Source organism: Gossypium arboreum, chromosome 8 (assembly GCF_025698485.1).
Source record: "Gossypium arboreum isolate Shixiya-1 chromosome 8, ASM2569848v2, whole genome shotgun sequence".
Taxonomy (NCBI): domain Eukaryota; kingdom Viridiplantae; phylum Streptophyta; class Magnoliopsida; order Malvales; family Malvaceae; genus Gossypium; species Gossypium arboreum.
The window spans coordinates 17,535,732-17,607,820 of NC_069077.1; the positions used below are offsets into that span (position 1 = coordinate 17,535,732).

At 32.2% G+C, this 72,089-nt stretch overlaps 4 protein-coding genes and 1 non-coding gene across 10 annotated transcripts; 3 read left to right on the forward strand and 2 right to left on the reverse strand.

The window, feature by feature from the left end:
- Positions 1 to 15,442: 15,442 nt before the first annotated feature.
- Positions 15,443 to 19,262, forward strand: LOC108468786 (uncharacterized). Its single transcript, XM_017769643.1, has 2 exons — positions 15,443 to 15,473; positions 18,742 to 19,262. Exons 1-2 carry the CDS (start codon positions 15,443 to 15,445, stop codon positions 19,260 to 19,262), a joined length of 552 nt encoding a protein of 183 aa, XP_017625132.1.
- A 10,037-nt stretch (positions 19,263 to 29,299) lies between these two features.
- On the forward strand, positions 29,300 to 32,718 carry LOC108468166 (uncharacterized). 2 transcript variants are annotated; one of them, XM_053018109.1, is made up of 10 exons: positions 29,300 to 29,605; positions 29,698 to 29,763; positions 29,896 to 30,079; positions 30,287 to 30,483; positions 30,633 to 30,683; positions 30,898 to 30,989; positions 31,139 to 31,203; positions 31,464 to 31,555; positions 32,131 to 32,235; positions 32,346 to 32,718. In XM_053018109.1, exons 1-10 carry the CDS (start codon positions 29,360 to 29,362, stop codon positions 32,481 to 32,483), a joined length of 1,236 nt encoding a protein of 411 aa, XP_052874069.1. In that variant the 5' UTR covers positions 29,300 to 29,359; the 3' UTR covers positions 32,484 to 32,718. The 2 variants fall into 2 exon arrangements, with proteins under 2 accessions (XP_052874069.1, XP_017624530.1); XM_017769041.2 differs by having other exon boundaries at positions 29,302 to 29,605; positions 31,139 to 31,200.
- Positions 32,719 to 33,360: 642 nt separating this feature from the next.
- Positions 33,361 to 37,919, forward strand: LOC108469275 (myb family transcription factor PHL11-like). Of its 5 annotated transcripts, XM_053018135.1 has the most exons (10): positions 33,361 to 33,431; positions 33,541 to 33,682; positions 33,814 to 33,895; positions 33,998 to 34,140; positions 35,689 to 35,885; positions 36,222 to 36,298; positions 36,395 to 36,458; positions 36,553 to 36,628; positions 37,095 to 37,164; positions 37,248 to 37,919. In XM_053018135.1, exons 3-10 carry the CDS (start codon positions 33,815 to 33,817, stop codon positions 37,650 to 37,652), a joined length of 1,113 nt encoding a protein of 370 aa, XP_052874095.1. In that variant the 5' UTR covers positions 33,361 to 33,431; positions 33,541 to 33,682; position 33,814; the 3' UTR covers positions 37,653 to 37,919. The 5 variants fall into 5 exon arrangements, with proteins under 5 accessions (XP_052874095.1, XP_017625662.2, XP_017625661.2 ...); XM_017770173.2 differs by lacking the exons at positions 33,361 to 33,431; positions 33,541 to 33,682 and having other exon boundaries at positions 33,751 to 33,895; positions 37,254 to 37,919; XM_017770172.2 differs by lacking the exons at positions 33,361 to 33,431; positions 33,541 to 33,682 and having other exon boundaries at positions 33,752 to 33,895; positions 36,395 to 36,455.
- A 2,769-nt stretch (positions 37,920 to 40,688) lies between these two features.
- Positions 40,689 to 42,917, reverse strand: LOC108468897 (isoflavone reductase homolog). The gene is made up of 4 exons (XM_017769764.2): positions 42,474 to 42,917; positions 41,801 to 42,041; positions 41,066 to 41,269; positions 40,689 to 40,997 (listed from the first exon to the last, which is right to left on the reverse strand). The coding sequence occupies exons 1-4, from the start codon at positions 42,801 to 42,803 to the stop codon at positions 40,834 to 40,836; spliced, it is 939 nt and encodes a 312-aa protein (XP_017625253.1). The 5' UTR covers positions 42,804 to 42,917; the 3' UTR covers positions 40,689 to 40,833.
- A 27,276-nt stretch (positions 42,918 to 70,193) lies between these two features.
- LOC128279569 (small nucleolar RNA R71) lies at positions 70,194 to 70,300 on the reverse strand. Its single transcript, XR_008269771.1, has one exon. It is a non-coding gene; the product is annotated as a small nucleolar RNA R71 (small nucleolar RNA).
- Positions 70,301 to 72,089: the final 1,789 nt, after the last annotated feature.

Consider the following 72,089-nt stretch of genomic DNA (forward strand, 5'->3'; position numbering starts at 1 on the left):
ACATGTAAAGAATCATAATCAGTAGCAGATTTACCAGTCCACATCTTCATAAGAGTTTTTCCATTTATTGCAGCTGATGGCAAACGGTTAATTAGATGGCACGCATATGTAATCGCCTCATTAAAATTCCTTGCCCAATCCAAAGATTGGACAACATACATCGAACTTTCTCCAGTATAGTTCGATTCATGCGTTCTGCCACCCCATTCTACTGTGGTGTATCCCGAATAGTGAAGTGTCGCACAATGCCCTCATCTTGACATACTTGTAGAAATGGATCATTTTTGTACTCAGTGCCATTATTTGATCGAAGTTGTTTGACCTTTCGACCAGTCTAAGCCTCCACCATCTTTTTCCATTTCAGAAATACATCCAAAACTTCACTTTTTCTTTTCATTAGATATACCCATACGTTTCTTGAATAATCATCAACAAAAGTAACAAAATAGTGCATACATCCTAAAGAAGCCACTTTGGTAGGTCCCCACACATCACTGTGAACGTAGTCCAGAATTCCTTTCGTATTGTGAATTGCTGGACCAAATTTTACCCTCGTCTGCTTGCCCAGAATACAATGTTCATAGAATTTCAATTTGCAAGAATTTGCACCTTTCAACAAGCCTTGCGAATTCGCCAAAGTCTGCAAAGCTTTTTCACCAGCATGTCCCAATCGCATATGCCATAATCTGATAGCCTCTAAATCTACATATTTTGTAGAAACTATTGATGTTGATCCAATAACTGTACTTCTATTTAAAAAGTACAAGTTATTTCTTCTTATGCCTTTCATCACCATCAATTGCCCAGCTACTACTTTTAGTAATCCATCTCTCAAAGTGATTGTGAGCCCTTTAGATTCTAAGGCCCCTAATGAGATGAGATTTTTCTTCAGGCTAGGTACGTAGCGAACATCTGTTAAGACTTGGATTGAGCCGTCGTGATTCTTCAATTAGACTGTACCCACTCCCATTGTCTTACAAGCACTATCATTGCCCATAAGAACAATTCCACCTTCTAGCTCTTTAAGACTAGAAAACCAGTCCTTATTAGGACACATATGGTAAGTACATCCTGAATCCAAAATCCACTCATCCATTTGACATGCCATTGCCATGCCAACCAAGCTAAAGTCTGACTCCTCATCATGCTCCGCTACACATGCATTAGAAATAGCCTTTCCCTTTTGTAGCTTAGGACAATTCTTTTTCCAATGCCCTTTTTTACGGTAAAAGGCACATTCATCTTTGGCGGGTCTCCCTTTGGACTTTCCCCTTCTACTAGATTTGTTACTGTGTGAACGACCTCTTCATCATTAAGACTTCGCAGCTTGTATCTCGTGATCTCTTTTATCTTTCTTTTGAGTCTCAGATCTATACAATGCACTACAGACTGCATCAAATGTGATCGTGTCCTTCCTATGAAGCAATGTGGTGGTAAGATGATCATATTCATCAGGAAGGGAATTTAACAACAATAATGCCTTGTCTTCATCTTCAAATTTCTCATCCAAATTTAGCAAGTCTGCTAAAATTTTATTGAATGAGTTCACATGGTCATTCATCGACATACCGGGTACATACGTGAATCGATAAAGTTTTTTTTTCATATAAAGCCTATTTTCAAGACTTTTCGTTAGAAACTTTTCTTCCAGTGTATCCCATAACTTCTTCGCTGATGTCTCCCTCATGACAGAGTACTTCTGCTCTTTGGCCAAATATAGGTGGATTGTATCACACGCATGTCTATTGATCTTGGCCCACTCCTTATCATCCATCTTGTCAGGTTTTTCTTCAAGGGCTATATCTAGCTCTTGCTGACATAAGACATTCAGGATCTCACATTGCCACATACCAAAATTATTGGTACCGTCAAATTTCTCTACTTCAAATTTTGCATTTGTCACAGTAGTCCCTACTGATGACGATGCAGCTGTCATTTTTCTCCTCAATCCTAACTACTGTATACGTGAACAGTACTGTATACATAAATAGTACCGTATACATAAAATAGTATCGTATACATAAATAGTGTCGTAAATGGTCGTATTACCCAAGTACAAATCTGACTCTGATACCAATTGTTGCGCAGAAGCGTGTGAAAGAGTAAAAATATTGTACTGAAAAATCACACTAAGTTCAATTCTCAGAAAAGAGAGGTAAATCACGAAGATCACTTAAATACCAAGTCTTTCCTAGCCAGAATATCCCTCTATCGTAATTTAATAGTACAATAAATCACTACAATCACATTCACAAAATATGCAAAATAAATAATAAAGAACACCAGAATTTTAACGAGGTTCAACAGATTTTGCCTACGTCCTCGGGCACTACCAAATATATTTCACTCCAAAAATTACAAGTGAAATTTACAAATAGTGAGAGAGAATAATGCCTTAAGTAGAGAATGGCAATTTTGGGATGAAGAAAGTAAGAAATGGTTAGGCCTATTTATAGTTGAGGTTCAAGGATCAATTTGCAATGTCCCTATACAATTAGGGACCAAAATTGCAATTATCCCATGCTAACTTTGAACCCAACTTGCCAACCAATCTTACTTTCTACTTTCGGTGCCCACCCTTTTTGACTTTTCAAACAATGGGTGGGTTCCAATAACATTACATCCAGAGCAAGACCGGCTTCTCACAGTCCGGGAATGGGCAAGACTGTAAGGTTTTCCTGACTATTATAGATTCCGCGGGACAATTAAAGAGAGGTATGTTAGCTTTGTTCTAAATATTATTTTGGTAAGCTTTTTACATTTGCTGAAATCGGAAAAAATTAACTGTAATGATCTTTTAAGATTATACAACTATTTGAAAAGAAGAGAATAAGCTCTTATAGCTGCATATTGAACAGAGAAATTTGGTCTTAAAAAAGCAAGGGAACTTTACGAATATTTTGATTTAGCAAGTTATACAAATATAATCTTTGTTTCTATGTTTCTATATTTATAGGTATTGTCAAATTAGGAATGCTGTTGCTATTCCAGTTGGTCGAGCCTTGGGATACACAACGAGGATGGCATTTCAGAAAGGGAGCGGGATGAACCACTGATGACCCTCCCTCCTAAGTTTTCTCTTTCCACCAATATCCAGTTAGCAAAATCATTGTCCTAAAACACTGATAGATTGAATTGAATTCTTACTTTATATGTTCAAAAAATGTAACATTCACGTAGTTGTGTATTTTGGTTGGAAAAATACCCAAAAAAAGGCACATTTAATATGAACAAATGCTATGCATCCGAGTATTTTAAGTTCCAAAAAAGTGGTTATTTGGTAAAATGTTGGAAATTTGACAACTATAGAAATGAGATAAGTTGCAGGCTCTTCAAAAATGCTTCTGTGGAGAACATAATAGCTTAAGACGTGGGGGGATTGGAGAAACTAAATACTCAACTGATTGCTAAGGCAATTGTCCCCGCTGGGCTTTACAAATATATTTAACTTACTAAAATTTTATTTGATAAATTGAAATTTCTATCTTTGGATTGAAAGCAATTAAAGGAATGATTGTAAACTCCCTTTCCTTCAAATTTTTTAATATTTCTTTTTTTTTGAAATAAAATCGACCGATGCATTTAATATAGGGAAATTAAAATATAGAGGCCTGATCCCATATTTGGGGGATCGGTACAGAGTAACTATAATTTATTTTAAATTTAATTTTAAATATTAATTAAATAAAATTTTAATACGAAGGGTCACAACTCTAGTTTTTGATAAAAATATACTCAAATGCTTATTTATTATTAATTTTTTTAAAAAATTATTTTAAATAAAACTGATTAACTTTCATTTCTTTATAAAAATAAAAGATATTTTATTTTTGTTTTAAACTTCAATAAGTTAAAATAGTATATTTAGTTGTTTGGTTAAATAATTATATTATTATTATTTTTACAAACATACTTTTTTTTGGTAGAAAATGACAGCATTAAGCGATTACATTAAATAAAATTATAATAAGAGTAAATAGACATGTTGCGATCTCTTTCCCACAAGTTCATGACCGAAGCCATTGGGAATCTAAATAAACGTATCAAAGAGCTACCTATATCAGCACATTTAGTCATGTGATCAGCAACATCATTAAGAGTTCTTGAGATATGTCAGATACGAATCTCCCATTGACGCAAAACTTGATGTAACAGCTACAGTTCCATTAAACTACTACTAGCTCCTCCACCAGACAAAAGTAATTCAACCAACAAAGCATTATCACACTTAACTTCAACTTTCTGAAACCCTTTATCCCAAGTTAAGAATAATCCTTCCAACATCGCTCTTGTTTCAACTTTAAAGATTGACTCGTTATCGAGACTCATCGCATAGCCCTATGAACAATTTGCATTTGAATCTCTAAGAACACCCCCAATAAATGCCTTTCGTTCCAAATTCGACATAGCTCCATTTGAATTGAGTTTTATCCAACCCGTTACAGGAGGAGTCCAACTCGAAAGACTCCTCAAAATCCCAAAGGATTTCATCTGCACATCCAAATCCCGATAACTTTTAGCCCACATGTAGCCAGTATCCACAATAGCCCCGATATTTTTGTGACTATTAGAGAACACACACTCATTTCTACTCTTCCAAAGTAGCCAACACAAGATTACAAACAATGTTTGCCACTCCATTCCCTCATAGTGAAGATTACCTTTATCCTACAAGTTCCAAACTAACCATTCCTTCATTGACAAAGAAAAGAAAATATTATGGGCTTGTCGAGGAACCACTATTTTCCATACAGTCTTAGCAAAAGCTTAATACCGAAAAGCATGAATCCTTGTCTCTAAACTATCAGTACACAAAGGATAAATACCATCCTCTGTCATATGCCTACCTCTTCTCTTATTAATTGTCAATAATCTAAAATGGCATAAAAGCCATAAGAAAACACGTACCCTTTGAGGCGCCAAAACTCTCCAAATCATCTTCCAAATAGTAGCATCATCAGAAGCTTGACTAAAGAGATTCTTATAAGTCACAGATAATAAGAAACCCTCCTTTCCATCTATTTTCAAGCCAAGCAATCTTGTCCTACAACATTAGATGGGGGTATGATTGTTGCGATCTATTGAATAATGAGGCGTGGAACGAGATTAGTAAGACGATCCCAATCCCAAAGACCATTCTTAGTCACTAAGTCACAAACACGCAATGTGTTATCAGGTTAATCTGATCATCTAAGAATATATTGCAAGGGACCCCATCTGCCTAACCCATACATCATTCCAAAAATTCATCATATAGCCATCGCCAATTGACCAAAAACATTACCCACAACTTCTGATCAAACTCGTGTTAATGACTTCCATATGAATGAATAGTTGCGTCGAGAGATAAAGTTTGGAAGTGTAACAACCCGATAGTCACGGGTATCAAAAAGTATATTTTCAGGTCTTCATTTTCGTAAAACTGATTCGTAAATATTTATTAAAAATATTTATGAAGTCAGTTGTGTGTTTAATTAGGTTTTGGTTAGGTGAATTAGCTTGAATTAAGAGTAATTAGGTAAAAAGATTAAATTGTATATAGGGTGAAAGTTTAATTATAGATTAAAGAAAAATAAAAGGACTAAAGAAGTAATTAGTCCTTATTTAACAAGTGTATGGTAAAAGTAATTCCATGTGTACAAATAATATACATATGTATATAATAATATATGTATACTTAATATTTAAGTATATATATTATATTATTTATATTATTATAATAATTAAAGAATAAAAGAAAATAAATAAAAGAAAAGAAACAAAGAAATTGAAACGAAATAGAGGGAAAAAGGGAGAAAAGAAAAGAGAAAGAAAGGAGAAAAGTTAGGGTTTTCAAGTGTTCAAAGCTTAATTAGTAAGTCAATTTAGTCCATTTTCTTATAATTTTTATGTTTTTAGAATCCGATATTAAATATTACTTAACCTATTTTGAAAGTTTAGAAATTATTAAATTTTTAGATGTTGTTCATGTTGAATAATTTAATATTTGGGATTAAATTGATAGAATTTTAAGTTAGAAATGAAAAAGGGATTGAATTGTAAAATAAATTATAAGTTTTGAGTAATAGGGACTAAATTGTAAAAATTTTGAAATTTAGGGATTTAAGTGAAATTAGAGAGTTGAATTTAGTCTAAATCAGAAATCGAATGAAAATATGGAATTAATTTTGAAGAAATAAAGTTAGTCTCGGTTTAGGGACTAAATTGGAATTTAGGCAAATGCTGAATAAAAATTAAAATATTCAATGTGAAATTGAATTGTGTCGTATTGATGAATTTTAATTGTTTTAATTCTGTATCTAACGTCGTACCGGATTCCTCGACTAAAAAGAGAAAAGATAAAGTCGACGGGGAATAGCTCGGAATTTCTGGTTTGTATTTCTATAACCCGAACTTAGTTATTAATTGTTGTATTTTGATTAAATGTTTATGGGAAGTGATTGAGGTGAGTATTTTTCATTTTGATATTGAATTGAATTTATATGTGTGATTATATGAAAAATTGATATTGGATATTGATTGCTTTTGAATTGTGAAATTAAACCCTATTAATTGTATTGGGTTGAGTCGGATATAGATGACATGCCATAAGATTGGAAGAGTTCAGGTATTTCTTCGACTTCTAGTCGATGAGACACTGGGTGTCAATTTACAACTTCAGATTAATTTGATGAGGCACTAGGTGCCAATTTACTTCGGTTTAGCCGATGGGAAATTGGATGTTAATTTATTACTTCAAATAATCCGATGAGGCATTGGGTGCTAAACTGGTGTGTTTTGGTTGGATTCGTGTATCCGTTCGAGTTCAAGTCATGTTAATAGAGGTAAATGAATAATAAAGTTTTATAATTGATATTGAAATGGCACGGTATGAGAAATAGAAGTGAAATAGTGAATTGAAAATGGAATGTGAAATATGTTGCAAATAAATGGAATATATGAGTTATATACTCATGAAATGATTATGGAATGGACAATGCAATTGTATAATGAAATGTGAAATAAATTGTGAAAAGTTATTTATATAACAAGTATGAGAATTGAAATATTTGTGAAACAAATGAAATATGATATGGTTGTTGTAATAATTAAATATTAATATGTGTTAATATTTCAATTGTGTATTTGTAATTTCTCACCTTTAAATATTCGGATTATAAAAATACCACTTAGTTTTACTCAGCGTACAGTTTTATTTTCTGTGCGTAGGTTAGGTACTTAATTTTGATTGCCAATTCAGCATTTAATAATGATCCCGAACTCAAACGTGGTGATGTTTCTCCTTTTGTGTTGGCATGTACCTAGGGTGTCTAAATATTAATCATTTTGTAGATTGATTGTAAATAAGATAATAAATTAATATTGGATAATTATATAATATAAATATGTGTTTATGTTTGAGATCACTTATGACAAGTTTAAGTTAATGTTTAAATGAACGGTAAATAGGTAAAATAGATTGAATTTGGCATGTTTACAAATTGGATTTGAATGATGTTTTATTGATATGTTTTGATGATATAATTGTGGTACCTATGAGGGTACAGTGGTTAGACACCTAGGATGATTGTTTTGACATATTTTGGATGTGTTTGATTGTATTTTGAATTGGTCAAACGAATGATTTTTGAGTTGCTTATTGTTCAAGCTTGCAGGGAATGGTAAACTTGTTGTTAAAGGTACATTTTGAGTCCACACGGCTAGACACACGGGCGTGTGACTGGACCGTGTGAGACACATGGCCTAACCACACGGGCGTGTGAACCTCGCAACTTGAAAATTTTTTAATATTTTCAAAAAATTCTCTGAGTTTCCAAATTAGTCTTGATTTATTTCTAACGTGTATTTTGAGCCTCGAGGGCTTAATTAAGGGACTATATGTATGAGTTGAATTTAATTTTGATATGATTATAATATGATAAGAAATGTTTGTAACTTAAGTCTGTTTGATTGATAAGCTTCAGTAATGCTCCGAAACATTATTCCGGCGACGGATGTGGGTTATGGGTGTTACAGGAAGCGTCCCTTGTACATTATATTTCTTCCTTAACACCTGAACCCATAGAGACTCAGTATTCACAAGTAGACGGTGACTAAGCTTCATTAAGAAAATCTTGTTCTGATCCCATAACTTCCACAAACCCAGTCCACTACTATCCAAAGGTCGACAACAATCTTTCCAAGAAAGAAGCGCAGTTTTCCTTGTATTATTAGTTGATTCCCAGATGAAATTACAAGCAAGTCTCTCAATTTCATTGCATAAAGAAAGAGGCATCTGAACAACAAACATAAAGTAGTTAGGAATAGCAAGAAAAACTGACCGAACCAAAGTTATTTGTCCTGCTAGCGAAAGTTTCCTCGCATCCCATCCAGATAGTTTTTGCCAAACCTTGCTTACAACAAAGGCAAAAGCATGCACAGTAACTCTGTTATGAAACAATGGCATGCCAAGGTAACATTTAAGATCATCCACTTGGCTGAATCTCGCACTCTCGCAAATCACCTCAATAACCGAACTAGGAGTATTAGGGGAGAAAAACACCTTCGACTTGGACTTGTTAACCTTCTGCCCAGAAAAGTAATAGAAAGTTTCCAGTATACTACTCACCACAATAGCTTGATCCCTACTAGCTTCACAGAACAAACATAAGGTCATTAGCAAAGAAAATATGAGACAAGGCAGTCCCTCTTCTTGAGAGGAGCAAAGGCTTCCAACTCCTATTCATGGTCGCCTCCTCAATAAGGTGCCCAAGCTTCTCCATACAAAGGACAAAAAGATAGGGCGATAAAGGGTCACCTTGCCTTATACCACATGACAGTTGGAAAGCTTCAATAAAAGTTCTATTCCATAAAATCTAGAGTGAAGTAGAAGAAACGCAATGCAATATGACACTAATTAACTACTCAGGAATTCCTGCCATTAACGAAGTATCTTGTAGGAATTCCCACCTGATTCTATCATAAGCCTTTTTGAGGTCTATCTTCATGATCATACCACATTTGTTTCCTCAAAAGTTCCTCAAAGAGTGCACCACTTCTTGCGCCGCTATAATATTATCGACAATATCTCTGCCTGGAATAAAGCTTGATTGGTTCTGACTTATCAATTCACCATCAAAGGTCGTAGTCTGTTAACAATCATCTTCGTAAAAATCATCTTCATAAAAAACTGCAGCCCACCCAAACTATGTCTAACAGAAGAACACACCGACGGTCCCACAATTTCCTATTGAGTCTAAAATAAACTAGCCTGAAACCCATCCACACCGGGGGCCTTTAAAGGAGCCATACTAAACACTGTTCTACGTACCTCCTCATCCAAAACCACTAAAATAAGAGCCCTCGTCTCATCACAAGAAAGCACAAGAAATTTACCTCGACAAGGGAAAACACCACTAGTCACATAGTCCATGGTATAAAGTGCAAAAAGGTGCAATTGTGTATATATTTTTGTCACTTGGAATTTCGATGTGATTAAATAACAAAAAAGTGATTTTCCATCTCAACAAAAATTTTCCACTTTGATAATGTACCAATAATAAACTAATGACTTCTATTTGAATCTACGTGTTTATTCTTTAAATTTATTAAACAATATATTTATAATTTTTAAAATTATTTTATTTTCCAATTACATGAAATTAGTTCAATTTATAATAAAATATGACTTAAAGGTGCAAAAACTCTCAATTTAAAAAAAATTAAGCTCTTGCTTTTTTTTTTGCACTTATTTTGATACTTAAACTTTCAAAATGCAACAAAAAAACCCTCAAACCTTTAAAAAAAAAGTAAGCCCCTACTTTTTTTTTTGGCACTCAATTAGGTACTTGAACTTTTAAAATGCATCAAAAGACTATTAAATTTTAAAAAAAGCAATTAAGCCCCTACTTTATATAAAATTATAAAAATTAAATTCAATAAAACCTATAAAATTATTAAAGTTTAATAAAAATTTCAAATATTAAAATTTTATTAAAACTTAGAAAAATATAAAATCGTAAAAAAATATAAAAAGTTGAAAAATTTTCTAAAATCATCAAAAAATAAAATATATAGAAATACAAAAATTTATAAAGTCATAAGAAAATTATATAAAATGTAAAGAAATATAAATTTTGTAAAAAATTATAAAAATTATCGTACCAAAAGAAGTATTTTATAATTTTTCTATAATTTTATTGATTTTTTATTTTTTATCATTTTTCGTCACATGTCATGTTGTGTTGCGACACGTGATGACTTTAATTGAAAAAACTAGGTGTTGGTTAATTTTTTATGATTTTTTATAAAATTTTACATTTTTTATTTTTTATGATTTTTATAAAAACAATTCTAATTTTTATTAAATTTTAATAATTTTTCTAAAATTTATTTTTATAATTTTAATAAGAGCAGGACTTAATTGCTTTTTTGAAAAATTTTGAGAGTCTTTAATGCATTTTGAAAGTTCAAGTACTAAATGAGTGAAAAAAGCAGGGCTTGATTGCTTTTTTAAAAAATGTTTGAGGGCCTTTTTGGTGCACTTTGAAAGTTCAATGCTCTATTGAGTGCAAAAACAGGAAGAGCTTAATTGATTTTTTGAAAAAGTTTAAGCATTTTTACACCCTTAAGCCTAAAAATATTAATTTTAAAAATAAAATTAAAAATTAATATTATGAAAACTAAAAAAAAGAATTAAAAATCTAAACGTATAAAGTAAAAAGATTAATTACCTATCATTAACAATAATAATTTATCTTTTACCCATCCTACCTTTTTTTTTCATTGAAAAGTTAGTTTGGCATTAAACCACACTAATAATATCTAGAAAAAAAACACAAAGTAAATAATAAAATTTTAAAGATTACTAAAAGTAAATATATATTTAATACTAAGTGAAAAATAAATTTTATTAATTTGCTTGCACATGTGTTCTTTTAGATCAACAAAAGAAATAAAATCATAAAATAAAACACAGTGTGCTTTGTACCCATCATGCTTTTGTTTCCTTTTTTTTTTTTCATTGAAAAAGATGGTTTGTGACACCCTTTACCCAACTCGTCTGCCAAGTTTGGGTATCGGGTGCCACATTAACCCAAATGACTTAACAAAATTTCTAATCTGGTTTAAATTACATACTTAAACAACTTGTATTAAACTAGTAATAAAGCTTTAAAGCTTTATTTTCATGAGTTCATCACAAAATTTCTAAACAAAGATTCGAAAACATAAAATGACAACTAAACCTTGATGCGGAGCCTCTACAGGTGCCCCTCTATGCATATGCACATCTGTTGCATTTTGCCTAGCTCCTAGCGAAGTCTGGTTTGGTCCCTCTCGATTTCTAAACCTTTAACTAACCTGCATTCAAGTAGAAAACTTAAAAGTTCGAGGGAACTTGGTGAGATCCACAAATAAAGATTTAGGAAAAATGTAAGACATCCAAGCTCAGAATTAAACTTTCTAATAATCATCTTCATTATTTTTTGGCGAGTTACGCCTGGCGACTGCCTAAGTAATTGCTACATCTACAGTTTTTTTTTATTTTATATTTTAACGTTTTCACTACCTTGGAGTATTAGAGCTCATTAACAACACCGAAGCCCTTACTCTATCAATTTATTTCCCAATGAGGCTTCTTAGGATATGAAACCCCTATCTTTGGAATTCAACAAGATCTCTGCCATTCTACATGACTATGTCTGACCTCCACTTTCTACTATCCTCTAATAGACCTTTTGGCCCTTTAGCCACAGGCGTGCATTTCCTCCCATGAAGACCCTAATTTGCCTATTAAACCCTTCAATTTACTTTTCATCAACTTACAATATATAGCATTTTCACACAGAATAATTCGTGCCTATTTAGATAGTGTGGAAACCAAAGCTTCCCTCGCGGACTAGTATTTGCATGTACTACGTATACCTCCTTATTTAAGGGGCATCTTTTCCCTTTTCATTTTTTCTAGAGTGTAACAGCCCGATTTTGGGCCTAGTCGAAACAGTGGTTTTGAGACCTCAAATCTGAAGTTAGAGAAATCATTTTATCATTATTATTGGTGTTAGCATGTGCAATACCCCATACCCGTACCTGAGACCGGGATAGGATACGAGGCATTACCGAAATTTTCAGAATAATTTCAATTAATTTATATTATTTAGTATTCATTTTCATGTTTCATGTAACATCCTTTTCATATATTCAATTCAAAATATCATATAAAATACGATACAATACTTAAATTGTCATATTTACTTGCTCATTCAGGGTATCCGAACCTACCTGACTAAATTGCAGAAATACCAAGATTTAGGGGCATATTGGTAATTTACCATTTTCTCAAATTTCACCCAATCTTAAATTGATAATTTCATTTAATTTATTAATTTAGATAATAAAACAATTTATTCCCTTCAATTTAGTCATTGTTGACATTTTTATAAAATTGCCCCCTAAAGTTTTACTTTTATTCAATTTAGTCCATGAGCTTAAAACATGCAAAATAGCCATGCTAACTGAATATTCATATATATTTTTTCCTCCTCCTCCTCTCCATTCCACATCCTTAATGTATATAATATTCTTGTAAGTACGATTTCACAATTTACTTATTAATACTCACATCAATCTGTTCACACGAGTCATAGTCACTCAATTATTTATAATTCGAGCTACAGAGCTTAAAATTAAGATCCGTAAATTTTCCCTAAAACTAGACTCACATATCATTCCACCATAAAATTTTAAGAATTTTTGGTTTAGCCAATTAGTACAGTTTATTCATTTAAGTTTCCCCTGTTTCACTATCCAACAGTTCTGACCTCTCTTCACTAAAAATTAATTATATCATAGTACAAAACTCGGATAATGTTTCCATTGATTTTTATTGAAAATAGACTCATTAAGTATTCTAAGCATATAAATTTGAGACTCTAATTAATTTTATCCAATTTTTGGTGATTTTCCAAATTCAAAACAGGGGAACCCGAATTCATTCTAACATTGTCTCACAAAATTCATTATATCTCATAATTTACAAATCCATTACTTACACCGTTTCTTCTATGAAAAACAAGACTCAATAAGCTTTAATTTCATATTTTATTCATCTTCTAATTCGATTTCCACAATTTATGGTGATTTTTCAAAGTTAGTCTACTTCTGCTGTCCAATATTGTTTTAGTTCAAGATGTTTATTACCATTTTTCCTCTAAATTTCAAAGGTCATACAATTCAGTCCTTGCTCAATTAGCCCATTTATTAAGCTAATTTTTCTCAATTAACATTTTATTCCATCATTCTAAACTATTACACAATCTTTAAAAATCAGAATTTTAACACTAAACCTTAATTTACAACTTTTTCACAATTAGGTCCTAAAATCAATTTCTATTGAAATTACTTGATAAAATCATCAAACAACAAAATAAAAGCTTAAAATTCATTTTATTTCATCATAAACAGCTAGCACTTATCAATTATAGCTTTTAATTTTGTTCATAAAATCAAAAACTAATGAATTAAACACTTGGACCTAATTGTAAAAGTCACAAAAACATAAAAATCTCAAAGAAAAGGGTAAGAATTGAACTCACATATGTCAAATTATGAAAAACCAGCAGCTTTCAGACCTCCCATGGCATTTTTTCTGAAGAAAAAAATGATGATATCTCTAGATTTTTCAAATTTGTCTTGTTTTATATGTTTAATTTGCAAAATTTCCCATTTTGCCCTTGTTTCTCCTTGTCTTTTTGCTGATTTTCTTGCCCAACCGTCCAGCCCATACAATTTGGGTCCAATTGCCTTTTAAATCCTCCTTTTAATCACTTAAACTATTTAATCACAATTTAATAAATTTTACACTATTTTCAATTTAGTCCTTTTAATTAATTGACTAACCAAACGTTAAAATTTTCTAACTAAACTTTAATACTAACTTAATAACACTCCATAAATATTTATAAAATATTTATGGCTTGGTTTATAAATCCGAGGTCTCGATACCTCGTTTTCAACCAAATTTACGATTAATTCTTTTAAAATCGCAAAATTCACTAATTAAAAACAATTCTTTTAAGTTCGCACTTGGCCTATAATTATTATTTGTTAAAATTTCTAAATATACTCGTCGAATTTAGTGATCTCGAATCACTGTTTCCGACACCACTGAAAAATTTGGCTGTTACAGCATGATTATATTAGTGCATAAAAAATTTGGTGAATTAATTTTAGCGTTTGTAAACCTAATTGCGAAAAAGAACTAAATTGCATAAAGGAGAAAAGTTGTGATTTGCTAGCCAAAGGTGTTAAATAGATAGAGAGCCATAATTAGATGCCTTTAAAGTGCAATTAGACCCCCTTAAAGAGGCAATGCCGGCCATAGGGACAAGAAAATCAATAGGTCAAATGGTTAGGTCAATTGATTACCTAATGTATGATAAAATAATACCCTAAGAGTCTAGCCTTCAACTTTTTCATTTTTCCTTTCTCCTCCACCGAAATTTTCAGCCATTCTAAGGGTTTTGGAAGCTTGAACTTTCAACCATTCATCTCTCTCTCAAGTAAGTGATTTAGATGCCAATTTTTGATAATTTTGGTACTTTTGGAACCCTTATAGCATGAGCTAGCTAATGGCGGGACCATTTTGCAAAATGATTGATAGTCTAGGGATATGCCATGAAAGGATTTGTGATGTTTATTGAGCTTTTATGGAAGAAAATGAATCTTAGTTGTGTAGTAAACAACTTTTGTGAAAGAACTTCTCATGAAAACCCTAATATGACCATTTTGTAACGACTGTAAAATAAATAGTAATATGGTGAAATAATAGGCATTTTGGGTCACTCTAAGAGTAAAAAGGGTTCGGCTAGGCTTAAGGTTTAATGAAATTCGATAAAAATCAATTTATGAGCCCAAGGGCGAAATCATAATTTTTGTAAAAGTCTAAAGGCAAAATGGTCAATTTTGCCAAATTATATATTGTCAATGTTTTTATCAATATGGTGATTAAATGAGTGAATTTTTATCATCTTAGACCAAGAAGGACAAAAACCAGACTTGGACGGAGGGAAAGCTAAGCAAGTATAGTAAATCGTCTAGTCGCCTATATTTTGTAATCCGAGGTAAGTTGTATGTTAATAATGCAACTATATTGCTATGATGTATGAATGAATTGATATTGCATAAATTTTTTGATTGTGATTATGAGAATGCATGTCGAGAAATTAATGTAGTAAAGATTTTCGATTGAACATTTGAAATATACTTAGATATTCGTACCATGACATTGGGTGGTATGTGAGCTAGTGTAAGTCTTGTCTGGGACATGCATCAGCCACATTATGTGTGCCAGTGTAAGACATGTTTGGGACATGCATCGGCCTCGAGATATACAAGCTAGTGTAAAACCTGTCTGGGACATGGCATCAGCTTGTTATGTGTCAGTGTAAGACCTGTCTGGGACATGACATCGACACCGATAGATAAGAGCCAGGGTAAGACCTATCCGGGACATGGCATCGGCCTCGTTATATGAAAGTCAGTGTAAGACCTGTCTAGGACATGGCATCGACTTGATGTGCTAGCCAGTGCAAAACTATGTCTGGGACATAGCATCGGCGTCTTATCCCATGTTTGGGGTTATTGAGTATCTTATAGTATTCCAAATAGTTCAACAGAAGATTCATAATTTATATCGAGACGAGAAAAGTTATGACCATGTGGTGAGTGGTACAGGTACCTACTTGAAATGTGTGAGATGTAGACTCAATACATGCTATATGAATTGTATTTGATGGTGATGAGTAAGTTGTGCTTATGTTTATTTATTGTATTCGAGAACAAGCTATGAAATGTTATGAGCATATTATTGTATGATAAATAGTTGATGTTTATTTACATGCAACTTACTAAGCTTTATGTTTACCCCTTTTCCTTTTCATTTTCTTATAGTGCCGCCAAAGTAGCTCGTGGATCATCATCTTACGTCAGAGAAGCTAGTCACATTATCATTTGAAGCAGTTGATATAGTTAGTTCTTTTATTTTGATTATGGCATGTATAGAATCTTTTAATCTTGTTTTAGTGTCACAATGTTTTGGGCCAAATGTGTTGGCTTACTTTAGTATTTGACTCATTTTGTATAAGGCTATGAAAAATGGCTAATATTGAAAGTTGTTATATGAATACAAAAAGGTCTTTCATGAATGTGAAATTGTTGGTATGGTTAAACGTGTGAATTTTAGCGTATGGATAGCAAAGTGCATAAATTGGTTGTTCAAGCATATGTGAAATATGTATAGGCCTTAGTTAAGGTTGTTTGGTTTAGAAACCATGTTACGTAAGACTTTGGCATGATGGAGGGTGTTATATTGTGTTTTAGGGTGGCAAAAAGGTTTGGTAGATAGCCTTATATCGTCCACATGGGTAGACACACGAGTGTTTGTCTAACACACAGTCAGTCTCATGGGCCTGTTGTTCGACCATGTGTCCTCTGCACCTTGAATTTGTAAGTCAGTATGCATGGTAGTAAACACATGGGCAGAGACACGACCGTGTGTCTCAGCCGTGTGGAGGCAACGGTCTCTGACCATAGGTGTGTGCCTTGGCCGTGTGCCCCTAATTTGTTGCTAAAGTCAGAAACAAAATGTCAAGGTTTTTAGACATGGGCTAAAACACGGGCGTGTCATGGCTGTGTGAGGGATACAGGCCATGGACACGAGCGTGTGTCAGCCCATGTGAAAATCCCTGTAGGTTCGAATTTGGAATCTAATTCACATGGGCTTGGGGCACGGGTGTGTCCCCTTATGCTTAAGCTGTGTGAACCACACGGGCCTTTGGTACGGCCAGGTCAACAGGGCCACACGGGCATATTTCCTTTCCATACGGGCATGTGCCGTGTTTCGTGTGACATTTTCCAAAGTATGATGTGCGCCTCGTAGACCCATATTAGCAATCAACAGACTATGAAAGGAAAGTTTTAATTTGACCTAGTTTTTACATTTCAGAAAAGATTGAATGCATGCGTTTAAGTCAGGTAATGTCTCCTACCCAGCTCTAGTCTCGGACTCGGGTAAGAGGTGTTATATGGAGTTGAGATATAACCTTAACACCAACCATGTAACACCCCTATACCTGATTCAACCCAAGGAACCTGATATAGGAATATTACATTTGGTTCCACAGTGACTTTGACTAATCACTAATAAATTTGGACATAAAAAAAATTAAAGTTTTTACTAAATTTGTAACACCCCAAACTCGGCCTGGACGTTATGGTCAAATCTGGCGAAGTCATATGAGAATGTATTTAAAATCGTGTTTTACCCAAAACCGTTCCAGTTACCACCTTTATCTTAACTCAGAAAACATATATATATTGATTAATTCGCTTGAAATTATTTTTTAGTTCGCGAAAAATTAAGAACAAATAAAGCAGCAGTTTCAAAATCCATAAACAGTATTTCGAAATTCTAAACTTAAACCAAACAGTTTGAAACCAGAAATTACATAATTACTCCAAACTATAGCAAATAAAATAATAAAAGCATTAAAAACCTTTAAAACTAGGGTGTATGTAGTAGTGGTCTCCGTCGAGCCCTCCGCTGCATCGATCCACCTACTACTGAGGATTACCTGACAGATAAATAAAATAAGGGGTGAGTTTTTGCAAACTCAGTATGTACATCCCCATAGTAAAACATGCATGTAAACGGTCATAATCAAGCCTGAGCTCTTAACAGAATCAGTGTAGCCTTAGCCCACTCAGAATAGTATCAGATACATTTGGGCCTTAGCCCATACAGACATACATGCATATCAATCAAAATAGTAATGCCCACTAACCCTACACACCATCTCCGTCCAACCTAACACAGTATGTGGGGATATAATCGCCCCACTTAGCCCTACACACCAAGTCTGGGGATAAAATCAACCCATCCAACCCTACAGACCAAATGGTACCGTAAAACGACACATATCAATAATTGTAGCGAAGCTGCCAGATAAGCGGCTATAGAGCTTTTCAATCTTCCTTCTCTTCAATATCAAACCCAACCCAATACAATGCAACATAAGTAATATGGCATGCTCACGTGCAGATATCAAATCATAACATCGTCATCAAATCAGAGTAGATACACATGCTTAAATTATCATGCTTTCACATACATCTTAGTACCAGATCAGAGTATAAGGGTCTAAGTAACGCTTATCGACCCTACAAACAAGTCACAGTCGACTTGAGCAACCCGATTAACCTTACAGAACATTTCAAGCAAGTCAGGCTCACACGCCCGTGTGCCTTACTCGTGTGGGGGCCCACACGCTTGTATGGCTCACACGGCCCAAATTGGCCTTGCCCGTGTGGATCGCATGACCTGGCCCAAGATCCCACACGTCCGTGTGGTTCACTGTGTGGGCTTATACGCCCGTGTGACCCATACAGTCTAATTGGTCTAGCCCGTGCCTTGCACATGGCCTAGCCAGCCTCACACACTTGTGTCCGTCGTGCCCGTGTGGCACGCGCACGGCCTTTTTCGTAGACCACACAACCGTGTCTCCCTACACGGCCTCCACACGGGCCACTAATCAGGGTAGTTGGGAGGAGTACTTGCCATTAGCAGAGTTCGCATACAATAATAGCTATCAGTCTAGTATTCAGATGGCACCGTATAAGGTATTTTATGGTCGTAAGTGTCGCACTCCTTTATGCTGGACTGAGTTGGGTGAGCGACATGTTTTGGTCTGGAGTTGATCTCAGAGACTAAGGATAAGGTTCGGTTGATTCGAGAGCATCTAAAAGCGGCTTCCGATAGACAGAAGTCCTATGTTGATTTGAAGAGGAATGACATTAAGTATTCTGTGAGGGACTTGATCTTTCTTAAAGTTTCACTGTGGAAAAAGATTTTGAGGTTCAGACACAAGGGTAAGCTAAGTCATCAGTTTATTGAGCCGTATCGGATTCTGAAGCGAGTGAGGCCAGTCGCATATCAGTTAGAGCTATCTCTCGAGTTGGATTGTGTATATGACGTGTTCCACGTCTCGATATTGAGACGCTACCGCTCTGATCCCTCACACATTGTGCCAGTGGAGGAGATTGAGGTTAGGCCAGATCTAACTTTCAAGGAGGAGCTGGTTCAGATTCTTGATCGCGACGTTAAGGTTCTGCGTAGGAAATCTTTTCCTTTAGTGAAAGTGCTGTGGCAAATCATAGCACAGAAGAGGCCACTTGAGAGCCGGAGGATTCGCTACGTCAGCAGTATCCTCGTCTTTTTTAATTAGGTAAAATTCGAGGATGAATTTTCTTTAAGGGGGTAGAGTTATAAAGCCCCAAATTTCTATAATTTCGGCTTTTGTGATAGTTGAGTATGGAAATATCGAAACTCTTGTTTTGTTTCTTTTTGGCATAAAATAAATGTAGGTTTAAGTGTTTATGTACTCTAAGATGTGTTTGGGAAGTCCCAAGTTCAAGCTTTAACTTGGGCTTACGATTGACAATAGTAAGTTCTGGAGTGTTCGAGATTGCGTTAGGCTTCAATCAGAACCAGGTGTGTACTCCAATCGATCTAAAATCGTGTTTCGGTGAAAGCCAAAAATTCTACCGTCGGCGCCACATGGGCCTGTGGACTGCCCGTGTGGAGGCCATGTGGCGAGACACGGTCGTGTGATCGACGAAGTAGGCCGTGCGCATGCCACACGGACACAACAGACATGGGCGTGTGAGGCTAGCTAGGCTGTGTGCGAGGCACGGGTTAGACTAATTGGGACGTGTGGGCCACACGGGCGTGTGGAATCTTGGGCCAGGCCGTGTGATCCACACGGGCAAGGCCAATCTGGGTTGTGTGAGCCATACGAGTGTGTGGGCCTCCACACAGGTAAGGTTGCACGGTTGACTGTGACCTATTTGTAGGGTCGATAAGCATTACTTAGACCCCTATACTCTGATTTGATACTAAGATGTATGTGAAAGCATGATAATTTAAGCATGTGTATCTACTCTGATTTGATGACGATGTTATAATTTGATATCTGTACGTGAGCATACCATATTATTTATGTTGCATTGCATTGGGTTGGGTTTGATATTGAAAAGAAGAAAGACTGAAAGGCTCTATAGCCGCTTATCTGGCAGCTTCGCTGCAGTTATTGATATGTGTCATTTTACGGTGCCACTTGGCGTGTAGGGTTAGATGGGTTGATTTTATCCCCAGACTTGGTGTGTAGGGCTGGGTGGAGTGATTATATCCCCACACGGTGTGTTGGGTTGGACAGAGATGGTGTGCAGGGTTGGTGGGCATTACTATTTTGATTGATATGCATGTATGTCTGTATTGGCTAAGGTCCGAATGTATCTGATACTATTTTGAGTGGGCTAAGGGTACATTGATTCTGTTAAGAGCTCAGGCTCGATTATGACCGTTTATATGCTTGTTTTACTGTAGGGATCTACACATTGAGTTTGCGAAAACTCACCCCTTATTTTATTTGTCTGTCAAGTAATCCCCAGCAGTAGGTGGATAGGTGCAGCGGAGGGCTCGACGGTGACCACTGCTACATACACCCTGGTTTTAAAGGTTTTTAATGCTTTTATTATTTTATTTGCTATAGTTGGGAGTAATTATGTAATTTTTGGTTTCAAACTGTTTAGGGTGATACAAAATTAATTCTATATTACCATTAATTCTCAATGTTTAGGGACATTATTGAATATTTTACTATGCCTAGAAATATTTAAAAATATGACTTTTATACAAAACAAGGGTAAAGTATCGATACTTTTGGCCTAAGTATCGATACTTTTCCTTCATTATCGATACCAACCTAAAAATAGATACCAAATGTGCATTCTGTTTTGGAATTTTTCAAAACCAAACTCTAGGTATTGGTACCTTACCCTTAGATATCGATACCTTAGGTAAATTTTTTGAACAAAAATACTTGGAAAAATTGCTAAAGACCCCCTGCATTGTTTTTAAGCCATTTCAAAGTTTAAAACCAATTCAAAACAATCCCAAATCAACCTTATTTAACATATATCCCATCAATTATATATGTATGCATTTAGATTTTTAACAATAAATGCAAATATCAGCAAAGTTGTTCTTTAGACTCTAAAATAAGTATATTTTTCATAACTTATATTTTAGTACCTACTACTTGGAACTCAATTGATCTTCCTAAGTACATGCCATTCTATTCCAAATTTTGAAACATACCCTTTTGGCACTTGGAGATGTGATGAGATGGATGTCCACGACCTCAACTATGACTCTTTAAAATCATTGTACCTACGCATTGAAAATAAATGCATTAAGTTGGTGAAGACTTAGTAACTACCCATGATATTCAAAATCTATTAAATTCCTTAATTCCCAATATCACATTCCTTTGTTTATTTATCATATTACATCTCAATTTCTTATTATCATATTCATTTGTAACTTTTTACTTATTTCATAATTTAGTCCTTAAGTCCTCAAATCAACCTATAAAAATTACTACTCTTTTTTATACATGTATCATATTTCACCATTTAGTGTAAATTTTCATAGTCCCATCACTATTTCTTTCACACTTTATCTTTACATATGTAACTTATTAGTCATTGTCTTTCTTATACTCTGTCAAATACATTCAATTTACTTATGTCTTCACTTTACTGATTCAATATTTCGAATATTAATCGGAGATAAACCTTTACCTTGTAACAAAAATTGTTTACCTTTTTAGCAAGGGCCTAATACACTAAACAGAGCACTTAGGATATAAGGAACTAATACAAAGGTGCACTAAAGTGCACTAATATAACAGTAGGCACCGAAGTACAAATCACTAAGCACCAAAGTGTAAAACAGTAGGCATTGAAGTGCAGAACGATAAGCACGGAAATACGAAACGGTAAGCGCTAAAGCGCAATACGATATGCATGCTAAAATTTCCTTAATAGCATGACATCTATATCCCAATAGTTCTAATCTCGTCTATTTGGGCAAATTATATCATGCACACATATCATTTTACACTTTTACATAACACTTTTATATTTTTTTATAATTTAGTCCTTGTAACTACAATCCATATACTTATATCTTCCACTATCTTTAATACATATAATATATTTCCAAATTCAATATTCATCTATAATTCTCTAATAATCCTTATCATGTATTTCACATCACTTTTATATATTTTGTAATTTATTCATTAGCACAATATTTCATGTAGCAATATATTTTACTTTTAATAACACATATAATGTAATTCAATACTTATTAATATTTCAAAATTCACTACAACATCAATTTTTTTTCATTCTTAGTGTTTTGCACTTCACTTTTCTATTTCTAATATAAAATTTTCAAATTTACTGATTTAACCCTTAATTTCCACAAATTAGGAAATAATTTTAGTTTGGATTGCAAAATTCATTTATTCTTTTATTTTTTACTATGTGCTTTATTATTAATATTTCCTTGTAAACTTTTATAATTTTCTTATTTAATCACCTTTTTCATAAAAGTTCTCTATTCATTTGACATCTCACTTAATTCACATAATTAATTCCACTATCTCATTCTCCACATCAAATTTCTGTGTATTTCACTTGTATTATTTCCACCACATGTATTTCTCAAGTCTTTCAATTTAGTTATTGTTTCCATAAAATTTCACATTTTTCCATAATTTCACTTATCTAATACTTTATATATTTTTGCTAGCTCATAACTCAACTATTAGACTTTTATTATAAATTCATATTTCACACAATAAATTATTTACTATTTTTTTCTTTTTACTTAATTACCACTTACTTTACAAAGATCACATTTTAATCCTTAAATAACAAGGAAGTTCATGGGTACTTACCTCTTTTCTATCAAAATCTATTGTTTTGCTCTTCTCCTATCACTTGATTCACTTACTCAACTTCTCTCTTCATCAACATGTCAAAAACACAATATTTTCTCATGAGAAATCTTTACTACAACACCATTTTTATGTTTTTCTATTATTACTAAACTTAAAAATAACATAAAACCTTAACATCCATACCTTATTCTCTTGAAACCAAACTTTAACTTGACTTTCTCTCTCCTCCAACTTTTATTTTCTTGAATCTAACTTGATATTCTAGCTCCCCATAGTCTCATTATTTTTCTCTTTCGGTGGCTATGAAAATTCTTTTGATTTCTAAGCAAAAATGGTGGATTTTTGGTGAAAGGACTAAATTGTAAAGAAAACAATTTTTTTCTTTCTTTTCTTCTTCTCACGTTGGAAGCATGGAAAGATGAAGAGAATTCTTTATCTTTCTTTCCTTATATAATAAGTAAAATTAATAAAATATAAATAAATATCAAATCAAAATATTAATAAACTAATATTTATTTAATTAATCTAAAATATCACCAACATCATCATTACTCTTCAAAATATATTTCTTGCTGTAACGCCCCTAACCCGTATCTGCTGCCAAAATAGGGTTTCGAAGCATTACTACCACTTGCAAATCACAAAAAAAAAAAATCATTTAAATACTTATCAATTCAATGCATCAATAAATATATTACCATTCAATCAATGGCTTGGCAGTTGCCTAAGCATCAACAACAACACTTGTTAGTGTACTTACACATATTTCATATAAATTCTTATTTTCTCAATATGTCATATTTGAATTTAATACTGTCTTAACTTACATATTTTCCTTATGTTAACATATAAAAGATAATCTCATATGTACATGTCATGATACATATCATTCTCTTACCGTTTCTTTAATAACATATATCATTCATTTCATTATATCAACATTTCATGCACTATCATTTCCTTATATCTTAGGTATATTTATTTGGTAATGGTTCGTATTAAACTTAACATAATTTAACTTCCATGTACCTATACTTATTTCATTTATCTATCTTATAAATTATTTCATACAACTATTTTGTACATTTATTTCCATATGACCAATTCCTATAAACATTTCACATTACCATTTTGTATAACCAATTCATTTAACCATTTGTTATATTACCTGAATATTAGTTGTTCAACAGATATCTTGGCGTTTCTCTTCCACGATCTTATTTATCTTCGACATGATGCCATAGTGTCTTTCAACTATGGCCTTACTCATTTTCTGTCATGTTGCCATGGTATCATTCAACCATGGTCTTATTCATTTCCCCGTCACGTTGCCATGGTATCTTTCAACCATGGTCTTAAACATTTCATGTCACGTTGCCATGGTATCTTTCAACCATGGTCTTACACATTTCATATCAGGTTGCCATGGTATCTTTCAACCATGGTCTTACACGTTTCATATCAGGTTGCCATGGTATCTTTCAACCATGGTCTTACACATTTCATATCAGGTTGCCATGGTATCTTTCAACCATGGTCTTACACATTTTCTGTCAGAGAGCACACTCCCGCGAACCTCATTCTTACAGTGGGATTACCAGTCCAGGCTAAATCCCCTGTAATATAAACTTATAGAGTATTGTCGGGATTACCAGTCCAGGCTAAATCCTCTGCAGCGACAATTACTCTAATGAGCTTGGATCTGAATGACCAGTCCAGGCTAAATTCAGATCCTAATTTAGATTACCCGTCTGGGCTAAATCCATTTTACACATATTCTTCGGGAGGGCTATATCAAGATAGGATCACCTGTCCGGGCTAGATCCTTTTTACCGTCAATTTCTTTTCAGAGATCCATCGAATTTTCCTTCCATTCAACAGGGATTTATTTTCAAGTTATATCGAGTATTTACCAATATTTCATCAATTATCATAAATTGAATATTCAAATCATATTTTCATTACATAACCACATATTTCAAGTGTTTAAAAATACAATTCAAGTTACACAAACTTACCTCATTGATTGTTCGTGTTTATGATTTCATTATTCTGATATATTTTCTTTTCCATGATCAAGTCTCGTATTTGTGTCGTCCGGATCTTTATAAATAAATTTGATCATCATTTTCATTCATTTCATATTCTAATGCATTTAATTAATGCTCCAGGCAAAAATTACTATTTTGCCCCTAAACTTTTAATAAATGACGATTTCATCCTTAGGGTCAAGAAAATAAAATTCTTGCAATTTAATCCTTATTTCCAGCTATTATTATCATACATATCGATAATAGTCCATGAATTCTATAAAATATCAAAATTTTTCACAATTTCAACACTTGTCAATTTAATCCCTAAAACATGTTTTCCCCCGATCTTGAACTGAATTGATAATTTCGTTAAATTTTGTTATTTAAATAATAAAATAATCTATTTCATGCAATTTAGTCATTTCTGACATTTTTAAAAAATTGGCCATAAAGTTTTACTTTTATTCAATTTAGTCCCTAAGCCTAAAACATGCAAATTAGCCATGCTAGATGAATATTCATACATATTTTCCTCCTCCTCCTCTCCATTCCACATCCTTAATTTATATAACATGCAACAAGTAATATTATCAATAATTTCACTATTTACTTATATGTACATTCAAAACTGTCCATTTGCATCATGTCACTAAATTATTTATATATTAAGCTACAGAACTCGAAATTAAGATCCGTTAATTTTTCTTGAAACTAGACTCACATGTCTTCTTACCATAAAATTTTCAGAATTTTTGGTTTAGCCAATTAGTACAGTTTATTCATTAAAGTCTCCCCTGTTTTGCTATTTTACAGTTCTGACCACTCTTCACTAAAGTTTAATTATCTCTTTAAAAAGAATTCAAATGATGTTATAATTTGTTTCTTATAAAAATAAACTCATTAAGTAATTTAACCATATAAAGTATGTAACAAAATTATTTTTTATAATTTTTAGTGATTTTTCCAAGTCAGAACAAGGGATCTTGAAATCATTCTGAATCAGTCTCACAAAAATATAAATATCTCAGAATACAGAATTAGTTTACTTTCTATATTTATTTTATATAAAAATAGACTCAATAAGATTTAATTCCATATCACCCTTAGATTCTAATTCAATTTCTATCATTTTTGGTGATTTTTCAAAGTTAGCCTATTACTACTGTCTAAAACTACTTTAGTGCAACATATTGATTACCAAGTTTATAACACTCCTATTTCCATTTTCTACCATATTTCCCATTATTTTCTCTCATTTCCCTTCACTAATATATAAAAATATGGAACCATATAAAAGAAAACTCTACATTAACATCAATTCCATGCTTTTTCAACAATATTAGACTTAAAAATATATTGAAATCTTAATGTTCTTACCTTTTCTTATTAACTTCAATCTTTAACTTGATTTTTCTCTCTCCTCCAGCTTCTATTTCTTGAATCCAACTTGATATTCTTGCTCCCCATCATCTCCTTGCTATCTTTCTCTCTTGATGGCTATGGAAATTCTTTCAATTTTTAGGTGAGAATAATGAATTTTTGGTGAAAGGACTAAATTGTAAAGAAAGAAAACTTCTTTTCTTCTTACTCTTTCTCAAGTTGGTTTGCATGGAAAGGAAAGATGATGAAAATTCTTCATCTTTCTTTCCTTATATACTAAATAAATAATAATAAAATAATATTAAATATCTCATAAAATATTAATAAAATAATATTTATCTAATTAATTAATTTACAATATCATCAACATAATCATTACATTCTAGAATTCTCTCTCTTACTAATTGACCATTTTGCCCTTTATGATCTTTTAGAATTCCATCCTTGAGTCATCATTTAATTTGGTAAAATTGCAATTTAGTCACTCATAGTTCTTCACTTATTCAATTTGGTCCTAATTTATCCATTTTCCTTAGTTTCTAGATCATTCTACCCTTAAAATATTTACACTATTGGTCCTTCAACTTTTCATATTTACACTTTAACCCCTTAAGTCTTGAGTATTTACTCTTAGGCAACAAAACTTTTTTGACTTTTACAATTTAGTCCTTTCTTGAATCAAGATATCATAATTTACTTCCCAATGTTGCCATAACTCAAAATTTCCCTTTTTATCACTTTATTTCCTTATTTTATTATATCAAGGATAATATATTACTGTAAAGATTTTCGGGGTATTACACTTGCTAAATGACCATTTTGCCCCTTATGATCCTTCAAAATTGCTCTATTGAATCATCACTCATTTTAGTAAAATTATGATTTAACCCCTTATATTTTTTCCACTTATTCAATTTGGTCCCAATTCATCCATTTTCTTTAATTTCTAGATCCTTCCACCCTTAAAATATTTGCACTATTAATCCTTCAACTTTTCCATATTTTAAGGCGGTGCCTCGAACTTTCCTACAAAAGACAAAATGAAATAGTCTTAATTCCTAAAAAAATTAAAAAACCTAAAAACTAAACCACTAACCCTTTTGTGTTCCTAGACACATTTTCTCTTCTTTGCATCTATAACCATCACCGAAGCCCTCTAGTTTACTTCCCCTACCGTATTTCCTTTGAAGCACTATACTAGAATTCTCCAAATCAAATCAAAAGGTGAAGTTTTGTTTGATATAAAAGAATATTATATTTGGTTTTCCTTTATCGAAAACTTGAAATATTATATTATTATTAAAAATATGAATTGCGTATATGAATTAATAAAGAAACATAAATTTTGTTTTTACTAAAATTATTATTTAAATTAGGTTAAAGTGACTCTCTATAATAAGAAAATAAAGAAATTTAAATATTATAAATATATTATATTATTAAACAAATCACGATTCACGTAATTACGTATATGAATTACAAAGAGACATAAATTTTGTTTTTACTAAATTTTTATTTAAATTAGATTAACATAATTATCTATAATAAAAAAATCAAGAAATTATAATATTGTAAATATATTATATTTTAATAAAATTATGAATAACGTGAAAGGGAGAATATTTAAATCTTAATTAATTATTTTAAGAAAAAATATTCTCATTCAAGGTGAAGCTTTAAAATTTTTAAGGAGATTAAAATAAAATTTTAATTTTTATGATTTATATCTTTATAATTTTAAAGGATAAAATCACATTTTTTAATTTTAGGGAGGCGAAAGTGTACTTTTATTTTTACTAATTTAAAATTTTAAAATTTCTAAAAGGTCTAAATAGTAATGTTTCATTTTAGAGGAGCTGAGGCCTGCCACCTCCTAGATTCGTCTATGTTCTCATTGATTTAAAATTTTTGTTTCTTGCTTATATATATTATAGATATTTTAAAGACTTATTTTAATATTTAACTTAATTCTCAACTTTGCTTTTAAATTTATAAAAATAAGTAAAAATATTTTATCTATTAATAACCGATATATATCATTTTTCAAAATTTATACAAATGATTTAATTTTTTATTTTGAATTTACAAATAATTTTCTAAATGAAGAAAATGAGTAAACACGTAAACTATAGGAAAATAAAAGTACTTATTATTTCTGAATTTTATGAAATAATTATAAAATAATATTTTTAACTAAAAAGTTTTCTTTAATTTTCAAATTATTCATGGTACCTAAAAATTTTAATTTTATTTAGAAAGGGTATAATTAGAGAAATATAAATGAATGTATCACTTTCTTTCCTTTCCATCACATCAAACGAAGCCTATGACTTAATCCTTTCTTTTTTTGAGTTGTCAATTTATATAGTTAAATCGTTAAACTAATTAGAACTTGCTTGAATAGATTAAATTGATTGTCTTACAACCATTTCTATCTATCATCCATTTTATTTTATTTTTCCAACATTTCGTTTACTGTACTAACATCATCTAAATTTTATTTAGAATATCTAATTTTTTTTTTCATTTGTAAGAAAAAGAAAACCATTGAAGGCATGGGATCATCTCCACATAGATTAAACAACTTTTCTATTAGGGTTCTAAGTTTAAAAATTAGAAATTTTAGACAATTTTAAGGAAAATTAAATCATAAAGTTGACAGAAGAGAAAAAAACTTTTGTTTGATGCGTTTCTTTGTCTAGAAAAAAAGTTAGATGTTAGCGAGATTATTGAAATACGACGGTAAAGAAAGTTCTTAAAACTCTAAAGTTTTTGAATAGTTGAATGAGTTGAAATTGAATGATCAAAATGTAAATTTATTAATAATTAAGTGATATTGGATATAGTTTTAGCTTATAATAAATAGTGAATTAGAAGCCATCAAATATCTATTAACAATTTAACAACTCAATAACTTAAAGGATAATTTTAAATAATTTAACCTTTGTAAAATTAAATAATTTTTAAAATTGAATGTGTTAGATTCACATTTATTTGTTAAAATTTCTTAACTTATACAGGTAATTAGTTTCCATGCAAACCAATGATATATAAACCCCTCGAATTCAAAACACAAAATCCTTGCTAGGGTTTTAAATGTTAACTTTAGTTCCCATTTTGTCTGGAGCTTTCGAGATTCAAACAATGGCAGCTAGATTCTTCATTTCAAGAAGTTCATCCAAAACCCTCAGTCAACTTCTTCTACCATGTCTCCACCAATCTCACTACCTCGCTACCACTCTTCCCCGAAACTCAAGAGGCTTTTCCTCTGAGCCTCCCGGCTTTGCCTCCGATAACCGTGTTCCGGCCACCGTCATCACTGGTTTTCTCGGTTCTGGAAAGGTCTCTAACCAGTTTGACGAATTGTTTGCTTAGCTTAGTTTCATCTCCAGTTTAATATATATTCAATGTTGATTTTTTGTTTTTAATTGCAGACTACTCTCTTAAATCATATCTTAACTGCTCAACATGGCAAACGGATTGCTGTTATCGAAAACGAGGTACTCGCAATTATTTTAGATTTTGAATGCTGCTAGGTTAGGCTTTCATTTTGTGGATGAATGTAATAGAAATCATTGTTGCTGATTTTTAGAAGGTAATTTCAATGATGACTTTGGTTAATTGGGACGCAGTTTGGTGAGGTTGATATTGATGGATCATTGGTTGCTAGTCATTCATCTGCATCTGAAGAAGACATTGTCATGGTCAACAATGGTTGCCTTTGTTGTACCGTGCGAGGAGATCTAGTTAAAATGCTGTTGGACCTGGTTAAGAAGAAAAATGACAAATTTGACCATATTGTTATAGAAACCACAGGTAAAACCAGCTTTTTACTTGGGTTTTGGAGAGTTGAGTTACTTAGTTTATGATATATGGTGCAAATTACTAAGTTTTGTTGTAGATAAATGATGTCTGCTTAAGTGGTCTGCCTGAGTTACCTGGTTACATGCATCCAATAACTTGCTCAAAGCTTCCCCACTTTATTTCTTTATTTATTTATTTTTTGAGAAACTGTTTTTGCAGGCCTTGCTAAGCCAGCTCCTGTTATAGAAACCTTTTGTTCTGATGAACTGGTTTCACCGTATGTGAAACTGGATGGAGTTGTAACTTTAGTTGACTCGAAGCATGCTATGAAGCATTTGAATGAAGTTAAACCAAGATTTGTTGTGAATGAGGCAGTTGAACAGGTTGCTTATGCTGACCGTATAATCATGAACAAGGTGAACTTTGATTTCTATTTTTTTTCAATTTATATGGCCTTCTTGATCGTCTTCTACAGTGGTCATATTGAAAGTACAGGATAAAACATTTAAAATGCTTGTAGATCTACTATTTGCAATGTTGTTTGCTTGTTTCAATTGTTATGCAGATAGATTTGGTCACTGAGGGTGACTTGGAGAAACTGACTGATAAAATCAAGGTACACATATCCAATTTCCAGTACCCTGAATTCTATTTTAGGTTTGTAAATTTAATGAAGAGAAACAATAAAATAAGGAAACGATTAGAACCATTTTTTTGTTGTCTCTCTGAGTTTTCTATTTCATGAACACTATTCTAAAAATCGAGGTTTAATGTCAATTGTATCCGTAGAAGTAGCTTTAAGTAACAATTTGTGGTTTGGTGTTTTCCAGCATATTAATAGCATGGCTCAAATCAAGAGAGCGAAATTTGGAGTCGTTGACATGGACTTTGTTTTGGGAGTTGGAGGATATGATCTTGACAGGTCAGTTATACTTCACTAGTTGACTATTTGAAAACAACTGTTTTTTGCAATTACTTTTCCAGGATAATTCAAAAGCATCTAAATTATCTGTTCACTTCACTTGTGTATCTGATATCTTTTTTAAAAGTTCTAACTCATTTGTTTTGCAGAATTGATTCTGCAGTTAAAGTAGATGATTCTCACTGTGGAAACCATCACCATGACGCACATGGTAGTATGTTGTCTTTTCGTATTTGTTTCCTTTGTTAGTTCTTGTGTTTTAAACCTTTTTTTGTCTATAAGAAATGATAATTTTAAGAACAATCGACAGGAACATAGATGATATTATGGAATTGCATTTTTGTGGATAGCTTTGTCCACTTTCAAATTATTGGCTCTTCTTCCATAGGAAGTTGTACCTATTGTAGCTTAAAATTCATTCTTCTTATCTTTATTTTAATCTATTTTATCTTATTTTACTTTTGGACATTATAGGACACCACAAGGATCATCATCATGACCACTTGCATGATTCTACTGTATCTAGTGTTAGTATTGTTTCTGAGGGAACCCTTGATCTTGATGAGGTAAGAAATACTTTATAAAAGTGTAGCTTTTCCCGGCAAGAATGGGTGAAACTACATATAATGCCATACAATTTATAAGTGAATTAGGATTTGGAGGGAGGAAACGACATGCTTGATAAAATTGGATTTGTAAATTTAGGGTCTAATTGGTTAAGTGTAAGCAGGGGGGAGGCAGGGGCCTTGCCCACCTGGTTTGGTAAAATTGTTATTTGATCCCCCAAAATTGTAAAGTTATCAGTTAATAAAATAGTAAAGTTGCAGTCCGTCTCTCAAAAAACATTATAATTTAATCTCAACCCCTAGTTAAAGTTTTCTAGCTTCCCCCTTAGTGTAAGGTTTGGCATGGAAATGGTTCAATGTCAAAGAAGCATGAGGTGGTCTGTGCTTGTCGATTTTATAGCTGAAAAGTTGAAAATATGAGAAAATACAAACAAAAATATAACCATCATTTTTGTACTGAAAAATTAAACCTCTTATCAATCAATTAATTTTGTTCCTTCATAAGCAACATTCTTTGAGTTATATATTTCATATCGTTAATTAGTGTAGTTATTACATGGTTGTGGATGAAGCAGGTTGATGATTGGCTTGAAAGATTGATGGAAGAGAAAGGGGAGGACCTATATAGAATGAAAGGAGTGTTGTCTGTGAATGGCTCTGATCAGCGTTATGTTTTTCAGGTCCTATTATTCACCCCACGTTTCCAATTACCTTTTTTTTTTTTTTTTGGGGGTGGGGTCAACAAATGAAGTTACTTTATTGTCCTCTAAAATTGTGAGCACGATGGCAGGGAGTGCATTCCACATTAGATGGCTGCCCGGGGAAAACATGGGAACCTGATGAGAAGAGAACAAACAAGCTGGTTTTCATTGGAAGAAATCTGGATGAAACTGCACTTAGAAAAGGTTTCAAAGGTTGTCTAATTTGATATATAAACCAAAAATTGGGGGACAAAATCAACTACAAACCCTGCTTGGTCCCCTAGTATTAGTTTTATTTCGTTAAAAATTGTAATTAATTAATCTCCTTTTTCTACCTTTAAGGATGCATCGCTCTTACAAAAACACGGAATCAATAAGCTTTTTAATTGGAGAGTTTGTTGATTTCGTCTTTGTAAAACTTCTGATTTTCTTTATTTTCCAAGTGCAGAATCTATAAAATAAGATTGAATTTTTCGAAATTAAAATTAAACATAAATTCTATTTCAATATGCGGTGGGAATATAAGAAAATTTGATATAATATTTGAATTTTGTTACGTAAATAAAATTTTAATTTTAATTTAATTGTATATATATTTATTTATTTTATTTTTACTTAATTGTATTACTTAAAAATTATTTTATTTTATCTAAATATTTTTAAGGTAAATTATCTAATTCGTCACAACTTTTTAGGTGCTTTTATTTTATTTTGATCATTTAAATTAAAGTAAGTGCAATTTTGTCAGAAAATTTTATTTTAGAGATCCAAATATTAAATCTTTAATCACGGACCTAGCATTTTTGACCATTTCTTTAACCCTCACTGCTGTTCATCACCTTCTACCCCTTCATGCCACACCTTGCTTCAACCATTCTTCTTTTTCTTCCTTTGCTCCCTGCTTCCAGTCAACGTGCCATTCTGCATCCATCAAATCTCCTCCATAAAAATTTGATTGATCTGCCACAATGGATTTCTCACCTCGAGTATAGGATGAATTTACTAAATCAGATTTGTGACTTCATTATTGTTTGATCCCATTTATAGAAATCTGATTGAAATGCTACAATGGTTATAAGAAGATTTGTGACTTCATTATTATTTGACCCCGAGTATAGGATGAATTTATTAAAGCAGATTTGTTTTCCAAATTTCAGTCATTAGGAAATAATCATGTATGGCACTATATTCGTATTGTTATTTTAATTAATTACATTTGTAATCAATTTTATAAATGAAGGATTTTAAGATGTATTACTTTCTTTGTGTTTTTTTTAATGTTAGGTGGATTTGAAAACAGGTGAAATTGCGAAGATTTAGCCCTTCATTATTTCTTGACTTAAGACTACAGGAGTAATTTGCTAATCGAGCTTGCTGATTTTAATTTCAATCACCTTGCACAGCTTCTGGAATTGGAAGTGAACATGTATGGCATTACCCTCCTTTCGTATTATTTTCATTTGTAATTAATTTAAGGGGCATTTGTTTGTTCTCTCCTAAACTACATTTATTTACATCCATTTGTTTGTTTTGTTTGGTCTTTCTTTTTATGTTCAGCATGGATTCGACAACTGCTTCTTCTTCTCAGTATAGTTTTGTAGGCTCTAACAGTGGAAATGAGCCTCCTCTGCATTCAGGAGTGAGACCTGCCACTATGGATTCGCCAGGATAGGCATCATATAATGGAGGGGGTTTTACAACAACTTCACTTGGTTGGTCTAACAATGTGTTTTTAATGCAGGCTTCATCTAGCATGGGGCTTCAACAAGGGCAACTTCAGCAAGAAGATGATGAGCTTGCTTGTGCAATTTCAGTGACTCACATCAATCCATCCAGGATACTAACAATCATCTTCAGAGTAAAGATTCCTTGTATTCTGATGAGGTAGGTATTATTAACCTTCTAGTATCATAAAAAATTCTGCTTCTCAAGGACCATGTTAATGTTTGCTTGATTATATCGATTTCATTTTTCTTGGGAAAGTGGGTCTTTATCTCAAATAAAGAGCTTGATGAAACAATTACGCTGGAACCCAACTTTTTAGCTAGATTTCTGAAGGCAGTTCGTATCTCCCTTCTCATGAGCAAGGTAGTCTAGGTAAAAGCATTAATTCTGGTTTACTGGTTTGATTGAAATGCTACAATGGATTTCAATAGTAGCAGAGCATTTCAATCAAATTCTAAGGAGGAGAGTTGATGGAAGCAGAATGGCGCGGTGGCTGGAAGCAGGGAGCAAAGGAAGAAGAAGAATGGTGGAGGCAGGGGTGGCATGGAGGGAAAGAAGATGATGAACAGTTGTGAGGGTAAAAAAAAAAAAGGAAAAAAAAGCTGTCCACAGTCGGCTATAATTAGGGATTTAAGTTACGAGGGACTAAAATGAAAAATTTCTCTCACGATGGTGATTAAATTACAAATATTTTTATTTAGATTGATGCTCAAAAAATTGAATAATCAACTAAATAATTTATTTTCAGTTTATATAATTATTTGTATAAATAATAAGATAAATTATTGGAACTTGTAAGGTTATAATTTCTACCTCATTTATTACAAATTTTGAGAAATAAAAGCTAATAAAATTTGAACTTGTGTGTTTGTTTAATGATTAAGATATTTATTATTTGATGTATGGTTTAAGTTTGGATTTCGCTAATTGTATCACTGTTAAACTTGGTTTTAAGTATTCTACCAAGAAAAAAAAACTCGGTTTTAAGTATTAATGTTTAAATTTTATGATACACAATAAGTTTCCATATTTTCTGCAAGTAATTATATTCTACTTAAATATTTTTTTTAAGAGAAAAACCGACAATTTTATTATTTTAATTCTGTAGATAGAATTAAGAAAGGATGGAAAAGAAAAGGTAAAAAAAAAAAGGAAACGGCCAAAAGGGGATAGATTCATTGGACAGCTTATTTCACGGGCTGAAGCGAATATTCTACAGTCATCTCCAGCTCCCCGTTCCTTACGAAAATCTCAACACGTGTCCCATCCTGCGCGGCCACCTTAAATGGCACTTACTTCCTCCCCTCGTGGGTCCCTTTCCCCGAGTATTCCATGCTGGCCCTTACGTGTCATCCCTTTAGTTCTCTCAAATCACCGTTAGATCATCATCGTATCAAAAAATCTAAAAGGTTGGACCCCTGATGCAGGATGAGGACGTACACTGGAGCAGTATAAAATTATGGGGTTGTGTTTTGTTTGGTGTTGATGGCAATCATGTTTGTTTGCTTTAAGATTCGTCGCCGAGCTTTCCTCTGCATGTTCTTCCTTTAAATATAGATACAAAAAAAAAAAAAAATCACCGCCCACTTCTCATTTAATAAAATATTTCATATATGAAGTTAAAACAGCAAAAAGAGGTTGACATTTTTTGGTGTTCATGTTCTTATAATTCTATCCAATTCTGTTTGACATTTTTTTGGATTTAAGGAGGAACTGGTTATTATTCAGTTTAAAGTTAGAATTGAAGGGTGTTAAGATGGAGAGATTAAGCTATGGAGGGAATGGGAACTATGGTTACGAAAATGGGGTGGTGATGACCAGAGACCCCAAACCCAGGCTGAGATGGACGGCTGATCTTCACGACCGATTCGTCGACGCCGTAACTAAACTCGGTGGTCCTAACAGTTAGTCTTTCTCTCCTGTTTCTTCTTTTCCTACTCATTTTTTTTTTTACGATAAACTAATATTCAGGTTATAGCAAGAACAGGTTGTAACAATGTGATATGAATTAAATTTAATTACCAACATAATTTTAGTACATTGGTGCAGCTTTTTATGTCTGCAATTGGTTTCTGTATGCACATCGACAAGTTCAAGGCTAATTCTCTGAATTTTTTGTTTTTAAATGATTGTGGAATTGTATTAGTAATTTATGGTTTTTGTACTACATTCTTATTGTAATGCTAGAAACATATTGCAACAGTATAAGCCTAATGTCAATGAGAAAATTCTGCTTGCAGAAGCAACTCCAAAGTCTGTCCTAAGACTGATGGGGTTGAAAGGCTTGACACTATACCATTTGAAGAGCCATTTACAGGTATATATATATATAAGACATGGACATTAATGGCTTAATGCTTTTAAGGGTTCGTCTTTCAGTTTGCTTTTCATTAATTATTTTGTTCTTCTGTAGAAATACAGATTAGGACAGCAATCCAGGAAGCAAAATACTGCAGACCAGAACAAAGAGAATGGTCGTAAGTCTGTTGATCATTACAGTACTTATATAATTCACAATCATTTTTGCAAATATTTGATTAAAATCAATGCCATTCCTTGATCTTTAACTAGGGAGTTCGTATGTACAATTTAGCAATCATTCTTCAGGGACAGTCACCAATTCACCAAGAGCTGACGATGATAAAAGGTAAATAAAATGCAAATTATATGGGTGAAAGTATCATGGAGCTCTTATACTAGGAGTTAGATTATATTTTGACCCCTTTACTTAAAAATTAGGCAAATTAGTCCTTATATGTTAGATTAAATACCAAATTGGTCCTTACTGTTAAAAAATTCATTGACTTCTATTGATAACAATTGGTGTAGCTAATAGAATAACTAAACAGTTACACGTGATATATCATGTGTATTTCATGCTAATGTAACAGTGGAAATGGATTAAATTTATAACAAAAGGACCAGTTTACTCTTTACTCTAACATATAGGGATTAATTTGCCCATTTTTTTTAGTAGAGGAGGTAAAATGCAATCTGACTCCTAGTATAAGGGCCTCCATGGTACTTTTACCAAATTATATCTTAGCACAATTTGCAATTTCTGTTTTGTCCATCCTAATGCAGAACTGATAAATGGATGTACAATGAAACAGACAAATCCAAATGACAGAGGTACTCAAGTCTCAGATGGAAGTACAAAAGACCTTAGAAGAGCAACTTGAGGTTAATTTATACCTTTTAAGTACATATCGATTTACATTATTAGTCGTTGCGAATTGGCTTGTAATTTCGATTTAACTTTGCAGGTACAGAAGAAATTGCAGATGAGGATAGAGGCTCAAGGAAAGTACTTGCAGGCAATATTAGAAAAAGCCCAAAAGAGCCTCTCATTTGATATCCACAGCGAAGAGAACGTAGAAGAAAAAAGAGCACAACTAACAAATTTCAACTTGCCTCTGTCCAGTCTCATGGATAGTACAAATGAAGCTGACAGGAAATCAAACATGGCACAAATGAATCACGTAATTCCCACCAAGGCCAACTTTTCTGCTAGTTTCCATGGTCATGGAGTGGGAGATAGAGAAGAAAACAAACATGTTAAGCGTAAAGTTGAGGGAGATTCCATTAATTTAGACCTAAACACCAAAGATAGCTATGAGTATGGTGCTGTAAATGGAAACCAGCTTCAATCACACTTTGTTTTTTCATAAGAGATGAAATTTCAAAAACTCATTGTAGTCTATGAAATTTATTTTAACATTTCCTTGAATTCATTTTTATCTATTGTTGTTATCTACAACTCAAACAGAGACAATATAGGGGCATCCATTTGTTGAACAAATATTTTGTAAGTCATTAAATTCTCTTTTCGTTTCACTCTTAAGTTTAGACTTTGCCTTCTGGGTTTAAACGAAAAAAGGTGTAAGGCTTTTGGACTATATATTCTCATTGACACTTAAATTTTGCTTTCGGCCAAATATGTCTATATATTTTGATACAATAAATAGAATACCCTATAATCTCTCTTTCAATCCTTAAAAAAAAAAAGGAAAAATGCGTTTTAGCATTCTTAAATCCACGAATTTTTATATTGGTAATAATGTCGATACTAATTGAATTAAGAGTCTGTCAATCTCTAAAAAATATTTTTAATATTCAATAAGAATATGCTAGATGCCATGTTTTTATGGGTAATTTTAAATACATTAAGATAAAAATATAAATTCAAATATCAGAATTAAGAATATAATTGGGGCAAGAAATTATTTACTTAAATAGGGAGGGTGTTGAACCTAGATTTTAGGTAATTACTTACCCCGTCATTCAACAACATTGAAATTTCAACTATTTTTTCTTAAAGAAATTGATTGTATTCTATTTCTATTAAGGGGAAAAAATCAAAGATGAGTATTAATTTCAGCACTTATTTTCTTCCTAGAGTAGTTGAGAATCAATGTTTGAAACTACATCCTATTTTTTCCTTAAAATAAAATAGGGTATTATTAGGTTATTTATAGTCATGCATACGTCTGAAACAAACAGCCAAATTACCATCTATTAATTTCACCTTAATTTAATTAGATTAAGGATAACATCTCTTTCTTAATTTTAATATTTCAATCATTGAATTTATTTATATAATTGTACTTGTCATTCTCATCAATTTTCGAACTGATTTGATATCTCTATCATATTGATCTAAAATATTTATTGAACAATTAAAACTTGTTACATAAATTATAAAATATAACGGTTAATTAGTTAAAATGTAAATCGATAAAAATTAAAGAAGGATGTAAAATCACTTTAATTTTACACCAATATTGATAGATTCTTCTCTCTTAAATTAAATAGAAAATTATTGGATAAAAATTTTAAGAGTGATATATATATACATATTATATTTATTGTGTAATAAAAATAAATAGATATGTGTGGTAATTAAATTTGCTTTTTTTCTTTAATAGAAACATGGGTTGAATTATTAAAATTTTAATATAATAGACATGATAGTTCAGCGTAGTAATTTAAGTATACTTTAATTTTAGCATGGACAATTTTTTAAAGGTTTTATGAACATTTTTAATTTTAATTTTTAATTACTTTTTAAAATTTTTATAAATTATACATAGATTATCACGAGATTAATCACATTAATTTCATTAAAATTTTAAAGTTTAATTAATTTTTTTCAAAAAATAATTTAACTAAAATTTTAAAATTAAAATCTAAAATAATCCAAAAGAAGAGATCAAAGTGACATAATGGACTAAATTTATTATTATGTCTTAAATAATTTAATAAAGAATTTTAAGGTCCTACATATTATATTTATGGTATAACAAAAGAAATAAAGAAATAAGTTTTTCTTTTAAGAAAATGGATATGAGAGTATATCGGGTTTTTACCCTAATATTATAAAAAAAAAATTTATACACCAAAATGAGTTGTCAGCCAGATTAATTACGAAAATGGTATACTTTTTGGGGTTGTGCCTACCTGACAGGCACAACCCATTATTTTATTGTTAAATTTCTTTTTTTGTTTTAAAAAATTATTATTATATTATTTTTAATATTTATATTAATATATAGATAAAAATACGAGTTTTACACGGATAAAAAATACCCGAAACGGGTCAAGCCTGTCAGGTAGGCACGGCTAGTCGTGCCTGACAGGTGGCACAACACCCTGCATATTTCCCTTTTCTTTCTTTTCATTTTACAAAAATTGGTCTTATATCACTTTTGGTCCTCTACTAGGCCTAAAATTAAAATTTAATCTTTATACTTGAATATCTACAATAATATTTGGTTCTATTTTTATAATTTTTTTCCAAATAATTAACATTGTTAATTACTCGATAAAATTTTTGACGTGTTTTTTAAACAAAAATTAGTTTAACAAAACAATGATATGTTAAGTTAGAATAAGTTTTAAATAATAAAATTTCAAACAAAATTGTATTAAAATTTTTGTTAATTACTCTATAAAATTTTTGATTAGTTTAACAAAACAATGATATGTTAAGTTGGAATAAGTTTTAAATAATAAAATTTCTAATAAAATTGTATTAAAATTTTTGTTAATTACTCGATAAAATTTTGACGTGTTTTTAAATAAAATATTAGTTTAACAAAACAATGATATGTTAAGTTGGAATACATTTTGTTAGAAATTTTATTATTTAAAACTTATTACACTTAACATATCATTGTTTTGTTAAACTAATATTTTGTTTAAAAAACACGTTAAAACTTTAATGAGTAATTAACAATATTAATTATTTAGAAAAAAATTATAAAAATAGGACCAATATTATTGTAGAAATTCAAGTATAAAGATTGAATTTTAATTTTAGGCCTAGTAGAGGACCAAAAGTGATATAAGACCAATTTTTGTAAAATGCAAATAAAGAAAAGGAAATGTGTAGGGTTGTGTCACTGTAGGCACGACTAGTCGTGCCTACCGACAGCTCGACCTGCTTTGTATTTTTATCCGTATAAAACCCGTATTTTATCCATATATTAATATAAATATTAAAATAATATAATAATAATTTTAAAAAATAATAATAATAAAATAATAGGTTGTGCCTGTCAGGTAGGCACGACCCCAAAAAGTATACCATTTTCGTAATTAATCTGGCTGACAACCCATTTTGGTGTATAATTTTTTTTTTATAATATTGAGGTAAAAAACCCGAGTATATCAGAAAAGGAAAAAAAAAGAAAAAGAAAAAGAAATACATGAAAGTCATGAATTTGATTTGATTTGAGGTGGAAAAAGTTATGAATTCCTACATGAGGGAAGACGTGAGCAATATTCCGGTAGATATCCCTTATTTTGTTTGGCTGAGGTGAAAGTCATCGATTCTTACATTAGTTTGATTTAAACATAAATTTTCATGTAATCATCCATGCGAGTGTACTCCACTTGGGGATAAAGCTTTGAAGCTTCTTCACTTCCTTCTCCTATTTCAAAGTTGGTTAAGCAGCCTTCGTAGAATATGTGGTAGAAATGCCCTACCCCTACCTGCCCTGCCAAGTCAAACCCTGCATTCATTACACACATCACATCAGTACTATTATCTCATACATGCATACACACATACATTCCGTACCTTTCATGGAGGCTAAGAAATCATCTGCAGAAATGCTGATTTTGTCTAGTTTGTTCCCACTGAGGGTCTCCCATTTCTGGATTAGCTCGGATTGTGTGAGGATGTTATGTGGGGGCCTTATGTACAATGTTTTGTTCAACATTGTGGGATCATCTATTGCTTTTATCGTGTATGTGGCAACATCCTCTTCGTCCGTAAAAGCCACTGTATTTATATGTTGATTGATTGATTAATTAATGGAAGTGTTTGTTGCATTCAATAAATAAAGAGTAAACTACAAAAATAATCACTTTTGTTTGCTTCATATTACATTTTAGTCACTTATGTTTGAAATGTTATGTTTTAGTCACTTATGTTATCGTTTTGTTATAAAGTGGTCACTCTACCATTAAGATCCGTTACCTCCCTAACGGCGGTCCTACGTGGCAGTCCAAATGGGTTTTAAATACCTACTTGGATATTTAGTTGTTGTGATAAAAATATGTTTTTAATTAAATAAATTTAATTTGGACCGTCACATAAGACATCCAAGTTGGCATTTAAAATCCATTTGGACTGCCACGTAGGACCGCCGTTAGAGAGGTAATGGAGCTTAACGGTAAAGTGATCACTTCGTAACAAAACGATAATATAAGTGACTAAAACGTAACATTTCAAACATAAGTGACTAAAATGTAATGTGAAGCAAACAAAAGTGACTATTTTTATAGTTTACCCATAAATAAATAAAAGTACCTTTAACATTTCCGTCACCGTAAAGATAAACCTTGTCTTTAGGAGGAGTGAGCCTTCCAAGCTGAGAAAGGTTGCCCACAAAGTAACCGGCAAAGCAGTTGGCAATAACGTAGGTGGAGGGGATGTTGGCCTCTTCAATTGCTTTTCTCACTACCATTTTTTCATCAAATGTTACTCTTCCTGGTTCAAGTGCATGTCCCATCCGTGCTGGATCCATACCAAACTCCGATGGCAAAAATCGCTGCATTTATATATTATATTCTAATTAATTTACTATTATATTTCATGTTACTAAATTATTAGTAAATTTATATTTTGATCACTTAAATTTAAAAAATTATAGAATGATCATTAAATTATTCGAAAATTTTTATTTAAGTAATTAAACTATTTAAAATTTTTATTTAAGTTTCTGAATTGTTAAGTTTTTTAAAAAAAGTCCGATTAGCGAGCTTCAAGTAGTGATTCGATGATTAGTGTGGTAAATCAATACTCATCGACAAATAAAAGAACATACATTTGATCCAAGTTAATCTGACAATCAATGTCGCATATCAAAGAAGAAATTTATTTAAATTTTTATTCACAAATTCGTGACATTTAAAGTTATTTTATGAAAAAAAAAAAAAAACTAAACTGTACAAAAAAAAAGTAAAACGCGGAAATTAAATACCTTAACATTCCCAGCTTCTCTGATGGCTTCCACAAGCTTGAGCTGCAACAAAATATTGTGGCTGCGAAAATGCACACCAGACATGGTGCAAATAACAACTTCAACTAGCTTAACAGCGTCGACCAAGCTTTTATGATCATTAAAAGAGCCCTCGATTAGGTGAGCCCCTTGTTTCTTGAAGGAGAGTAAGATCTGCAGCTTATCAATGTCCAGTCCAATCTCTGGGCGTTGAAGGACATAGGTTTCATGCCCCTCTGCCAAGCTTGCCTTCACGATCCTCCGGCCAATATACCCTGTTCCCCCCACCACTAGAACCTTGCTCTTCCCCATTTTGTATTTATATATGTTCACTCTTTTGTTTCTCTTGCTTTCTGCGAAGGGCTGTTGTATATATAATGAATTGGGAGTCTACCCTCCTTTTATTCTTGTTTCTCACTTCTATAAAACAAATATGGGAAAAATGAGGTCAGCTTCATGGATTTATTATCCATGCCTTACGTCTGAAGTTTGATTTGGCTTGTAATATATCACACCCTATGGACTTTTATCAAAGTTTTACCAATGATTGATTGCGACAGCAAATGTTTTAAGCACACTCCTTCCACGTATTATATATATCTTAATTTTTCTTATAAAAAAAATTATCATATATCTTTATCTATATCAAAAGTTGCTTTTACCACTAAACTATAATTTAGATTTAATTATGTTTTTGTTTATTAATGGTGAGGGTGAGTTTTATTTTAAAATATTGGATAGATCACAGTGGGTTGGTGTGTTAGGTGCTGAGTATTGACCACTTGGATTGCAATTTCTGTTGAGATCTTAATTCACCCTTAATTAGGGCTTAAGTTTTCACTCATTAATCCTTTCAAAGCAATCAACACATGCTTTGAAAAACATTTAGTCAACCACCAAACCCCTTTCAACCCTAGCCGCGCTGCTTGATTTTGTTTTACAATTTTTTAAAATATCTATCAATCATACTTTTAAGTTACATTTTCTCATTCTATATTATAACAAATATTCATTTTTACCTCTAACAGCACTTCCAATAAAATTTAAATAATTTATTTATTTTTATTTTATGATTTATATTTGAGATTTATAATTATTCTTTTTAATAATATTGCCTTGAACTTTATTATCTCCAGTACACTATTATGTTCTATATTTATATTTAGTGATATTAAATTATTTATTTGATGGTAAAGATTCTGATCTTAAATATGTACCCAAATAATAATTTCAATTTGATACCATAAAACATTGGATTTTTTCTTAAGAAAAAAGGAAATTCATTAATAATGAAAGCAATTATAGGTTGGTGAGAAGTCTTGAAGCCTACTTTGATAACTCATCCCATGTAACTCAGAATTTATTAGAAAGGCGGTGGAGGATTGATAAAATGTCTTTGGTATCTTGAAACATTGCATCACATACATAATAATATTTTCTCATTTTGCCTCAATTTATGGAAAAGTCTTATCTTTGACTCTAAGCATACTGTACCAATTGCTTGAGTATTAGCTGAGAGGAGGACCGCAAATTTACTAAAACTTTTTTTATAACCACATATTTGGGATTTTTTTATTAAAATAATACAAAAAATTAGGCTTTTTTTATTAAGATAATACAAAATAAATATTTAAATACTTAAATGGTATGCCAATACTATTATTTACCAAAATGATATGTTTACAACAATGTTGAGGTGGAGGGCATGGAGAAGGCAGCACCACTTTTTTTTTTTTCTGATTTAATCATGGAACCATCATCACTAAATGATGTGTATTAAAAAATATATATTTTAAAGGTGAGGGGAGTGAGAGAGGTAGCACCTTATTTTGTGCCTATACATTGGTGAAATTGGGCAAAAATACGAGTTAAAGGGGTGGAGGGTGATTGAGAAGCGACACCAGTGGAGGGTTCCTGACAGGAGACACCCAATGAAGGGTGCCTGACAGGGGGCACCCAGTGCTGAACCCCTATTTGAGCTGTGTTTTCTTGAACAATTTTGAAGATAAGAAGAGAAGAGGAAAAAATTTGGTTGCAGAATAAGAGAAAATAGAGAAGAATTCGTATGGTTGGTATATATAAAATTTATTTTATTTTCAGTATTTTTTTAAATAAAATATTGAGAAATTTAACTATTTTTATAGATCTAGTATTGAAGATGGATAATCAATTTTTCGTATGTGTTTATTTCGATGGAGTAATTTTGACAACAACAGTTGGATGTATATTTGAATGTCACCAACAAATAGCAATGAGATTTAATAGAAATATCTCGGTTAATGATATGAAAGAAAGGATTAGTGCAAAATTTGTTAGACATTGTGGGAGGAGGATCTCGAGACTATTCTACAAATTTTCAATTTCGACAAATCTCATCAAATTCACCGAGATGGAGCTTATAGATGATGAAGACGTGGAGACAATGGTCGTACTTTATTTCCAGAATTGAAGTCGCCAAATTGATTCGATTCAGTTGTTTGTTGAGTTAGCTACTGTGGAGCTAACTGAAGATTTCACCCCATTAGATGAAAAACATGGAGTTTAATATCCATGTACAGTGGTTCCGAGAGTGTACGTTGATAGGAAATTGACTGTACGCAGTATCGACATTGATCTTAATGCACCACCTGCGTTTGAAAACTTTAACCTGAGTCCCCGTTTACAAATACATCCGGTGGTGATTGAGACCGATGTGGATGGTGTTGATCGATATGATAATAATGGTCTTTTTGATCACGTGGTTGAAGATTATAGTGACCCCGATCTAAACGAAGTCTTGAATGATATCAATGACGAAAGGGCTAATGATGATGGAAATGTTTATGAGTCTTTAGTCGGGAACTTGAGTTGAGGCATTGTGATACGCAATGATCCTGATGCACACATGTCAATTATAGATTTTGATGTGATGCATGCATCCAAGTTCCCGAAGTACCCTGATATGCTACCTACTTACCAGTTAGCCGCAGATCCTAAACGTAATGAGTTGTTTGTGGGTCAAAAATTCGTAACCAAGGAAGACTGTGTATTTGCCATTAAGCAATATAGCATGAATGTGTTGATTGACTACAAAGTCATCCTGTCTAAACCGATATTGTATATGGGGAGTGTTAGAGGTTGGCAGGAGGTTGCAATTGGCGGGTATGAGATGCATTTATCCAGAGATCGCAAATGTGGGAGTTCTAAAAATTTGTTAGGCCTCACACATGCACTTCAACACGTATAACGCGAGATCATCGCAAACTTTATGCCAAAACTATTTACAACTGCATCATGCCAATGGTGAAGGACATGCTCATCATTCCTATTCCGGTACTGATTGTCAAAATGCAAAAATGATTCTAGTGTGCCATACCAAAAAGCATAAATAGCTAAACAGATGGCTATGGAGAAGTTGTACAGAGATTGGCATGCATCATACAATGAGTTATAGGGGTGGATAACTACTAAGTGGGAGTACGTGCTAGGGACTGTCATTGAGTTACAAACACGACCTTATTACGACTTGGATGACCAACTACAACCGGGAAGAATAATTTTCCAACAGATGTTCTGGACATTCGATCCATGCGCTTGGGTCTTTCCCCATTGTAAGTTACTTGTGCAGGTTGATGGAACCTAGCTATACGAAAAATATATGCAGATCTTACTTATTGCGGTTGCGCAAATCGAAAATCAGAACTTGTGAACATATGTTGTTTAGGACGACAATATTTGCATAATATTCAATAAATTGAAGGGAATAATTTTCGCGATTAGGTGTTCTAGTGTTCTATAGATATCTGTTTACTACATTTGACACATCGCGACTAACTTCCACCTAGACTACAAGAATGCAAACTAGCGGAAATAAGTTGTGAAAATGGGTTAGAGCTAAAAGTAAAGGAAGAAGAAGAAGAAACAAAAAATTTTAGTAGGGCAAACATATTTCTCATATTTTCCTCATCCAAAGGGCAAAAGAAAATAAAAACGAAAACTGTCCAAGATAATATTAAGCCAAATTTGTAACATCTTGCCTGTGAAACTAATTTCTTATTTTTAGATTTCAATTTTTCTAATTCAACTCATGCCTTCTTCAATATTTTTCCCACACAATCATTTTGATTTCTCAGGGCCACAATTTCAACACTAAGGGTTTCAAATTCTTCACAGCTCTGACTATCTATTTTAAGGGACCTATTGCTCGAGTTAACATTAGCACCTTCACAACTAAAGCTATTATCGTTAGTTGAATCCTTCACCCAGTCAAAATATTTACACCTCTTACGACCATTCTATTAGTTGTTTAGAAAAATACACCACACATGTGAGTGGATGTAAACAGACTAGGGAATAATAGTTGTAATGTTTGGAAAGGAATATGACATCTAGATGAACTACACAATTAATAACATTGTTATAATAGCACGAGTCAGATAACATAAATAAAGTAATTGTATGTAATGAATATTAGTAAAAATTACCCCCTTATCGGCATATGTCTCAATCATCTAGCGGTAAATTAGAAGTGTATATGACCTCCCAATACCTGGAGAAGAACTCCATCTATGAAAAAGGTAAACTTGTTAGAACAAATTTTCATAAAAAAACAAAATTTTTGTTGTAATGGTTAAATTTTATCACATATTCACGAGTGCAAAGGCATATGTTTGGTGAGTAACTGATGCTAAGAATGACATCCTTTAAAGCGCCCAAGACTGTAGCAATATTAGACACCTATCTATGTCTACGGTGTTGAGTACGCCTCATATTTCAGTAAAATTTGTTTTGTGCTCAATTGTTGTTAATGTTATAAACTGGAAATAAACTAAATGCAAAATTGTTTGTGTTCAATTTTTTGCAATTGGTCTGTAAGACTAGCTTAATTACAACTGCAAATTGGTGTTTATTGAATGAAAATGGAAGTGAACTGAAGATGTTGAATTTACTATGATCAACATTACATGTTGGGAAATAAAAATAAAAATGCAGTTGGAACTTGCATAACTTAACAATCAGATCATTTGGCACTCTCAAGTTTACTGTAGATCATATTAAATACTAAAATAAACTTATAAGCCAAAAGCCACATCATCTATAGACACACACTATGCCTTCTGAATCAAAGGCAAATTTATGAAACACTCTAGATGCATCATTTAGTTGTAGATAGCCTATAACTCTGGGCTATTTTTGAGAATAAAGATCAATCTGTTCAAATTTGATTGGCTACAATGAATTGACAAATTCATCATTTCTTAGCTACGACATAGTGGCATAAAATGCGAAGGCAAAGAAAAATGGAAAGACCAAAATGATGAAAACTAATGAAAATAAATTTGTAGGATCCATCTAAAATTGTGAACAAAGAAACATAAAATAGAATGAACAAGACTATACTTAACCTGCAAGAGAAGAAAGAAAATGTTAGAGCTAGAAGTAGACAACGAAGAACAAGAAACAAAAAAATTTAGTTTTTCAAGTGGATTAACCATTGCAAAGTAAGAGGGAAAGGGAGATTTATTACTTGAGTTGGGTTTGGATTCTGAATCTTGATGCAACAGCGTAAGTAAGTATAGATATTGAAAGAGATTAAGCAGAATGATTGTTTTCGAAAATGGATTTGTTCAAATTTTCTCATCAACCAAACATGTAAAATTGAATGAAAATAAAATGGAAAGGGAGACTCCTTGAGTTTTCAGTATTGAAGTGACAGAGTAAGAATGTGAAGCAACAAGGATTAGGATGAGGAAATTTAGAAGTCGATACATGTAAATGTATTATATAATTTTATTTTATATTTTCCCTTAAATCAACAATCAACTCGAATACTTGTTCTACTGCAGTATGTGATGCTTGAAAAATACTTCTCACAATCGCATTTAATGCACTTGCTTTCTTTTTTTTAAAATTAATCCAAATTATTAATTAATTACAAAAATGACCCACTTATAAAATTTTGTATTCAAATTACCCAAATGCAAATATGAACATTGAATCTCCATTCATTGTGAAACAATATATTACGTTTATGGTATGGCTACCATATTTCTCATATTTTCCTCATCCATATAACAAAAGCAAATAAAAACAAAAACTTCCTAAGATAATATTAAGCCAAATTTGTAACATCTTGCCTGCGAAACTAATCTCTTATTTTTAGTTTTCAATTTTTCTAATTTAGCTCATGCCTTCTTCAAATTTTTCCCACACGATCATTTTAATCTCTCAGAGCCACAATTTCATCACTAAGGGTTTGAAAATCTTTACAGCTCTAACTATTTGTTTTAAGGGACCTAACATTGCTTGAGTTAACATTAGCATCTTCACAAATGAATCTATTATCATCAGTTGAATCCTTCACCTAGTCAAAATATTTATACCCCCTACGACCTTCCTATCAATTGTTTTGATAGGTGCACCACAAGTGTGAGTGGATGTAAACATACTAGGGAATAATAGATGCAATGTCCGGGAAGGAATATAACATATAAATGAATTGCATAATTAGTAACATCGTTATAGTAGCACGAGTCAAATAACATAAATAAAGTAATTGCATGTAATGAATATTAGTAAAATTACCCCCTCCTCAACATGTGTCTCAATCATCTAGCGATAAATCGGAAGCGTATATGACCTCCTGATACCTGGAGAAGAGCTCCATCTAAGAAAAAAGCAAACTTTTATAACAAATTTTCATAAAAAAAAAATTTCTTGTTGTAATGGTTAAATTTTATCACCTATTCACGACTGGAAAGATATATGTTTGGCGGGTAACTGATGCCAAGATTGGCATCTTGTAAAACGTCCAAGACTATAACAATACCAAACACCTGCCTATGTCTACGGTGTTGAGTATACCCCACATTTTTGTCAAATTTGTTTTGTGTTCAATTGTTTTCAATGTTATAAACTGGAAATGAACTGTTTGCCAAATTATTTTGTGTTCAATTGTCTGTAGTTGGTCTCTAAGGCTAGCTTAATTACAACAGCAAATTGAAGTTCATTAAATGAAAATGGAAGTGAATTGAAGATGCTAAATTTAATATGATCAACATTACATGTTGGAAAATGAAAATGAAAATGCAATTGGAACTTGCATAACTTGATAATCAGATCATATGGCACCAACCAAGTTTACTGTAGATTATATTAAATACCAAAATAAACCTAAAAGCCAAAAGTGACATCATCTATAGACATACACACTATGCCTTCTAAATCAAAGGCAAATTTATAAAACACTCTAGATACATCCTTTGGTTGCAGAGGGGCTATAACTCTCGGTTGTCTTTGAAATTAAAGATCAAATTGTTCAAAGTTAATTGGCAAATTAATAGCCACAATGACATAAAATGCATAATTAATAACATCGTTATAGTAGCATGAGTCAAATAAAATAAATAAAGTAATTGTATGTAATGAATATTAGTAAAAATTACCCCTTCTTCGGCGTGTGTCTCAATCATCTGGCAGTAAATCGGAAGTGTATATGACTTCCCGGTTCTCAGAGAAGAACTCCATCTATGAAAAAAGTAAACTTGTTAGAAAAAAATCATAAAAAAATAAAATTTTTGTTGTAATGGTAAAATTTTATCACCTATTCACGAGTGGAAAGACATATGTTTGGTGAGTAACTAATGCCAAAAACGACATCCTATAAAATGCCTAGGACTATAGCAATACCAGGCACCCGTCTATGTCTACGATGTTGAGTATACCTCATATTTTAATCAAATTTGAGAGATAATATCCCAATTAAACTCTACTGATTTGTTTTAGTCGAACTCTGATTAGTCCATATTATTTTATTAATATTTGACCTACGAATTCAACCTATAAATAAGCTCTTTTACAACATTAGAAAACACAACCATTAAAAGATTAGAACTCATAACACTTTTGGAGAATTTTGTGTTTACGTTTTTAGGGTTCTTTGTTTTCGAGTTTCGGGGTTTAGTTTTTATCTCAATCTTTTGTACTCTTTGTTCTTTTGCCATTATAGTAAAATTATCTTTGCTCGTGGTTTTTTATCTTCTTTGGGGGGTTTTTCCACGTTAAATTTATGTGTTTAATTTCTCAATTTTGTCTGTTATTTTTACTTATTCGTTACTTAATCAAGTCGATCCCTAATATACGACACAACGCTTTGTCATCCGACAAAGCTCGCGATACAATGTAGCTAGTATTACTGAGCCTCAATTGTACGAACTGGCAGTGTATAAATAAAATAACAGGGCCAAGTAGATTAAATGGAACTTATTGTTTTATACACTCAAGTGGGGCACATCACCTCCCGCTCAATGGCAGTACTTGGTAAATACTCAAAAATCAACTTCAATCATGAAAATCTCAAAGTCGTTAATTTATCGCCACCATCATCTGGCGAGCATCCTAGTATGTCATAGGAAAGAATCCCTAGACCAAACAATATACTAACACCTGTGACTGTAATGTCATCAATTAGGAGCTCAAGTTGTAGTACAACATCTTTTAGAGTGATGGTGCATTCCTTGGACAACAAATGAAATGTGTGGGTCTCCGGACGCCATCGCTTGACCAAAGTCGAAATCAAGTCGTACTTCAAATCAAGCATGCAGATCATTGCAGCTAGTTCAAATCCAGATGCCTCCAAGTATGACATAAGACGGGGATCCGATAGATAGCCCACACCATTGACACGACCCCTCGATACGTGGTACGAACCTTGAACATATTAAATTACTGCAATAGTTAATAAATTTAAATTAAATTAAAAATGACGTCGAACTTTATAACGGGACCCGTGAATAACAAATAAAAATTTTATTACCACCACATTAACTGTATTTGTTGTGTGATTCGTTTCTGTAATCAAACGAGTCATTTCTATATCTGCAGTTTCAAATAAAAGAATTAATAATCAATACTGAAAATGAATTTTTTACCATTTATTAGTTTTTGAAGAATTACTAATATTTTTACATATATAAACAAATCAATAACAACGTAATTTGGGATACACTAATGTAAGTCGATCATTTATTTTTTCAAAACCATCTCATTTATTTATTTATTTTTATTTTTATCCCAATAACAAATTTTTTATTATGTAAAGATATTCAACATTTGTGAACTATAAAATTTTTGAAGTTAATTCAGTTCAATTAATTAGTATTCAATCAATTTAACGGAAGATGTATAAATTAATTTTCTTATAAATTTTTAAAGTATTTTGATAATTTCTCTATTTGAAAACAAATAATTTATGACATATTTGGAATTTTAACCACAACAATCCAAAAATTATTAAACACCAAAATGGGTCATCGATAAATTTAAAGCAAAAACCCATTTTAGTATTTATTTTTGTAGCAAACGACCCATTTTGGTAATTCATTTGTAGGGTGACCCATTTCCCAAATTTGTCAGGCAACACCGGCAAAACACTGCAGCAAACGTACCATTTTGATAAATAATATCTTGGGCATACCATTTGAGTTATTAATTTTTTTCTATATTTTTGAGATAGAAAAGTCAACAAACAAATACATAATAATTACAAATAAAATTATAAAACATCACATTTTTGATATAATAATCTTTTTATACTAGTAAAGTAAATATAAAAAAAAAACTCTAAAAAATTTCAACACAATGGACCATCTATTAAGTACATAAAAAAATGCTAAAAAAAACTATAAAAAAAAACCTCAATCGAATCATATGTTATTTGCATCTACTGGAAAAACAAAAAATATACTAGCTGAGTTTCTTTCAAACACCCTCTGTTTCTTTCTTCCCATATGTAAAATAAATCAAAATCTCAATAAAAATCAACACAAAGAACCATTTGTAAAATAAATAAATAAAAAGACATTCATAACATGCTTCTCCTTCTCCTTTCTTTCTTCCCGTTCTACAAACAAAATAATTTTTTTTCCCCAACCACAAACCCTACACAACATAGATATATATGCTGAAAGCCATTTTTTCCCCTTTGCCCATCTTGTGACCGATTGGTCTTATCCACTGTAGGAAATGGTGCCGCTTATCTCTCCCCCTCCACCCCACCTGTAACAATACAAGTATGCATAAAATTTATTTTGTAGTAAATGGTCGTATATGGCCTCTTTTATTACCAGGTTTTTTCATTAATTCGATATTGTTGTCGCCACTCTCACTCCCTCCACCCTTAATATATATATTTTTAACATATATAATTTGGTAATGATGATTCCATGATTAAATCAGAAAAAAAAAGTGATGCAACCTCCTCTATGCCCTTCACCCCCCAACACTGTTGCAAACATACCAATTCGGTAAATAATGGTATTGGCATACCACTTAGATATTTAAATATTTATTTCATATTATCTATGTAAAAAAGCCAAAAAATTATGAAAATGATGTAAAATGTAGATTAATTATAAAAATAAATCGTTTTTTACAATGTTTTTGTATGCCGCCAATGTATCAGACGGCACCACCTAAATTTCTCTCAATCTTCTACCATTGATTTTGTTGGAAAAAAGTATTTTTTTTAAGTGGCGTCGTCAACGTAAAAGGAGACTATAACACCTCTAACCTATATTCGTCGCCGAAACAGGGTTATGGAGCATTACTGGAGTTTACAGAATATATACAGTTATCTCATGTCAATTATGATTCATATCTGAAACTAAACGTATTCATTCATATTGTCCCTTTAATGGACCCTTGAGGCCCAATTTAAGCATTAGAAACAAGTCAGGACTAAATCGGAGACTTAAAAAATTTTTCGTGAAATTCTAAAATTTTTCTTTAATATAGGGGTCACACGCCCGTGTCAGTAGGCCGTGTGGATTACACGGCCAAGTGACATGCCTGTGTCTCATGTCGTGTCCATACCCGTGTAACTCTCTGATTTAGGTCACACGGCCATCCAAACGCCCATGCATTAAGCTGTATGTTTATTTTAATTTTCGAAATTTAGGTGCAGGTTTCACATGGCCAAGACACACGTCCATGTGCTAGGCCGTGTGTCACAGACGGCTGAGACACACGCCCATGTCTCTGCCCGTGTGTCTAATTCTGAGCATTATGTTTCTCACTTTTTAAGATGTAGGGGACACACGACCAAACCACACGCCCGTGCGCATGATCGTGTGTCACACACGATCAAGACACACACCCGTGTGTCTAGTATACTAAATAAGGCCATTTTCTAGCCTTATTTCTCACCCAAACTTGCCATCAACCTACAACATCTCAACACATTTTCAAATCAAATTGGTACATATAAACCAAACCAAATACTAGTATTCTGTATTTCTTATTAACATATATGTTTAAATGTTTAACTTACCATAATTTCATTTATGTTTAATTTGCAAGTTTTATAAATTTTACCAACTCAAATCTATTAACATTTTGGTTTATATATCGTCTACCATTTAACCATTTCAAAACACCTCAAACATATTATGGCCTTGTAAATGTGTACCAAAACATACCATTTTAGCCATTCAATGGCTAGATTACAAACAACCATTTACATGTCAACATTGGCTAAGTTAGACTATACATGCCATTATACTAAAAATTAACTTGTTTCATATACTGAGAAGTCCAAGGGATAGTGTGATGTGACTCTGACCAAGGTCCAACCTTCTTGAGCCTCCAAGCACTATAAAATAAAGAAAATAAAACAGAGTAAGCATTTAATGCTTAGTAAGTTTGCATAACAGGAATTTTACTTACCAATCATGTTCATTTTAAAAAAAATATCAATAACATGTATCCCAACAATTTAGCCATTTACCTAATCACACACACTCAATCAAGCAAATTAGTCATAACCTTTCTAAATACCTTTCAAGTAATAATGATGAGCTCATCAGGTAATAACTTTCATATACATAATCCTTCCATATCACATTTTCACATAACTCATACATTTCCATAACAAGTCATCTCAAGTTCAATTTAGGCATGTTAAACTTTACCTATTGAATTTATTGGAAATATCGATGGATACATCAGTAGTACACTCAGAGTGTACAAAACTGTAAATCTGCCAATTCGTATTTAAGGATACCCAATTAGGGCACATAATCAGGAAGCACTCTCTCGAGCCATGTAATAGGATGCTCATGTGAGCCATGTATCAAGAAGCTTATCTAGGCTAAATAAGAAACTCATAAGAGTTTAGCACAGGAAGCTCATTGAGCTTAACAAGTAACTTCAAAGAGTTATTAACAGGGAGCTCTGGATAGCATAACAGGGAGTTCAGACTAGCCAAATCAGGAAGCTCATAAGAGCCTATATTAGGACACTCATGAAGAGTTACGTTTGGGTCCACAATAAATGTTGGACCACAACTGATCAAATCATGTAACAGGATGCTTACAAAGAACTGCGGTAATGCGTAATGTAGAACCTATTTTTTGCCCGGGTCCATAATTAAATAAAACCCAAAAATAAAAAATAAAATAAATAAATGTTTATTTTATTATAGTCTATTTACAGGCCTAACCACATTAGCCCAAAGCCTAACAGACCAGTCCTACCCCTGACACACCAAACTAATCCAATAACCCGTTACACCCATGACCCAGTTAAACTACCCAAGACCCGTTTATATCCAGACCCAAAAAACAAACGAGGCCCAAGTGGCCCAAATTGTTAACAGATAACAGAGAGACTTAAGGTTTCAAAAACCCTAGGCGCCGCAAATGGAAGGCTCCAGAAGCTAAACACTGTAATCAATGCATCGGTTCGTCTTGCGCCATCAACACTGTGATTCTAGGCCGTGATTCCAGGCTTCGAATCATGCTGCGGTCTATGCTCGAGTCAACGCCGATGATCATTGTTGCTAAATCTTCTTGATACCTGCAAAAGAAGGAAAGAACCACAGCAGCAAGCAAAACAAATATGGAAAGATATAAAAAGATTCCTTTCCTAGTTTATGTAATAGCAGTAGTGGCTATAAAAGCCCGAATCAAACAATGTAAAAGAGGGGACCTTTTTTGGAGGGGATAGAAAGATACTTACACATTCAAAGAAATAACAACAGTTTCAAAAAAGGTGATTTAACCGTCTGTCTTCTTCTTTATCTTTGAACACATGTATATATATAAACTGTTTTAGCATATACGAGTAAAGTTTTAAGAGAGAAGAGGTTACCTGTGGAAGGACGAAGGTTTTTTAAACCTTCAGTCCCAGTCTGACGACGCAAGATGAGGCGCTGTGGCAAACATGACCCGGTGGCCGGCGGCCAAAGCTAGGGACCCCCCCTCTTCCCCTTTGCAGAGAATTTCAAACCTTTTTAAAAAAAATCCCAGTGTAAAATGATTTTTGGGCTAAAGTTTTGGTTTATATAGCCTTAGCAAAACGACGACGTATGGCTTAGAATAATAAACGCCAAAACGGTGTCGTATCATGCCCCAGGATCCGCACGTTGACCCGATTACTCGGGGAGGATCCGCGTGTTTTTGAGAATTGGGTTAATTACCCGATTAGTCCCTCCACCCTTTTTATGATTATAATTTGTTTTATTTTATTTATGCTTCAGCCCTGATATTTTGTTTTAGTTTTAATTTAGTCCCTACAGTAGCTGTTTTAAGTCTAAGATTAAAACGCAGTCGTTTTGGGAATAGGGCAATTTGCCCAATGAATCCCTTTGGTTTTGCGCGTGTTTTAATTAGGACCTTAATTCAGCTTTATTTTTGTAAAATTTGCCCTATAATTTTATTGAACTTCAAATTTAACCCTATATGTTTATTATTATTATTATTATATATATATTTTTATATTGTTAATTGTTTTATTTTATACCTTATTTTTATATTATATATTATAAAATTATTTTATTATATATTATTTACATTATTATTTATTATGTTTATTTTTCACAAATTATTATTATTATTTTACATTATCATTTTTATATTATTATTATATTTTTACTTGTATTATATATTTATTAATTATTTATATACATTGTTTTTACATATATACTTTCATTATTTTACATTATGCCATTTTATACTATTATATTTCTTATTTCCTATATATTTAAATATATTTTATTATTTAACATTTATTATATTTTTATTTTTATTCTATATTATTTATTATTTTTATAGGTTATATATATCATATATTATCTATTATATTATTTACGTTTATATTATTCATTAAATTATTTATAATTTTAAAATTTGTAAATTAAACTATATTTTTAACCCATATTATACATATATTTAATTATTAATTATTTATTTATTATGTATTATTTCATTTTAAACTGATATTTTATATTATGAGTTCTTTTACATACTTTTAAACCAATATATTTTATATATATAATTATTATTCTTTTATAAATATTTTGTTAATATATATTGTATATTAAATACTATTTTAAAATTATTATTAAATATCATGTTTTATTTGTGTTATATGTATAACAATAGCTCATTTCATTTCATTTTATATTGCATATATCATGTGCTAAATGTCATTTTATATTTATTATTTGATATTACATTTTATGAACATGTACATTGATATTGTATTACTTTGTTATATATCATGCATTGTTTTTAATTATTACTTTGTATGTTTGTATGTTTTGTTTATTCATTTTCAATATATACTATGTATATCTTTGTAAGCATTTGCTATGTATATTATTTTTATATATATGTATCTAGTATATGATTTTTGTATTATGGCCACTGTATCGTTTAAATGCATGTTTTGTTCATTTATAATTGTGATATTCTATTCCATAATGATAATGTGATTCCTCATGCATTAACTAAAACAAAATTCCGAAGTTTTCAAAAAATATAAAGGCAATGCTTGGTGTTTGGAAATTTCGAGAAAAGTAGTGCCCTAACTTATTGGGTTGTGACTCTTCTCGTTGAGTTCGAATAGTCAAGTACCCTTCTAAGTTTTTAAAGGTTTTCAAAATGCGAGCAACTGTCTTGGAATTTCAAAGCAATATGTCCTAACTTACTGATATGACGTTTTGTTGTGTCGAGATAGGGATTTCCAAAAGCTAACTCAGTGTCAATATTTATAATACGAGTGAACTCTAATTTTTCTTTTAAAAAAGATCAATCAAAATATTTTAAAGAGAATTACATCTTAAAATTTTTAAATTTCCGACGTTAAAGACATTTGATAATTAATTAGGTACCAATTTTTGGGCATTACGGGGATGCTAATCCTTCCTCGTACGTAACCGACTCCCGAACTTGTTCTTTTTTCGTAGACCAAAACTAATGATTTTAAAATAAAATGTTTTAAAGGTGATCCAATCACACCTAAAAAGCCAATCACACCTAAAAAGATTGGTGGCGACTCCCTTTTTCGTTTTTAAAGTCGATTCCCATTTTTTCCAAAACTCGATTTAAAAATGGTTTCGACACGTAACACATGCAAGATCACTATCGATCAGGATGCTCGCAAGGACCATGTAACAGGAATGCTCGATAAGCCTGTTAACAGGATGCTCGTTCGAGTTATAATGTCCGCAACATATGCAGGACTATAATTAATACAAGAAAATACTATATCCATCGTATTTCATTATTCAACAGGAACTTTTCATTTATCGAGCAATTTTGGGCATATAATTAATTTCATACATTAAACATTTATGAAATTCACACAAATACAACATTCGATTCAAATATATTAATACATATAATTAAGTTATACGAACTTACCTTGACACTTGTTCGTGTTTAAAAATTTACTAATCCAACACCCTTTCTTTTCCTCGATCTAACTCTTTATTTGATCTTTCCGGATCTATATAAATGAATTTAGCATCAATTTAATTCACTTTATGCTCAATTAAATTCAATTCACATCCTAGGCAAAATTACCATTTTGCCTCTATACTTTTCATAAATGACAATTTTGTCCCTAGGCTTGGAAAATAAAATTCATGCAATTTAATCCTTATTCCAAGCCCAACTGATTTTTACATGTTTAATAACAGCCCATGAATTTCACAAAAATTAAAATTTTTCCATGGGTTTTACCATTTTTCAATTTAGTCCCTAAATCATAATTTCATCAAAATTCTCTTTGTAAAAGTTGTTTATCTATCAACAACCTTTCATTTCCTACCATAAATTTCAAAATTTCAGCATTTACATCCATGGAAAATTTCTATACTTTGATATCTTTACAAATTAATCCCCAAAATAGATAGATTAAGCTATTCCGATATCGGAAATATAAAAATTACTAAAAATAGGACAAGATTACTTACCCAATTAAGCCAAGGCTTGCTTGAACATTTTTCTCTTTCCTAGGGTTTCCATGTTTTAATTTGAGGAAGATGATGAAAATAGGATGATATGTTGTATTTAATTTAATTATCAGCTTTTAATTTTTCTCTTTCCAATTTAGTCCTTTTCCTTTTCTAATTTTCCATGGATGATTTACCAAAAAATATCTACTAACTTTTCTTAATGGTCTAATTACCATATAAGGACCTCAAATTTTGAATTTCATAGCTATTTGATACTTATAGCTACTAGAACTCAACTTTTGCATTTTATACAATTTGGTCCTTTCCACAATTAAACATGAAATCGGTAAAATTTTCTTAATGAAATTTTCATACGTCATTTCTATCATAATGCAATTCATGCAATAATATTAAAACAAATTTTCTTTCTGACTCAGATCTGTGGTCCCAAAACCACTATTCTGATTTAATTGAAAATGGGCTGTTACAGTGACACCCAAAAAAATACCTATACTCCCTCTAAATATAGATCATATATTGTTCCGGTAAGGAAAATTTTATTTTTTTAAGGTGGCGCCACCAATGTGTTAGGCATACGAGTTTGAATTTTTTTTTTAAAAAAGTTGAAAAAGAAAAAAAATTTATGCTGAATCAGTAGCAAGCAAAAAAGAAAAATAGAACTTTTAGTTTGGTTTGGAGCTTCGAGACTCCATTCGGTAATCCAAACGGTGAGATGGCGTGTTTAATCGCTGGGAACAACATATCTTCAACTGGCGACGATTCGATAGTGCGAAACGGAGATAAAAAAAAGAGTAGTTTAAAGCTTTGGTCATTATTGTAGAGAATTTGGAGCCGAATTCTAGGAGATTTGAACCATAGAAGTGAAAGAGAAGGAGGAAATCTCTTCTTTAGTGCCGAAATCGGCATGAGAGGCTACCGCTAATGGTGACATTGATGACTATTGAATACGGTTACTAAAGTTTTCAGTTAAGAAGAAGGAAAATAAAAACAAAACAAAAAGAAAATTGTAAAAAGAAAAAAGAGAGAACCAACTAAAAGAATAACAAAAAGGAAAGTCGTCGGCCTATGCTTTTGAACAAATCTGCAATCACACTTGAAGTTGAATCAAATATTTTAAAACAACAAGTCTTTTAAAAAATTATCTTTTAGCTTTTTTTTTTTAAATAAAAATTTTCTTTTTCAAATTTAAACCCTGCCTAACACGTTGACGACACTATTTTAAAAAAAGTAAATTTTTTATTTACCAGTACCATATTCATTGTGCATTTAAGGGAGTATGCGTATTTTTTGGGTGCCGCCTGCCACGTTGGCGGCACCACTTAAAAAAATATTTTATTACTTCATGGCAGAAGATGGGGAGAATTTTAAGGTGGTGTCGCTTGGCACATTAGCAGCACTCGAAAATACTATAGAGAAGACTCATTTTTGTAATTAATCTACATTTTATACCGTTTTCGTAATTCGTTTTTTGTATTATTTTAATAAAAAATCCCAAGTCTTTATTTATTTCACGGTTTGAGCTTAATCTTATTTGAGCGGGATAGTATTCAAGTAAAGCACTTCAACAATATCAATTCTAAAATTTAAACTTAATCCGAATATGTAGAGATAAAATTCACTTTCACTTTTTTTGGTTAATACTAAATTTACCCATTATCATTATAATTTTAAGAAGTGAGAGGATATCGCAAGTAATACATTCCACAACCAAGGCAATTGTCGGCGGAAAATAGATGCAGGAAGGATGGACATCTATGCTAGTAATTGTTACTTGTCACGTTGAATATTTGCTTTTATTTATTCATCATTGTATTTGTGAAAACAAAATACATGATTTAATCAGTTTTACAAATGATTTCTTTATTGAAATTAATGTTGATTTGTTTTATAACAAAGGGAAAATTACAAACTATTTGTGAGCTCTAATCTCTGTTTTTTCTTATAGCAGCAGGTCATCATTTTGTACTCCTTCAATTTAACATTTCTTTTTATTATCTAAAATAAATTTAAATTTTATATTTAATTTTAATTTTAAAAGATTAAATAATTACTAATATAATATATACATGAATTATCACATAGATGTTGCATCAGTAAAATTAATAGACATTTACAATAAATACAAGCGCAAAGACTAAAAAAATGAAAGATTAATTAAATAGTTGATCACCACACTTGCATCCCCAAATTATTTTCAACCAACCTTATTAATTTTACTCTGCATGAAAGAATTAATATTTTCTTTCTAGTCTTTCAATTAAGGTTTTTAAAATTAGATTGATGGTTGAATTGATTAAAGAATTTATTTTCAATTCAACAAATAAATTATTAAAATTATAAAAATAAAAAATTAATTCTAATTATTTTTTAATTTAATTTAATCAATCAATGCCGATTTGTTGATTAAGCAATTTAGTTATATCAAACCCACATTTCCAAATACATAAAAATTACTTATAATTATTTTAAATATTACTTATAATTATTTTAAGTTTAAGTGTGTCAAAAGTTTTAAATTAAATTTTTTTCAATTGGGTATTTAAACTTTTAAAATACATAAAAAAAGCTCTAAAATGTTTTTTAAAAAATAATTAAGTCTTTGTTTTTTTTTTTCGCACTCAATTGAATACTTGAATCGTCAAAATGTATCAAAACGACCCTTAAAATTTTTCAAAAAAATTAATTAAGTCCCAGCTTTTTTTCTTTTTTTTACACTCAATTGCCAAAATGCATCAAAAAGACCCTTTGACCTTAAACTTTACACCATTAAGTGATTATTCTATTATAATTTGCAAAGATTAATTGTTTTCAACAAAAAAATTATAATATTTTTAAAATAGAAAACAAATATTAATAAACATAAATAAATAATAATATAGAATATTAACATTTATTTTTATAAATCATAACAACAAAATTAAATATTTAAACTATCTTTCTGATTTAAATGGTTTTTTTTAATTGGTTCAACTTAATTTTTGTCTGCTCAATCCTCCTCTTCCTTTGTTATACCCCTATCTGTTGGAAATTTTTGGTTTAGAAAATGGTTTTTAGTCATAGCGAAAATTTAAAATTTTGAAAACCGAGTCAGTTTGTGATATTTATACTAATAAACTTTTTTTCTCGAAAAGGACCAGTGTTTTGTGCAAGATGGATTTGAAACATTCTCAGCTTTCAACCATACGACCTTCTCCACTATCTTCGTATCTTGAATTGCGTCAATTGTGGGCTCAAACAATAAGAACCAAAAATAATTTATTATGTATCGCCCCAAAATCTTAAGAACTTGTTTGAGAAAATATGCAGTAACTAATTTCTGTATCTGTGGTTCTGTGTTCTGCGATTGAGTTTAAAGTTTGGAGTTTGAGTTGCGTCACTAAAAGTTTGTTGTTTTAGAATCAACCCACAAGCATGCACTACCTGCTTAAGTTCAATTCTTTGTGAAATGGTAACAAGAATGAGTCTGCTGGTTCATTGGTTATGTAATGGCCTAAATTCATGGTTATCGGAACAGTGGTTTCGTAACCACAAATCCGATTTAAAGAGAAATTTATTTTAATATTTTTTCATGAATATTGATATGATAGTAAAATCGTATGAAAATATCGATAGAAAAATTTTACCGATTTAGTGGTTAGTTAGAAAAAGAAATTATTGAAGAAATTGGGTAAAAGCAACGTATCGGGACCTCGATATCGTAAAACTAAGTCAAAAATTTTTTTATAAATATTTATAAAATGTTAGTAATATGGTATTAAAATTTTGTTAGAAAATTTTAATGTTTGGGTAGTCAATTAAATGAAAAGGACTAAATTGGAAAAGGTGTAAAAGTTGCTAGAATGATTAAATAGCTTAAGTGTCTAATGAGAAAGGATTTAAAAGCAAATTAGACCCAAAATTTATTTGGGCTGGATGGCAAGGGCATGAAATCAGTAGGAAAATTGATGATTTAAAGGCAAAATTAGAATATTGCATAATTAACTAAATAAAGATAGGGCTAAATAGGAAATATCTAGATTTCTCTTCATTATCATCAGCCAAAACGCCATAGGAGGGATTATTTAAGCTGATATTTCATAATTTTTGCATCAAGTGAGTTAATCCTTACCTTTTTCTTATAATTTTTGTGTTTTTAAGACTTTTACAACTAGGTCCTACTATTAAATTCATTATTTTTTTATTTCATGGATAAAATTGAAAGCCACCATAGTTGAGTGCTGTAAGTTTATGGTGAAATATCATGAAATTGAATCTTTAATTTTTTTATGAGATGATTTTATTAGGTAGTTTCAATAGAAATTGATTTTTAGGACCTAATTGTGAAAATGTTTGGAATGAAAATCTAGTGCTGAAATTATTATTCCCAAAGGTTATAAAGTAGTTTAAAGTGATATAATTAAGTGTTAATTGAGAAAAATCAGCTCAATTGAGAGGCTAATTGAGTAGGGACGAAATTATCATTTATTAAAAGCTTAGGGGAAAAATTGGTAATAAACATCTTGCACTAAAACAGTTTTGGATAGCAGCAGTAGGCTAACTTTGAAAAATCACCATAAATTGTGTAAATTTAATTAGAATATTAAAAAAATATAGAATTAAAGCTTATTGAGTCTAGTTTCTCATAAAAGAAACGATGTAAGCAATGAAATTGTAAATCATGAGATATAATAAATTTTGTGAGACAAGGTTAGAATGAATTCGGATTCCCTGTTCTTAATTTGAAAAATTATAAGAAATTGAAGAAAAATAATTAAGGGCTTAAATTTATATTTTTAGAATCTTGAATAAGTATATTTTCAATAGAAATAAACAGGAACTTTATCCGAATTCTTTATGAAGAGATAATTAATTTTTAGTGAAGAAGGCTCAGAACTGTCAGACAGCAGAATAGGGGTTACTTTAAAGAATAAATTGTAATTATTGGAAAAACCAAAAATTCTGAAAATTTTATGGTAAGAAGATATTCGAGTCTAGGTTCAGGGAAATTAGCGGATCCTAATTTTGAGTTCTTTATATCAAGATAAAAATAATTTAGTGACTATGACTCAAGTAGACAGCTTTGAATGAACTATAAATAATAATGGAATTATAGAGAATGTTGCATATGAACATGAAATGTATTAAATTGATAACTAAGTTTATTTATTTAGATCCAGAAAAATTCAAATACGAAGCTAGATAGTAGATTTGTGTATACGAACAAGTATCGAGGTAAGTTCATGTAACTTGAATTATATTCTTAAATGCTTGAAATGTATGTTGTTGATGTGAATATGATTTGAATGTTCATTGTATGAAAATTAATGAAACATTGATATATTTGATAAAAGGGGAAGAAATCCCAATTAAATGAAAGGAAAATTCGATGGATCTCTGAAAAGGAATTGACGGTAAAAAGGATCTAGCTCGAACGGGTGATCCTATCCTGATATAACCCTCCCGAAGAATATGTGTAAAATAGATCTAGCCCGGATGGTTAATCCGAATTAGGGTCTAAATTTAGCCTGGACTGGTAGTTCAGATCCAAGCTCATTAGAATAATTGTCATTGCAGAGGATTTAGCCTGGACTGGTAATCCCGACAATACTCTGTGAGTTTATATTACAGGAGATTTAGCCTGGACTGGTAATCCCACTGTAAGGATGAGCTTCGCGGGAGTGTTCTTTCTGAAACGAAAAGGTGCACACATGAATATGAATTGACGAACCATAAATTGTACACTAAAAGTGTACCTCTGAAAATCCATCGAAATTCTGAGAAATTCAATGGGACAAATATGGAAAAATAACAAGGGAACGGAAATCATGGTATTGATGAGCTCATCAATCATGGTATATATTATTGATACATGGAAATTATTGAACTAACCTGAATGTTGAGTTTGTGCATGTTAGGGTAATAATACATTGAATGGATATATGAATGTTTATTGCATTGTATTGAAAATATTAGGTAAGTATAATTCTTGTTACATGAGCATACTAAGTACAAAGTGCTTACCCTGTTTCCTTTCTCCTATTTTGTAGTGTTAAGAGCTCGGAGGTCGGATTCGGTCGAAGACACATCACATTATCAACCTCAAGATTTCAGTATATAAAGAAACTTTATTTTGGAAATCAATGGCATGTATAAGCTAATATACTAAATGTTAATGTGAAATGATTGTAAGGTCAGCCATTGGTATGGCTAACAAATCTTAATTTTGGTACGTGATGAGGTTATCTTATAAATATGCATGAATCTATCTTGAAAATATCATGGATTTGATGGATTGGTCTCGGTTTAAAATTGCAGGGAAGGTTAGATATCTATAAAGGGTTATATTAAGTTAAAAAAGTTAATTCGTAAACTTCGGTAATGCCTCGTACCCTATTCCAGAAACGAATACGGGCAGGGTGTGTTACATTTTTTGGTATTAGAGCCAGGTTTAGCCTGTTTTAGGACCGACGTAGCAAATACGAGATTAGCTATACATGCCATTTAAATTATTATTGATAGTGTGATATGTCCTGACTATTTAAAATGTGTTTTTCTTATAGTAATGTCATCTGACCGAGCTCAATCAGAGGAAGTTGAGAGTCATGCTCCGACTTCAATACAAAGAGAAGAAACTAGTAGTAGAAGGCCTGAGATAGAGGATCGAGGGGAGGAGGCAAAAACAACCTTCTTTCAAACGATGAATGAATGGTTTAGTCAATACTTAAGAACTAACCCTGTAGTGCAGCAAGTTCAAGCTCCCCTTCCGGCTCCACTGGTTCTCGAGATCCCACAGGGTACAGGTAGTGAATTTGTTAGAAAAGGAAAAGCTCCAGTTGATAAAATTTAAAAATATGGGGCCAAAGAATTCCGAGCAACAGTTGATGATGATCCTGAACAGGCTGAATTCTGGTTAGAGAATACTACTTGGGTTTTGGAGGAATTATCTTGCACCCCAGAAGAATGTCTGAAATGTGCCGTCTCACTGCTAAAAGACACAACTTATCATTGGTGGAATACTAAAGCTTCAGTTGTTCCGAAAGAAGAAATTACATGGGAGTTCTTCCGGAATAAATTTAAAAAGAAATATATCAGCCAGAGGTTTTTTGAGCTGAAACAGGGCAATAGATCGGTATCTGAGTATTAAAGAGAATTTGTTTGGTTGAGTAAATATGCTCAGGAATGGGTACAGTTAGAAGCCGAAATGTGCAAACGATTCGAAGAAGAGTTGAATGAAGACGTTAAGCTACTGATCGAAATTCTTAAAATTCGAGAGTTTGTTACATTGGCAGAGAGAGCTTATAAAGCAGAAGAATTGAGCAAAGAGAAGAAACAGTCTGAGAGGGAAGCTCAAATTTTTAGTAAAAGATTGATAGGAAAATCCCAATTTTCTATTCCAAAGAAATTGAAGAAGTACCAGGATTGTTCTACCTTAGCCACTAGGTATTCGGGCAGAGAGCGATGTTCTCAACGCACTAATCCAAGGCCTTCCACTCCATCAGTGACTAGTGTTAGCAGTGTTGGTACCGCTAAGTCGAGATGCCAGTATTGTAATAAAGCTCATTTTGGAGAATGCTGGCTGAAAAGTGGGGTTTGTTACCGATGCGGTTCATTTGATCATTTCCTCAGAGATTGTCCAGAAAGGGGTGAAAAAGAAGCTGAACAGACATCGAAGTCGATTAATCCAGTTTTGAGGGGTAGACCACCTCGACCATCCAGTAATGTCAGTGGTAGCCGAGGAGTTACAAAAGATACTGCAGGCAGGCCTGAGGCACGAGCACCTGCTAGGACATATTCCATTTGTGCTAGAGAAGATGCCTCAGCACTTGATGTTATTACTAGTACATTTTCTTTACTTGACACTGATGTTACTGCATTAAATGATCTCGGTTCTATGCATTCATATATATGTATAAAGTTTGCATGTGTTAAAGATTTATCTATTGAACCTATTGAATTTGTGGTTAAAGTCTCGAACCCCCTAGGCCAATTTGTTTTGGTGGATAAAAATTTGTAACAATTGTCCACTGATGGTAAGAGGTTATTATTTCCTGGCTGATTTGATGTTACTGCCATTTGATGAATTTGACGTGATATTGGGCATGGATTGACTAACCCAGCATGATGCAGTAGTAAATTGTAGACAAAAATATATTGTGCTAAAATGTCAGAATGATGAGTTACTCCAGATTAGATCTGATTAGACAGAGGGGTTATCTGATGTGATTTCAGTGATGGCAGCATAGAGGTATGTCAAAAAAGGGTATGATACTTACTTGGCTTATGTACTCGACACCAAGGTATTTGAGTCAAATATACAGGCAGTGCTAGTGGTATGTGAATTTTTTTATGTGTTTCCAGAGGAATTACTAGGGTTGCCACCAGAAAGAGAAGTGGAATTTTCTATAGATTTGATTCTAGGAACTACTCTGATTTCCATAGCTCCATACCGAATGGGTCCTACAGAATTAAAGGAGTTAAAGACACAGTTACAGGAACTTGTTGATAAGGGTTTTGTCTGACCGAGTCATTCACCTTGAGGTGCTCCGGTTCTGTTTGTAAAAAAGAAGGACGGATCTTTGAGACTGTGTATCGACTACCGACAGCTTAATAAAGTAACCATAAAGAATAAGTACCTGTTACCCCAGATTGATGATTTATTTGATCAACTGAAATGTGCTACAGTGTTTTCAAAGATTGATCTCCGATCAGGTTATTATCAGCTACGAGTAAAAGAGGCAGATGTGCCAAAAACAGCCTTCAGAACCAGGTACGGGCATTATTAGTTTCTGGTTATACCGTTTGGGCTAACTAATGCACCTGCAGTATTTATGGATTTGATGAACTGGATATTCAGACCGTACTTAGACAGATTTGTGGTAGTAGCCATTGATGATATTTTGGTTTATTCTTGAGATGAAGAAGAACATGCAAAAGATTTGAGAATTGTGTTGCAAATTCTACAAAAGAAGCAATTATATGCTAAATTCAGTAAATGTGAATTTCAGCTTCGAGAAGTGGGTTTTCTCAGGTATATTGTATCTGCCGAAGGCATCAGGGTAGATCAAAGTAAAATCTCAGCTATTGTCAATTGGAGTCCACCGAAGAATGTATTTGAAGTTAAAAAGTTTCTTGGGTTTAACTAGTTATTATCAGAGATTTGTACAAGATTCTCTATGATTGCTTCTCCGATGACTGATTATTGCAGAAAGATGTAAAGTTCCAGTGGACTGATGAATGTCAGCAGAGTTTCAACCGATTGAAAGATCTACTAACGAAAGCACCTGTATTAGTGCAGCCTGAACCGGGTAAGGAATTTGTTATTTACAGTGATGCCTCATTAAATGGTTTAGGTTGTGTCTTGATGCAAGAAGGTAAAGTAATAGCTTATGCTTCAAGACAACTTAAACCACATGAAAGAAATTACTAATAAACCATAATATATACATATTTTTACCCTATGCTTGGCATATTTATGGATGATTTTTTCCTTGATTTTATTGAATTCGATACTCTTAATCCTTTAAATTCATGTGTTATACTCAGGCAAGCTTAGGATAACAAAAAGAGCGAGAAACAGGTAAAAAAGGGACAAATTGGGCCTAAATCAATGTTTCACACGGCCTAGGCAGTTCCACACGGGTAATCCACACGCCTGTGTGTGACACATGGGTAGACCACACATCCGTGTGTCATGGCCGTATCGACATTAATCCAAGTCAGAATTTCACACGGCCTGAGCATCTGCACATGGGCATGGCACACGGTCGTGTCCCTGTCGAGCCCAAGTTTAGTTATACTCGGAAAAGGCTTATTTTGGGCTAATTTGGGCATTCAAAAGTCTATATAAATACCCTAGAAGAGGAGAAGAGGGACATACAGAGTTGGAGACAGAAAATACTCTCGATTAGCCATTGGAATCACCTCGGAGCCAGGATCTACATCAAAACTGAAGATTTCCATCCAATTTCCTAGAAGTTCTTGGGTTTTCTTTATGTTTTGTTGTTTTCCAAACTTTGAGATGTTTTCCATTATTATTATGAACTAAACTCCCTAAATATCTAAGGGAGATGAACCTTATGACGAATCTTATTATGCTTTGATTTATATGATAAATACTTTTTCTTATTCTTAATTATAAGTTTTAATTCTTGCTTAAAATTTCAGGATATTAATCCAAGTTTTTGATGTGCTTATTCAGTTGAGCAAAAGTCTCTATTTAAGAGTAGATCATTCATAATTAAGCGGATTTGAATGCAATCCTAGAGATAGGATGACATAAATCTGTTGGATTAGAGTCAAATCTAATAAGGGGATCCATAGATCGAGTTAATGCGACAATAGATGTTTTAATTAGAAAGAGATTTCAATTAATCAACCTAGAGTCAATTGTTCTTAGTCTCGAGAGAGATATTAACATGAATTAGGGATTTTTATAGAATAAGTCAAGTGAGTAAATCGTCTAAGTCAAAGGTAATAAGTGAGTCTAGGTGGATTCTTGCTTGGGTGTTGTCTTCTCAATTGGTTTTCCTAAAGTATTTTCCAACTTTTGCCTCTGTCGTGATCTTAGATAATTAGAAAATTAGTTTAGTTTAAAAACACCCTTAAATTCTTAGGCTAGATAATAAAAAGAGAGTAACTACTAGTATTTTTAGTCCTCGTGGATACGATATTTTGGTCTCACCATAACTATACTACTGTTCGATAGGTGCGTTTGCCTTAAGTCGAATTATTAGTTAGTTTCACGACTATCAAGTTTTTGGCGCCGTTGCCGGGGACCAAAATATTAGGAACGCTTAATTTTTATTACTTTAGCCATTTATTTTATTGCAATTTAATTTTTATTTTAATTTTGTTTATATCACTAAATTTTCTTTTATTTACTTCTGATAGGTTTTTATAGTTTATGACTAGAAGAAACCCGTCAGGACCTCTACTTTTTGATAGTGAGATCGAAAGCATAGCTCGCAGAAACCGAAGAGAGATAAGGCTAAGCCTACAATACATAGAGGAAGGGAAAGAGGACGATATTCAACTTACAATCGAGGAGATGGCTGATAATCATAATAATCCGCTATCTCCTGTGGCTGTTGCAAACCCAGTAAATTAGGATCCTGCTCCTCGTACTATGTATGATTATGCTAAACCTAGTTTAACAGGAGTTGAATCGAGTATAGTTAGACCTGCTATTGCTGTAAATAATTTTGAACTGAAACCTAACACGATTCAAAATACAACAGTTTGTTCAGTTTGATGGTTTGCAGGACGAGGATCCAAACACTCATTTATCAAATTTTTTGGAATTCTGCGACACCTTTAAGATCAATGGCATTTCTGACGATGCCATTCACCTTCGGTTATTTCTTTTTTCATTGAAGAATAAGGCTAAACAGTGGTTGAACTTGTTGCCACGAGGATCAATCACCACTTGGGAACAAATGACCGAAAAGTTTTTGCTTAAATATTTCTCGCTGGCTAAAACAGCTAAACTAAGGAATGATATTTCTTCTTTTGTGCAGATGAATTTAGAAACACTCTATGATGCATGAGAGAGATACAAGGATCTATTGAAAAGGTGCCCTCACTATGGGTTACCACTTTGGCTACAGGTTCAAACTTTTCATAGCGGTCTGAACCCCTCAACTAGACAGATGATTGACGCAGCTGGTGGTGGGACTATTAATGTTAAGACACCTGAAGAGGCCTATGAATTTATAGAGAAGATGTCATTGAATAATTATCAGTGGCAAGTCATGAGGACAAGCCGACGAAAGTGGCTGGTGTTTTTAATGTCGATTCGGTTATTATGGTCTCTAATTAGGTAGAACTTTTGAATAGAAAAATTGATGGTTTTCTTGGTTCTTCACAGTTTCATCTAGTAATGCAGTGCGATGCAAGTGGAGGTGGAACTAGCAATTCAGAATACTCACCCTATGGCCAATACATGGAGAACGAACAAATGAATTATATGGGTAATAATTCTCAACCTCAAAATAATCCTTACAGTAATACTTACAATGCAGGTTGGAGGAACCACCCAAATTTCTCATGGGGAGGCCAAGGGAATCAGAGACCACCCCCCCTCCAGGTTTCCAACAACAACCTTACCAGCAAGAGAAAAAGCCGAACCTTGAAGAGATGATGACAAAATTTATTTTAGTAGGGGAAACTCATTTTCAGAACACTGAAACTGTACTTAAAAATCAGCAAGCATCTATCAAAGGGCTCGAGAATCAAATTGGACAGCTGGCTAAGATGATTTCAGAGAGACCATTAGGAAGTCTACCTAGTAACACCGAACCCAATCCAAAAGAACATCTGAAAGCAGTTACATTAAGGAGTGGAAAAGTGTTAGCTGAATCTGAACATAAGCCACCACAAGAAGCTGACAGAACCGAAGGAGAGGAGGGAAAACCCGAAAACAATGACAATCTGATGCCAAAGGAATACAAACCACCAATCATATATCCAGCAAAGTTGAAAAAAGACTACATGGATGCACAATTCGGTAAATTTCTTGAACTTTTTAAACAACTGCATATTAACTTACTTTTTGTTGAAGCTATATCGCAGATGCCTACATATGCAAAATTTTTAAAGGAGCTTCTAATGAATAAAAGGAAGTTTGAAGACTTATCTACAGTGGAACTTAACGAGGAGTGCTCAGCCATACTCTAAAATAAAGTGCCAACCAAACTGAAAGATCCAAGAAGTTTTACTATTCCCAGCTTAATTGGTAGTCTGAATGTTGATAAGGCACTAGATGATTTAGGCGTTAGCATTAATCTGAAGCCATATAAAATGTTTAAATAACTTGGTCTTGGGGAACCTAAACCCACTAAGATGAGTATTCAACTAGCTGATAGATCTGTTAAATATCCTAGGGGTATTATAGAGGACGTACTTGTAAAAGTAGATAAATTTATATTCCCTGTTGATTTTGTTGTGCTTGACATGGATGAAGATGTTGAAGTGCCTTTAATCTTAGGTCGTTATTGATGTGGGTGATGGTAAATTAGGGCTTAAAGTAGGTGATGAAGAGATTATTTTTAAAATTTATGATGCCATGAGATTTTTTAGGGAATAAGATGACTCATGTTATTTTATTGACTCTATTGATCATGCTACTCAAGATTCTTTTCAGGAAATCGTACATAAGGACACGTTGGAACTGTGTCTTGCTTAAGGAGATGAGGTAGATGATGATGATTCTGAGATAGGAAAGATAAAAGCTGAACTAAATTCCAATAAGCCCTTCTCAAGACAAGCAGAATATAAGGGTATTAAAGAAAACAATGAACTTAAGCAAAAACCCTCTATTGAAGAACCTCTTAAACTGGAACTTAAACAATTGCCAAATCACCTGGAATACTCATTCTTTG

Coding starts and splice junctions, on each gene's coding strand:
- LOC108468786 (XM_017769643.1), top strand. CDS start 15,443: ATGACATCGACACCGATAGATAAGAGCCAGG. Junction 15,474..18,741: donor ACCGATAGATAAGAGCCAGG/GTAAGACCTATC, acceptor AGTTGATCTCAG/AGACTAAGGATAAGGTTCGG.
- LOC108468166 (XM_053018109.1), top strand. CDS start 29,360: ATGTTAACTTTAGTTCCCATTTTGTCTGGAGCTTTCGAGATTCAAACA. Junction 29,606..29,697: donor GTTTTCTCGGTTCTGGAAAG/GTCTCTAACCAG, acceptor TTTTAATTGCAG/ACTACTCTCTTAAATCATAT. Junction 30,484..30,632: donor ACCGTATAATCATGAACAAG/GTGAACTTTGAT, acceptor ATTGTTATGCAG/ATAGATTTGGTCACTGAGGG.
- LOC108469275 (XM_017770170.2), top strand. CDS start 33,806: ATGTTCAGCATGGATTCGACAACTGCTTCTTCTTCTCAGTATAGTTTT. Junction 33,896..33,997: donor AGCCTCCTCTGCATTCAGGA/GTGAGACCTGCC, acceptor TTTTTAATGCAG/GCTTCATCTAGCATGGGGCT. Junction 35,886..36,221: donor TAAACTCGGTGGTCCTAACA/GTTAGTCTTTCT, acceptor TTCTGCTTGCAG/AAGCAACTCCAAAGTCTGTC.
- LOC108468897 (XM_017769764.2), bottom strand. CDS start 42,803: ATGGGGAAGAGCAAGGTTCTAGTGGTGGGGGGAACAGGGTATATTGGC. Junction 41,270..41,800: donor CGGTGACGGAAATGTTAAAG/GTACTTTTATTT, acceptor ATATAAATACAG/TGGCTTTTACGGACGAAGAG. Junction 40,998..41,065: donor TTTCTTAGCCTCCATGAAAG/GTACGGAATGTA, acceptor TAATGAATGCAG/GGTTTGACTTGGCAGGGCAG.